Raw genomic sequence first — 71,683 nt, 5'->3', positions numbered from 1 at the left:
CTACGGACATCATGGTCATAAAAAATATTGAAGTGGTCGATTGGAGATGGAAATTTATCTATGAGCTGCTCTTGACATCGTGTAAGACAACGTATGTTTCACTCATCAGATTTTATGAGAAAAGTAACACAATGTCGTGATAGTAGGAGTAAATGTTGTAATCTCCAATCGCAAATGGGTAATAAGTTATTTTAGTGGCGTGGAAAAATATAAGTAGATACAAACAACACAAGCGCATGAAAGCAAATACAAGTGACGATGAGAGTGCCGAAGTGATATAATTTTGGCATTTTTGTAGGAGTACACACTACATTGAACTAGGTTGGCAGCGATACAGGAAACTATTGTAAGATGTGGATGCATTTAGATGCCTCTTAATGCATGTGACTCCACAAATCATGATGGAAAAACATGGGCTATGTATGAGCCATACATGTTTAAGTTTATAACTTCATGATTTAGAATTCATTAAGGATTTAAGGAAGCATCGTACTGAAGTGTGCCTTAATATGTGTTTAATTACTTAGCAACATAAAAGTGCCAACTAAGGAGACTGTTTATAATCACAGTTCCTAACTATGGTTATTAATCTACAAACAAATACGTGATTAGTCAAAGCAAAAATAGTGGATTTTCTTTGTTATGGTGTTTCTTTTTTAATACATCAATTTATTGTGGCTACAGACATGTAGTTCCAAATAAGAAAAATACATGCATAACAAATACGACATATAGAAAATCTAGCCGCGCAATTGCGCGGGTCACCCCGCTAGTTTGGATTGAGGTAATAGTATTTACTTTTCTTTATACATGTGATTTACCTCTTTTATAAATCCTCGAGTATTGTGTGTGTCAGCATACCGATCCAGGGATGACACTTAAGCACGGAGACTTGACCGTCTGAGGTCGAGTCACTACAAGATGGTATTAGAGCACATGTTGACTGTAGAACGTGACCCCTAGAAACTGGCAAGCCCATAGGAAAGATTTTTATTTAAAACTTTATTTTTTTTCAAAGAGATCTTTTACCTCTCTTCTTTTCCAAGCTTTATCAAATATTCCTTTTAGTTAGACTATGCCCTTTCCCCTTTTGACCACATGAAGATTCGACTAATGAGACCACTCCAAGAAGTACAAGATATCGGACAACTAAGACCGCTTCAGAATGAAGAGGATTTTACCATGCATTATAATAATGGAAACTACAACGGTTGAAGACTCCGAAGACTAGGAGAATTTGAAGGCTCTGAAGAATTTCCAGATTCATATGACCTAGGAAGGCTACCTGTCGGTGTCAAAACTGGTGGATCTCGGGTAGGGGGTCCCGAACTGTGCGTGTAAGGCGGATGGTAACAGGAGGGAGGGGACACGATGTTTTACCCAGGTTCGGGCCCTCTTGATGGAGGTAATACCCTATGTCCTACTTGATTGTTCTTGATAATATGAGTAGTACAAGAGTTGATCTACCACAAGATCAGAGAGGCTAAACCCTAGAAACTAGCCTATGGTATGATTGTCTCTTGTCCTACGGACTAAAACCCTTCGGTTTGGGCTTGGGTTACGCAGAGTCGGTTACAAGGAAGGAGATCTACATATCCATATTGCCAAGCTTGCCTTCCACGCCAAGGAGAGTCCCATTCGGACACGGGACGAAATCTTCAATCTTGTATCTTCATAGTCCAACAGTCCGGCCAAAGGATATAATCCGGTTATCCGGATACCCCCTAATCTAGGCCTCCCTCAGTAGCCCCTGAACCAGGCTTCAATGACGATGAGTCCGGCGCGCAGATTGTCTTCGGCATTGCAAGGCGGGTTCCTCCTTCGAATACTTCATAGAAGATTTTAAACACGAGGATCGTGTCCGGCTCTGCAAAACAAGTTCCACATACCACCGTAGAGAGAATAATATTTCCAAAAATCTAATCTACTGACGTACCCCGTAGCGTGACATCACACCACAGCCAGGTCTTTATTCGAATCATTTTTCATAACCCATCTCAGCGTGTTTCGCGAGGCGGTTTCCTTGGCACGTCTTGTCGAAGCAGAGATCGTGTCCCCTTATTACGGGATTCCCATCAATACGGACGTGGGTAACCCAACCGCGCCATCAATGACGGCGCTTGGGGGACAAGCGAGTTTTACCAGGCTAGTGGGGGCGCATAGTTTCGTCCGCCCTTATAAAGGGATAAGGTTTTACCTTTTTCTACCCACGCCTTCTTCCTCCTTGCTCATCCATTCTCGCGCACTCGAGCTCCAGCGCCCAAGTCCACATCCTTCTCCTCAACTCTCTCCAAACATGTCCGGAGTGGGAGGCAGGTGGATGGACTCCTCCGTCACGGAGGGACACATCAAAAAACTACGTGGGGCCGAATACTTAGCCGCGGATATCGCGCACCAGCTGCAGCCGCGGGGCAGATTGTCCCTACCCTGGAAACTTACGAAAGGGTGGTTTTCCTCCCCCACTTCGTCCGTGGACTGGGGTTTCCCCTCCATCCATTCGTCTGCGGCCTTATGTTCTATTATGGGCTGGACTTTCATGATCTGGCCCCGAATTTCATCCTCAACATCTCGTCATTCATCGTCGTGTGCGAGGCTTTCCTCCGCATCTGGCCCCACTTCGGCATGTGGCTGAAGACCTTCAATGTCAAGCCGAAGGTAGTAGGTGGCCAACAAGCGGAATGCGGCAGATCCATGGTGGGCAAAATGCCCAATGTTACATGGCTCGAGGGCTCCTTCTGTAACACCCCGGATGTAACTTTCCCAATTTGTACTCCAACTCTTGCCGTTTCCGGCGTTAAGTTATATTTATTTCTCGGGTTCGGGTCTTTGTCTCCGCGTGTTGTTTTCGTTTTTCATGCATCTCATATCATGTCATCATGTGCATTGCATTTTAATACGTGTTCGTCTCATGCATCCGAGCATTTTCCCCGTTGTCCGTTTTGCATTCCGGCGCTTCGTTATTCTCCGGTGGCCATTTCTAGCTTTCTTTCGTGTGTGGGGATTAAACATTTCCGGATTGGACCAAGACTTGTCATGCGACCTTGGGTTACTACCGGTAGACCGCCTGTCAAGTTTCGTACCATTTGGACTTCGTTTGATACTCCAACGGTTAACCGAGGGACCGAAAAGGCCTCGTGTGTGTTGCAGCCCAACACCCCTCCAATTTGTGCCAAAACCCACCAAACTCTGCTCTATGTCCTAGAGCGTTTGATCACGATCGCGTGGCCGAAAACCGCACCTCATTTGGACTCTCCTAGCTCCACTTATGCCTATATAAACCCCCCTCCAAATTCGGATCTTCTTCCCCGTCCAAACCCTAGTCTAAAAAAAAACAGATCAACCCCCCCCCCCCACCGACGGACGTGTCCGGATCCGACCGGACAACGTCCGCCCGCCGCCGCCAGCCACCCAGCGCCCGCCACGTGTCCCCGGGGGGACCGGTTCGCCGCCGCCACCGACGCGGGCCCGAGGCCCAGCGCCGGCCCCCTCCTCCTCCGCCCGGGCCAGAGGCGCCCGTGGCCCGAGCCGCGCCGCCGCCCTTCTTCTCCTCCGCCGGCCGTCGCCGACGCCCGCCATCGTGGCCGGTGCCACCGCGAGCCGCCCCGCCGCCGTCAACTCCGGGCCGCCGCGCCCGAGCCCGACCCCACCGCGGGCCGCCGCCGCGCGGGTCGCCGCTCCGCCGCCGCCCATCGCCGGATCCGGCCGGCCCCGCCGTCCTCCTCCTCCTCCCCTCACGCCGGCGACCTCAGCTCCGGTGCCGTCGAACCTCGGTTTCCGCGTCGATGAACAGTGCAGCCGGCCAGATCTAGATCCAAAACAAATATCTCGGTTGACTTTCGTCCCTAACCCTAGTTTTTTATGCATACTTTGACCGCCCGTAACTTTGCATCCGTAGCTCCGATTTGGGAATTTAATATATCAAAATGTTCGCCTCGACGAGTACATCATTTCACTCCATTGCATCACTTTTATTTGAGCTCATCTTGATGCCAAAAATGCTGTTAGAAGGAGGCTTCGTGAGTTAATTGTCAGATCTGCTAGTTCATCTTAGACTTTTGTCATTTTTGCCATGATTATTGTGTGCATGCTATGCCTGTGAGTCCTTGATGTGTTTTGTTAAGCATTTTGTCTTCTTTCCAGAGGTGCAACCCATGCATTTTTAGGATGTGTGTGGTGACTTATGCAAGCTCGCAAAGAGAGGCACCCGGTAAATCTGTTTTCAGGGACTTAGTTGTTTTCACCAAGTCTGGGATATTTTAGTTCATGATGCCATATGTTCAGCTTGTTTCCTAATGATCCGTGCCTCTTTTGAGGATGATCAGTAAGGGACTTTTGTTATTCATGTTACGCTCTATCCATCCATGTCTTTTTTTGCAATTATGGAGCACCATAGCTTGAGTCAATCGAGCTCTACTTTTGCTTCGTGGTGAATCTGGGCAGATCGTAAACTCGTTTGCGATTTTGCCGGCGTTGTTGTAGTTGGTCCGTGCATGCTATGCCATTGTTCTTGCCATGTCTAGCTTGTATTTTGTTCCTTCTTAATAGATGTATGCTTGCCTTGCTGTGACTTGCACTATGGTGAGTGCATCGAGCTCGTTTACATGCCTTCGTGAGTTATATTTCAGCATGTCTCAGTTTTCACTAAGTCTGGAAACTGATTGTGTTTTAGCTATGTTCGTGTGCCCGTTAATATATTTTGTGATCCCTTTTGACCCCAGGTCACTTTGGGACTTTTGTTAATCTTGTTGAGTAGCTCTATGCCATGTTCTTACTTGTCATGTTCATGTCATTTATCATGTTGTTTTGCTGCTCCGAAGAGGGCTTCGTGATCTGAAATTTCAGACAAGTGTTAATTTCACTAAGTCTGGAATCTGTTTTGCATTTGCGTTTTTGCCATGCTTGTTTGAACCTCTTAATGGATGAATTGGCCGTGGCTCAGTGCTAGTATTTTGTTAAGAATCTTGTGTGCATCCCTGCCATGTCTTTTGTTGTCTTGTTTGGTGGCTGTAGCATGTCCACTTCGTTGCATTTTGATGCCTACTTGCTGTAAATCGCAGACCGGTGTCATATCTTAAAACGCTTGCCATTTCCAAACCGTAACTCCGATTCCAATGATTTTTATATCGTTTTCAAGCAATTTCATCCTCTCTATCCAGTGGCACCCTTGGAATTCCATGTTTAGGCCAGGTTCATGCATTTCCTGTCATATCTTGCATTTTGCATCCCGCATCGCATCCCGCATAGCATATCATCATTTCATCATATTGCTTGGTCTTGCACGTGGTTGATTGTGTCCTTGTTGCTTGTTTGTCTTGTTGGGTAGAGCCGGGAGACGAGTTCGCTACCGAGGAGCCCGTTGAGTTTGCTTGTGAGGATCCAGTCAACTCTGACAACTGTGCAGGCAAGATGATCATACCCTCGAAATCACTACTATCTTTGCTATGCTAGTTTGCTCGCTCTTGCTATGCCAATGCTACGATGCCTACCTTTTGCTTTTCAGCCTCCTAATTGCCATGTTGAACCTCTAACCCACCTTGTCCTAGCAAACCGTTGATTGGCTATGTTACCGCTTTGCTCAGCCCCTCTTATAGCGTTGCTAGTTGCAGCTGAAGATTGGAGGCTGTTCCTTGTTGGAACATTTATTTACTTGTTGGGATATCACTATATTACTATGTTATCTTAATGCATCTATATACTTGGTAAAGGGTGGAAGGCTCGGCCTCTCTCCTAGTGTTTTGTTCCACTCTTGCCGCCCTAGTTTTCCGTCATATCGGTGTTATGTTCCCGGATTTTGCGTTCCTTACACGGTTGGGTTATAATGGGAAGCCCTTGATAGTTCGCCTTGATTAAAGCTTTTCCAGCAATGCCCAACCTTGGTTTTACCATTTGCCACCTAGCCTTTTCTTTCCCTTGGGTTCTGCAGACTCAAGGGTCATCTTATTTTAACCCCCCGGGCCAGTGCTCCTCTGAGTGTTGGTCCAAACCGTCAGCCGCCGGTGGCTACCAGGGGCAACTCTGGGCTGGCCTACCGGAAGTTTAGACAATCTGAGTGTGCCCTGAGAAAGAGATATGTGCAGCTCCTATCGGGATTTGTCGGCACATTCGGGCAGTGTTGCTGGTCTTGTTTTAACCTGTCGAATTGTCTTGTTGTACCGGGTTACCGAGTCTGATCGGTGTGTCTCGGGTGGAGGTCTTATCCTTCGTTGACCGTGAGAGCTTGTCATGGGCTAAGTTGGGACCCCCCTGCAGGGATTGAACTTTCGAAAGCCGTGCCCGCGGTTATGGGCAGATGGGAATTTGTTAATGTCCGGTTGTAGATAACTTAAACCTTAATTATTTAAAATGAATCAACCGAGTGTGTTGCCGTGATGGCCTCTTCTCGGCGGAGTCCGGGAAGTGGACACGGTGTTGGAGTTATGCTTGCGCAGGTTGTTCCTATAGCTTCTCGCTCGTGCTTTGCCTCCTCTTCTCGCTCTCTTTTGCGTATAAGATAGCCACCACATTTATGCTAGTCGCTTGCTGCAGCTCCACATATATTTGCCTTATCCATTCCTATGAGCTTAAATAGTTTTGATCGCGAGGGTGCGAGATTGCTGAGTCCCTGTGGCTCACAGATACTACAATTCCAGATGCAGGTCCAGGTGATTCCGCTCCAGGTGACAAGTACGAGCTCAAGTGGGAGTTCGACGAGGACTCTCAGCGTTATTATGTTTCCTTTCCCGATGATCAGTAGTGGTGCCTAGTTGGGGATCGATTCGGGCCTAGTCGCATGTTGGGTTCTTTTCTATTTTGGCGCCGTAGTCGGGCCATGAGTGTTTGTTTGATGGATGTTATTTATGTACTTTGATGTGACGTGGCGAGTGTAAGCCAACTATGTTATCTCCCCCCTTTTATTATGTATTACATGGGATGTTGTAATGATTGCCTGACTTGCGACATTGCTTTCAATGCGGTTATGTCTCTAAGTCGTGCCTCGACACGTGGGAGCTATAGCCGCATCGAGGGCGTAACAAGTTGGTATCAGAGCCTTCCCCGACCTTAGGAGCCCCATTGCTTGATCGTTTTTGGCAGCCGAGTTCTGTCTAGAAAAATGTTTTGAGTCACTTAGGAATTATATATCGGAGAGTTAGGAATTCTTTTTACTTCCCAGTCTCCTCATCGCTCTGGTAAGGCATCCTGACGTAGAGTTTTGACTCTTCTCTTCTCAAATTTCACTAAAAAAATTTTAGGATCACGCGAGTATATTGGATTTGTTCCGATGGCTTATGATGAGAATACTGTCTTGGTGCCTCCTGTCAGGGGTTTAGTGGAAGTGTCCCGGGGAGTTGAGCTCTGAGGTGTTTTCATCATAATTTTATCGTTGCAATTCTGGAATACTTGAGATATGTTCGCCGACATCGAAAATCTCTATTATGCAGTTCGTTGGTGAGATAACCTCAACGCCACCCAGTACTGGGGCGGGAGTTCGGGAGTATCGCCATAACTTGTATAACGGATGCTTTTCGAAGGTTGAGGTAGATGGTTTCCGAAGTTTTCTTGGTTATGTGTTGAAGGATGGATACAGCTGGATGTAGGATTTGCTAGTTTGGGTGAGATATTATGCTTCCCCTGTATCCCCAACACCTGATTGCATAACCGGAAAATTTCGGGAATTTCATAGGTGGGAATTCAAGTAGCCTTAGGATATCTTTCCGACAGATGTATGATATGAAATTGGGGTTCGACGTCTAGTGGTTCGTCTATTCACGGTCGATTTTACAGTGATCTCGTTGTGTCTTAAAGAGTCCTTGGCTATGCTGACTCGGGGACGCTTCGTAGGTCATGTGCACTGCCTTGTACATGATGGTGCTATACGATCGAGCCCGTGTAGGTCCCACCACGAAAACTTCGGACGAAATTTCTATCATATGTGTGTTCCGGCTTATTCCGCAAGCCAACCCTTGGTTTTATTTCGAGTTGTGGCTTTCGTTTTGCTTCGATGTCATATGTTGTTTCCATCCCCCGTTTATGTACCCCTTCTACCTGATTCTTCGTGGCTTCGCAATTTAGGAATATGTGACCACTTCAAGAGAAATGCATTCGTTCATTTTGTTCGGATGTGAAGACTATATGTTGCAATTTTCATTCCGTTGGATTCAGCTTCAATATTTATCTGTCATGTGCTAATGGTGGTCAACCTCTTCAGGATGGCTCCTCCAACGCGCACGACTCCGAATCCTGATCCGCCACCACCTCCACCTCCTCCAGAGGCATGCCAAGCTGTGATGGCCGCAACCAATGCAAACACTCAGCTGATCATGCAAATTCTTCAAGAGCGCAATCAAGGCAGTCAAGGGAATCAAGGCAGCAATCAGAATCACTTTGCTACACTCAACCAGTTCCTTGCTAACGGGCCAAAGACTTTCAGCAATTGTGTTGAGGCAACCGATGCTGACGATTGGCTTGTGGATCTATGTAAGCATTTCGAGTGCAGTAACGTCAGGCCTGAGGACTTTGTCAAGTTCGCTTCCTTCCAACTCAAAGATCAAGGTGTAGAATGGTTCCAGCAGTACAAGGATTCCAGAGGTGGACGTGTTATCACTTGGGATGATTTCCGTCGAGATTTCCGAGCTCATCACATTCCGCAGAGCGTGGTTGAAAGCAAGCGTGAGGAATTCCGCAATCTGAAGCAAGGCTCTTTGTCTGTCTATGACTACAACAAATTGTTCCAGAAGCTTGCCCGCTTTGCCAAGCAGGACGTGCCTGATGAGAAGAGTATGATATATCAGTTCAGGGGTGGTCTCAGAGAAGATATTCAGCTCGCTCTTGTTCTCTTCGAGCCCTTGAGATACGATGAGTTCTACAACATGGCACTGAAGCAAGAGGCTGCTCAGTTGAGGTGTGATGCTTCCAGGAAGCGACTCAGAGATGTTACTCCTTCTTCCTCTACTCAAGTGGCCAAGCAGCAGAAGTTTTGGCTTCCTCCTCCTCCGTTCCGTCAGCCGTATCAGCAGAAGAGCAAAGGTGGCAGTGGTTCTTCCCACCCACCCAACCCAGGCTTTCAGAACAAGACTTCATCTCAAGCTCCAAGATCGAGTGCTCCGTATCACCGTCCGCTTTCAGAGGTCACGTGCAACAAGTGCCAACAGAAGGGTCACTATGCCAACAAGTGTTTCAACCAGAGGCGTCTTCCTCCTCCTCCTCCTGTCAGATCGGCAAGTACAGCTGTGGTCAAGCATAACCCCAAGTACGCCAAGGTCAACATGGTGAATGCAGCTCAGGCAGAGGACTCGTCAGATGTGATCATGGGTAACCTTCCTGTTAACGATGTTCCTGCAAAAGTTCTTTTTGACACGAGTGCATCGCATTGCTTTATTTCCAGACCTTTTGCATCTAAGCATGGGTGGTTTTCTAAAGTTATGCATAAGCCATTAGCAGTGGTCTCTCCGGGTAGATGCTTGCTTGCTAACTACGAAGTTCCGGATATTTCTATCATGATGGGTGATTTCAAGTTTCTGGCTTCTCCAATGATTCTTGGCAACTCGGATATTGATCTTATTCTCGGAATGGATTGGCCTTCTAAGCACAAGGCCAAGCTTGATTGTGCTGCCAGGCAGATTCAATTGACTCATTCGTCTGAGGATGTAATTGTTTTTGCCGCTCGGGATAATACTATCCGTCTGTTTTCTCTTAATGAGAAGGGTGAATTGGATGCCATCTCTCAAATTCCAATCATGTGTGAATATCAAGACGTCTTTCCAGAAGAGCTCCCAGGAATGCCTCCGCACCGGCCAGTTGAATTCGTTATTGAACTTGAACCTGGCACGAAACCTGTGTGCAAACGCCCTTACAAGCTCGGACCTGAAGAGTTGAAGGAGCTGAAGAAGCAACTTGATGAGCAAGAAAGAATGGGTCTCATCCGGCCTAGTACTTCTCCGTGGGGTTGTGGTGTTCTTTTTGTGAAGAAGAAGGATGGAACGGACCGACTTTGTGTTGATTACCGTCCAGTGAACAAGAAGACCATCAAGAACAAATACCCACTTCCCAACATCAATGAGCTGTTCGAACAACTCAAAGGTGCCCAAGTATTCTCCAAGCTTGATCTCCGTATGGGTTATCACCAGATTCGCATTCGTGAAGAAGATATTCCCAAGACAGCATTTAGAACAAGCTTTGGTTCATATGAATACATTGTCATGTCTTTTGGCCTCGCCAACGCTCCTCTGACGTTCTCTCGCATGATGAATTTCATCTTCAACGCCTACACCAATGACTTCGTTTTGGTCTATCTCGATGACATTCTGGTTTTCTCCAAGAACAAGGAAGATCATGCCACGCACTTGCGTTTGGTTCTCGATAAGCTCAGGGAACATCAGTTCTACGCCAAGTTCTCCAAGTGTGAATTTTGGCTCGATGAGGTTCTTTATCTTGGTCATATCATCTCTGCCAAGGGCATTTCCGTGAATCCCGAGAAGGTATCCGCAATTGTGAATTGGGAACCTCCTCAGAATGTGAAGCAACTCCGCAGTTTTCTCGGTCTCGCAAGCTATTGCCGAAGATTCGTTGAAAACTTTTCCAAGATCGCGAAGCCTCTCTCAAATCTTCTTCAGAAGCACGTCAAGTATGTTTGGTCTCCGGAGTGTGATATGGCTTTCAACACTTTGAAAGAGAAGTTGATCACTGCTCCAGTTCTGACTCCGCCTGATGAATCCAAGCCGTATGAGGTCTTTTGTGATGCCTCTCTCCAAGGTCTTGGCGCAGTTTTGATGCAAGAGAAGAAAGTTGTTGCTTATACATCTCGCCAGTTGAAGCCTAATGAGAAGAACTACCCCACTCATGATCTCGAGTTGGCGGCAGTTGTGCATGCTCTTTTGACTTGGAGACATCTTCTATTGGGAAGAAAAGTGGACATTTTCACTGATCACAAGAGTCTCAAGTACATCTTCACTCAGCCTAATCTCAACCTAAGGCAAACTCGATGGGTCGAAATGATTCAAGAGTATAATCCGAGTATTGAGTATACTCCAGGCAAGGCCAATGTGATTGCTGACGCTTTGAGCAGAAAGGCCTACTGCAACAGTCTGATTCTCAAGCCTTATGAACCCGAGCTTTGTGAAGCTTTCCGCAAGCTGAATCTGCAAGTTGTTCCTCAAGGTTTCCTCGCCAACCTTCAAGTCTCTCCTACCCTAGAAGACCAGATTCGCCAAGCCCAGCTTCTTGATGCTATGGTGAAAAAGGTGAAGATTGGGATTGCCAAGAGTCAGTCCAAGTACAAGTGCTACCGCCTTGATGACAAGGACACTCTCTTCTTCGAGGATCGTATTGTTGTGCCCAAAGGTGAACTTCGTAAAGTCATCATGAACGAGGCTCACAATTCTCTCCTCTCCATCCACCCTGGGAGCACGAAGATGTATCAGGACCTCAAGCAAGCTTATTGGTGGACTCGAATGAAGCGCGAGATCGCTCAATTCGTGAATGAATGTGATGTCTGCAGAAGAGTGAAGGCAGAACACCAAAGGCCAGCTGGTCTCCTCCAACCTCTTGCCATTCCAGAATGGAAGTTTGACCACATTGAAATGGACTTCGTGACTGGGTTTCCAAAGTCCAAGCGTGGCAATGATGCTATATTTGTTGTCATCGACAAGCTCACCAAAGTGGCTCATTTTCTGCCTATCAAAGAGTCGATCACTGCAGCTCAACTGGCGGAACTCTATACCTCTCGCATTGTCTCTCTGCACGGTATTCCTCAAGTGATCTCTTCAGACCGTGGCAGCATCTTTACCTCGAAGTTTTGGGATTCTTTTCAGAAGGCCATGGGCACCAACATCCGCTTCAGCACTGCTTTCCATCCTCAAACAAGCGGTCAAGTCGAGCGTGTCAACCAGATTCTTGAAGATATGCTCAGGGCTTGTGTGATCTCCTTCGGCATGAAGTGGGAGGATTGTCTTCCTTATGCTGAATTCTCATACAACAACAGTTTTCAAGCAAGTTCGGGCAAGGCCCCTTTTGAAATTTTGTATGGCAGGAAGTGCCGTACCCCTCTCAACTGGTCTGAAACCGGTGAACGTCAGCTGCTGGGTAATAACTTAATCACAGAAGTAGAAGAAATGTGCAAAGTCATTCATGATAACCTCAAAGCAGACCAATCCCGCCAGAAGAGCTACTATGATAGTAAGCACCATGATTTGGCTTTCGAGATCGGAGATCATGTTTACCTCCGCGTCTCTCCCATGAAAGGTACTCGTCGCTTCGGTATCAAAGGGAAGCTTGCCCCTAGATACGTGGGACCTTTCAAGATTGTCAGCAAGAAAGGCGACCTCGCCTATCAACTTGAGCTTCCTTCAAACTTTGCAAATGTTCATGATGTGTTCCATGTCTCTCAACTTCGAAAGTGCTTCAAGACTCCTGACCGCACCGTCAACTTTGAGGACTTTGAGCTCCAAGAAGATCTCTCTTATCGTGAGCACCCAGTTGCTATTCTTGAAGAGACTGAACGCAAGACTCGCAACAAGTCAATCAAATTTCTCAAAGTCAAGTGGTCTCACCATTCCGACCGTGAAGCTACCTGGGAACGCGAGGATCACCTCCGTTCTGAGTACCCGGAGTTCTTTCAGTCCTAGATCTCGGGACGAGATCTTTTCGTAGTGGTGGAGTGTTGTAACACCCCGGATGTAACTTCCCCAATTTGTACTCCAACTCTTGGCGTTTCCGGCGTTAAGTTATATTTATTTCTCGGGTTCGGGTCTTTGTCTCCGCGTGTTGTTTTCGTTTTTCATGCATCTCATATCATGTCATCATGTGCATTGCATTTGCATACGTGTTCGTCTCATGCATCTGAGCATTTTCCCCGTTGTCCGTTTTGCATTCCGGCGCTTCGTTATTCTCCGGTGGCCATTTCTAGCTTTCTTTCGTGTGTGGGGATTAAACATTTCCGGATTGGACCGAGACTTGTCATGCGACCTTGGGTTACTACCGGTAGACCGCCTGTCAAGTTTCGTACCATTTGGACTTCGTTTGATACTCCAACGGTTAATCGAGGGACCGAAAAGGCCTCGTGTGTGTTGCAGCCCAACACCCCTCCAATTTGGCCCAAAACCCACCAAACTTTGCTCCATGTCCTAGAGCGTTCGATCATGATCGCGTGGCCGAAAACCGCACCTCATTTGGACTCTCCTAGCTCCACTTATGCCTATATAAACCCCCCTCCAAATTCGGATCTTCTTCCCCGTCCAAACCCTAGTCTAAAAAAAACAGATCAACCCCCCCCCACCGACGGACGTGTCCGGATTCGACCGGACAACGTCCGCCCGCCGCCGCCAGCCACCCAGCGCCCGCCATGTGTCCCCGGGGGACCGGTTCGCCGCCACCACCGACGCGGGCCCGAGGCCCAGCGCCGGCCCCCTCCTCCTCCGCCCGGGCCAGAGGCGCCCGTGGCCCGAGCCGCGCCGCCGCCCTTCTTCTCCTCCGCCGGCTGTTGCCGACGCCCGCCATCGTGGCCGGCGCCACCGCAAGCCGCCCCGCCGCAGTCAACTCCGGGCCGCCGCGCCCGAGCCCGACGCCACCGCGGGCCGCCGCCGCGCGGGTCGCCGCTCCGCCGCCGCCCATCGCCGGATCCGGCCGGCCCCGCCGTCCTCCTCCTCCTCCCCTCACGCCGGCGACCTCAGCTCCGGTGCCGTCGAACCTCGGTTTCCGCGTCGATGAACAGTGCAGCCGGCCAGATCTAGATCCAAAACAAATATCTCGGTTGACTTTCGTCCCTAACCCTAGTTTTTTATACATACTTTGACCGCCCGTAACTTTGCATCCGTAGCTCCGATTTGGGCATTTAATATATCAAAATGTTCGCCTCGACGAGTACATCATTTCACTCCATTGCATCACTTTTATTTGAGCTCATCTTGATGCCAAAAATGCTGTTAGAAGGAGGCTTCATGAGTTAATTGTCAGATCTGCTAGTTCATCTTAGACTTTTGTCATTTTTGCCATGATTATTGTGTGCATGCTATGCCTGTGAGTCCTTGATGTGTTTTGTTAAGCATTTTGTCTTCTTTCCAGAGGTGCAACCCATGCATTTTTAGGATGTGTGTGGTGACTTGTGCAAGCTCGCAAAGAGAGGCACCCGGTAAATCTGTTTTCAAGGACTTAGTTGTTTTCACCAAGTCTGGGATATTTTAGTTCATGATGCCATATGTTCAGCTTGTTTCCTAATGATCCGTGCCTCTTTTGAGGATGATCAGTAAGGGACTTTTGTTATTCATGTTACGCTCTATCCATCCATGTCTTTTTTTGCAATTATGGAGCACCATAGCTTGAGTCAATCGAGCTCTACTTTTGCTTCGTGGTGAATCTGGGCAGATCGTAAACTCGTTTGCGATTTTGCCGGCGTTGTTGTAGTTGGTCCGTGCATGCTATGCCATTGTTCTTGCCATGTCTAGCTTGTATTTTGTTCCTTCTTAATAGATGTATGCTTGCCTTGCTGTGACTTGCACTATGGTGAGTGCATCGAGCTCGTTTACATGCCTTCGTGAGTTATATTTCAGCATGTCTCAGTTTTCACTAAGTCTGGAAACTGATTGTGTTTTAGCTATGTTCGTGTGCCCGTTAATATATTTTGTGATCCCTTTTGACCCCAGGTCACTTTGGGACTTTTGTTAATCTTGTTGAGTAGCTCTATGCCATGTTCTTACTTGTCATGTTCATGTCATTTATCATGTTGTTTTGCTGCTCCGAAGAGGGCTTCGTGATCTGAAATTTCAGACAAGTGTTAATTTCACTAAGTCTGGAATCTGTTTTGCATTTGCGTTTTTGCCATGCTTGTTTGAACCTCTTAATGGATGAATTGGCCGTGGCTCAGTGCTAGTATTTTGTTAAGAATCTTGTGTGCATCCCTGCCATGTCTTTTGTTGTCTTGTTTGGTGGCTGTAGCATGTCCACTTCGTTGCATTTTGATGCCTACTTGCTGTAAATCGCAGACCGGTGTCATATCTTAAAACGCTTGCCATTTCCAAACCGTAACTCCGATTCCAATGATTTTTATATCGTTTTCAAGCAATTTCATCCTCTCTATCCAGTGGCACCCTTGGAATTCCATGTTTAGGCCAGGTTCATGCATTTCCTGTCATATCTTGCATTTTGCATCCCGCATCGCATCCCGCATAGCATATCATCATTTCATCATATTGCTTGGTCTTGCACGTGGTTGATTGTGTCCTTGTTGCTTGTTTGTCTTGTTGGGTAGAGCCGGGAGACGAGTTCGCTACCGAGGAGCCCGTTGAGTTTGCTTGTGAGGATCCAGTCAACTCTGACAACTGTGCAGGCAAGATGATCATACCCTCGAAATCACTACTATCTTTGCTATGCTAGTTTGCTCGCTCTTGCTATGCCAATGCTACGATGCCTACCTTTTGCTTTTCAGCCTCCTAATTGCCATGTTGAACCTCTAACCCACCTTGTCCTAGCAAACCGTTGATTGGCTATGTTACCGCTTTGCTCAGCCCCTCTTATAGCGTTGCTAGTTGCAGCTGAAGATTGGAGGTTGTTCCTTGTTGGAACATTTATTTACTTGTTGGGATATCACTATATTACTATGTTATCTTAATGCATCTATATACTTGGTAAAGGGTGGAAGGCTCGGCCTCTCTCCTAGTGTTTTGTTCCACTCTTGCCGCCCTAGTTTTCCGTCATATCGGTGTTATGTTCCCGGATTTTGCGTTCCTTACACGGTTGGGTTATAATGGGAAGCCCTTGATAGTTCGCCTTGATTAAAGCTTTTCCAGCAATGCCCAACCTTGGTTTTACCATTTGCCACCTAGCCTTTTCTTTCCCTTGGGTTCTGCAGACTCAAGGGTCATCTTATTTTAACCCCCCCCCCCCCCGGGCCAGTGCTCCTCTGAGTGTTGGTCCAAACCGTCAGCCGCCGGTGGCTACCAGGGGCAACTCTGGGCTGGCCTACCGGAAGTTTAGACAATCTGAGTGTGCCCTGAGAAAGAGATATGTGCAGCTCCTATCGGGATTTGTCGGCACATTCGGGCGGTGTTGCTGGTCTTGTTTTAACCTGTCGAATTGTCTTGTTGTACCGGGTTACCGAGTTTGATCGGTGTGTCTCGGGTGGAGGTCTTATCCTTCGTTGACCGTGAGAGCTTGTCATGGGCTAAGTTGGGACCCCCCTGCAGGGATTGAACTTCCGAAAGCCGTGCCCGCGGTTATGGGCAGATGGGAATTTGTTAATGTCCGGTTGTAGATAACTTAAACCTTAATTATTTAAAATGAATCAACCGAGTGTGTTGCCGTGATGGCCTCTTCTCGGCGGAGTCCGGGAAGTGGACACGGTGTTGGAGTTATGCTTGCGCAGGTTGTTCCTATAGCTTCTCGCTCGCGCTTTGCCTCCTCTTCTCGCTCTCTTTTGCGTATAAGATAGCCACCACATTTATGCTAGTCGCTTGCTGCAGCTCCACATATATTTGCCTTATCCATTCCTATGAGCTTAAATAGTTTTGATCGTGAGGGTGCGAGATTTCTGAGTCCCTGTGGCTCACAGATACTACAATTCCAGATGCAGGTCCAGGTGATTCCGCTCCAGGTGACGAGTACGAGCTCAAGTGGGAGTTCGACGAGGACTCTCAGCGTTATTATGTTTCCTTTCCCGATGATCAGTAGTGGTGCCTAGTTGGGGATCGATTCGGGCCTAGTCGCATGTTGGGTTCTTTTCTATTTTGGCGCCGTAGTCGGGCCATGAGTGTTTGTTTGATGGATGTTATTTATGTACTTTGATGTGACGTGGCGAGTGTAAGCCAACTATGTTATCTCCCCCCTTTTATTATGTATTACATGGGATGTTGTAATGATTGCCTGACTTGCGACATTGCTTTCAATGCGGTTATGTCTCTAAGTCGTGCCTCAACACGTGGGAGCTATAGCCGCATCGAGGGCGTAACACCTTCGTGGAGACCATAAAGGGGTGGCAATCGGGGTGGTTCTACATCACCGAGCCGCACGACACCAACTGGGTGGCGGCCCCCGAGTTTCGATCCAGAATCCCCATTCGGCTTACTTCCTGGAAGGAGAAGGGCCTGTCCTGGGGCTCATCGGTGGAGCTGGACGGACTCCAGAAGCGTATCCGTAACATGATAAGCAAGAAACTCAAGCTTGTCAACATAGTCCAAGTCATGCTCTTCCACCGGATCCTCCCGTGTCAACAACGGGCTTTCAACTTATGGGAGTTCGACCCGGCCCAGCACCAGACTCTACGCGAGCTCTTCGACACGACACATCAGGACGTCTGGAAGGTGCTGTTCAAGGGAGCCGAGGTCCCCCTCCCCTTACCAAGGACCGCGGGCTAAGCGCGAAGCGCCCTGCGAATCTGGTAAGTTCTGTACATCTGGTAGGGTATTTATTTCCCATAGCTTAACCATGTGCGGGGTCTGAGCTCCCATGCCTTTGATAGGACTGGGTGGAGACATCAGAGCAGATTGGCTGTCCAGCCCCTCTGCCCGAAGACCCTGCAGACGCTCTCCTAACGGAGATGCAGACTCTGGCTCCTTATGAGGTGCCGGAGAAGATCAAGAAGAAGGCCACGGGAACCCGAAAGAGTTCCCGGCGCCAGGTGGTATTGGACTCATCGTCCAATAACTCCGAGACGCACTCCTACCGTGAAAACGAGGAGGAAGAAAATGAAGGTTCTCCCCCTCCAGCCAGGGGAGACAGGAAAAGGAAGGCCGCCCCCACCGGGGAGGCCGAAGGGTCCAAGAAGGGAAGGACTCTCCTTCCGGACTGTTCCGCCACCGCCGCCGACAGCGAAGACGATTGGTTACTCAGGGCCAAGCCCCTAGCGAAGTCGTAAGTATTTGGATACCAGAGTAACTCATAGCATACTTTTATTGAACTGCTTCTCCTAACGTCGAATATGATCATGCAGTCCGCCCTGAGCCCGTATCGGCGTATCCTCATCGGACGGTTCCTTGGACTCGTTGGATATGAATAGTGATACACTTCCGACCGCCTCCTCTCCTCGCCCTACGGACAATGTCGAGGTATTGTCTCAAGGGGCACCGAGCAGGGCGGAGATAGTCCCAGAGGCGCCTCAAGGCGACCTTCCGGACTCCAGGCGCAAAGGGAGCAAGACTCCCCAAGGCTCCAAGTTCGGTCCTTAGCCGAACACCGTGCCGGAACCTCCAGTGGTTCCGGACTCCGGCAGGCGGCCCCCTTCCAAGAGGGGCAAGCCGCCCGTGCTGGTGACCTCTGTCCATCCATAGGCACCGGACAACCTGCTGGGAGCGCTTCGCGGTGCTTCCATCGACGAAGAGCACCGCATTATTATGAGTGCGGTGATCAAGAAGGTTCAGTCCGCCAAGAGCAGACTGACTGAAGCCTGTGCCAGCCTTCTAACAGGCTTTGAGGTAAGTGTTCAAAATATAGGAAAATATTACCGCATAGACAGTAGCCCCTGCTGCTCTGTTTGGTGTTCACAAAGAAAAGCCGAATAGAGGATCAAATAATATCTGCAGGAGTCTAATACAAGTATGTCTATATGCGTATGCAGGCTTCGCTGTTGACCTCTGCTGCACTAACTACAGAGGTCGCCGCACTGAAGCAGAACCTCGAGCGGTCCGAGAAAGAGCTCGGCCTTGCCAAGAGGCAGCTTGAGGAGAACAAAGGTAAGTAATACCTTGTCTATATATATATATATATATAAAAGATGCGGTTGCAAAAATGATAGGATCGTCATGGATGTGCCAGGGGCCATGACCGAAGTGGCGACCCTGAAGCAAGCGTTGTCCGAGGCCGAAAACAAAGCGGCCAAGGAGCGCACCGAGCGGGAGAAAAAAGAGGCACGGGTGGGCGAGGTGCAGCAAGAGCTCTAGGCTCTCGTGAAGAAGCACGAGACTTTGGAGCTTGACTCGAAGACGCGAGAGTCCGAGCTTGCCGCGACCCTCGAGAGCACAAAGCATGGCAAGGCTGAAGCCCAAAAGGCCCTCCAGGAAATTGAGGCGATGAGGAAGATAGCGATGGGTAAGGCATTCATTATGCAAAGCAAGCATGTGAAAGTAAATTACTTGTTACTTACCCAAGTCCGGAGCTCTCCAGGAGCGTTCCTAGATTTGCCCCGCAGTGTGTCGGATGCCGCAAAGTACTACCAGGACAAGGAGGGAAGCTCGACGGAGAAGTTGTTCTGGTCTCAGTATACTGGGACCGAACACCCGATCCCTGTGAGCGACCAGCTGAAGCAACTGGTCGAGCTGCACAAGGTGGCCGAACAGGCCATGAGGGGCCTTATAGTCCGGATGTGGCCTGGCGACTCCCTTCCCAACTGCTACTTCAGCCTGGTGAGGCGGCTTGTGGATGTCTGCCCATGGCTGGAAGTCATAAAGTGGTCTGTCTGCATCGAAGGTGCACGCTGGGCTTTTGCCCGTGCGAAGGTGCACTGGGCCAAGATGGACGCCGAGAAGCTGGTGAAGGAGGGGCCCCCGCAGGGCAAGGAGCATCGCCACCCCGAAATGTATTATGAGGGTGACCTGAAGGGTGCCCGTCTTGTGGCGGACGAGTGTGCGAAGGATGTAATTTTTGAATGAACTTGCTCGTGTGATCCTGTATTATGAAAACTTGTTCATATGCGCTATGCAACGCTTGTTTGAATTTAAAATATTACCTTCTGTGCGGCTGTTTATCAAATCTGAGAGATGGCCAGTCGTCGGCTTCTGCCCCCAAGCCACGAGTGTTGGGGTGTTCGGGATAAATCTGAGCACTCTTTTTCCCATTGTTGGGTCCTTCGAGGGAGGTGCTCAGCGCAACGAACAAGGCAATCAGACTACAATTTTAAATTTTGGCGAAGCCCCTAGTATTCGGAAGGCCGAATTCGGGGCGCTATACACGCCTAAGTCGGACAAAGCCGACTCCTCGCCCTAAGCGGCATAAGTCTTTAGGGACTCGAGACCTCTCGAACAATGACCAACTCTCGCCTTATCATGACAGTCAGTTTTAGCTTTCTCTACTGAGGTGCTTGCCCAGATGAACCGGGGCACAATCACAGTAGTTCTCCTAGTGCTACCTTAGCCGATATAGCGGAACGTAAGGTACCAAAACATGGGAGCCGGGCAAACCCAACTATTGACCCAAGACATGATTCGGAGTTGACGCATATAATGCTATAAGTTCGGGGTGCCGCACTGTCGAAAGTGTTCGGACTTCTCACGCCGTATTATGGGGTACGCTTAAGCCCCTAGCGTATTAGCCATACCAGAGTGTACGGGTGCTGAATGTCATGAATGAACACACACACACACACACACACACACATATATATATATATATAAAAGAATAGAGAATGCGGTAATAGTCTAGTGCTATGCATTGTTTATTCAAAAAGGTGCGTCGAAGCAGAATGATACAAGTAGTGCAATAAGCAAAAAGTAGGACTATTTGACATGTCCCTTCCAAGGGCAAGCTGAGGAATGGTATTTAAAGCAGGTATTTCACTCGTTATCAGAGACCACCTGGGAGTTCCATGGTGCGACGTAGCTTTCTGCCTCCTTGGTTGTTGTATCGTGTGTCCGGCAATCGTACTGCAGGACGGGGTTTCCAGAGAGTAAAGTCCTGAAAGAGAGAAAAAATAACAAAGCGGGAATCCCCTAGTGCGGTTAAGCCGCTTTTTGGGGCGTGCCATAGTCATGCCCCCCACCTATGCCCATGGTATTTTCAATGCGTAATTATGTACGCGTGGCACGGATTTCGCCGTTTGGATGGGACTGGGGTGGGGGCCGCATTGCTATGCGAGCTCGAAACGTGCCAGGCGGTCTTGTTGCAGATTACTCCGGGCGCGCTTGACGGTGTCCGGGTGTTTAATCACCGAAATGGTGGATTGCCTGAAGAGGATGCTTTGTGCTTCTGCTGCGAGGGCCGCAGTGTGCTCCTCCGTCCGAAGAGAGTGCTTTATGTTTCCATTGACTGTGATGACCCCCCCGAGGTCCTGGCATCTTGAGCTTGTGGTATGCATAATGCGGTACCGCATTGAATCTGGCAAATGCGGTTCACCCAAGCAGTATGTGATAGCCACTGCAGAACGGGACTATATCAAAGATTAACTCCTTGCTTCGGAAGTTATCCGGGGATCCGAAGACCACTTCTAGTGTGACTGAGCCTGTGCAATGGGCCTCTACACCTGGTATGACGCCTTTAAAGGTCATTTTTGTGGGTTTAATCCTTGAGGGGTCTATATCCATTTTGCGCACTGTGTCCTGATAAAGCAGGTTTAGGCTGCTGCCCCGTCCATAAGGACTCGAGTGAGGTTAAATCCGTCGATGATTGGGTCTAGGACCAGTGCGGCGAATCCGCCATGACGGATACTAGTGGGGTGGTCCCTGCGATCGTAGATGATTGGACAGGAGGACCATGGGTTGAACTTTGGGGCGACTGGCTCCAACGCATATACGTCCCTTAGCGCACACTTCTGCTCCCTCTTGGGGATGTGGGTTGCGTATATCATGTTCACCGTCCGCACTTGTGGGGGGAACCTCTTCTGTCCTCTGGTGTTCGGCGGCCGGGGCTCCTCCTCGTCATCGCTATGTAACCCTTATCTTTGTTTTCGGCATTTAACTTGCCGGCCTGCTTGAACACCCAACACTCCCTGTTGGTGTGGTTGGCTGACTTGTCGGGGGTGCCGTGTATTTGACACGAGCGATCGAGTATACGGCACAAACTGGATGGGCCCGGAGTGCTTCTTTTGGATGGCTTTTTTCGCTGACCGGGTTTAGAGCCTCTGAATCCGGCATTGATTGTCGTATCCTCGGTATTGTCGCTGTTGATGCGGCGCTTGTGTTTGTTGCGACGTGACCTCCCATTGCTATCCTTGGTATCCGAAGTACCATGGTTCTTTGATATGCTATTGCTTCGAGCCAGCCAGCTGTCCTCTCCCGCGCAAAAGCGGGTCATGAGTGTCGTGAGGGCTGCCATAGATTTCGACTTTTCCTGGCCAAGGTGCTGGGCGAGCCACTCGTCGCGGATGTTGTGCTTAAAAGCTACTAGGGCCTCTGCATCTGAACAGTCAACGATTTGATTTTTCCTTGTGAGGAACCGAGTCCAGAATTGCCCGGCCGACTCCTCTGGCTGCTGAATTATGTGACTCAAGTCATCGGCATCTGGTGGTCACACATAAGTGCCTTGGAAGTTGTCGAGGAATGCGGCTTCCAGATCTTCCCAACAGCCAATGGATTCTGCTGGCAGGCTGTTGAGTCAATGCCAAGCTGGTCCTTTGAGTTTGAGTGGGAGGTATTTGATGGCGTGTAGATCGTCACCGCGGGCCATGTGGATGTGCAGGAGGAAGTCCTCGATCCATACCGCGGGATCTGTTGTGTCGTCGTATGATTCGATATTTACGGGTTTGAAACCCTCTGGGATTTGGTGATCCATTACTTCGTCTGTGAAGCATAGGGGGTGTGCGGCGCCTCTGTACTGGGCTATATCATGACGCAGCTCAAATGAGTCTTGTCCGCTGTGTTTGGCCCGGCCAGATTTACTTTTACTATATCTGTTCTGACGGTTACCGTCTCGCATAGTGGCACGCCCTCGTGATCCGTAGATCAATCTTGCGTGTTTTGCTTTGTCATCCAATACGTCTCACAGGTCTAGCGTGTTACCCAGAGCCTTGACATTTTTATTTGAGTGGCGTCGGGGTGCGGGCTAAGCTTTTGGCTGGAATGCCTCTCTGTCGCGGCCACGAGGTGGCCGATCAGCCGTGTCATACGCTGGAGATGTAGGTTTTAATGCTTCCTCCTCCAGTCGGGGTAGCAACCTGCTCCTTGGGTAACTCTTGAAGGGGCGTTCGAGTTCATATTCCTCGGCCGCAAGGACTTCAGTCCATCTGTCAGCTAGCAAATCTTGGTCAGCTCGAAGCTGTTGTTGCTTTTTCTTAAGGCTATTTGCCTGGCTATAAGCCGGTGCTTGAAGCGCTCTTGCTTGACGGGATCCTCAGGCACGACAAATTCCTCATCGTCGAGGCTTGCTTCATCTTCGGAGGGAGGCATGTAATTATCATCCTCCGCCTCTCCATCTACCGCTCTCTTGGGAGGGCTGGCTTCTCCATCCTCCTGCTCTAAATCTTGCTGGAGGGGATTGCCATCATCTTCGGCACTGTTCGGAGTGCTATTATCTCCTGTGCCGGTATCACCGCTTTTTCCTTGGCGAGACTTAGAGTGGCGCCGCTGACGTCGGCGCTTGGGTTGCTTCTTGGAGGGGTCATCCTCCGCTGTCCCGTCGCCATTGGCTTCTTTGGGTGTGTCCACCATATATATATATATATCATATGATGAGGTGGCTGTCCAGTGCCCTGTGGGTAGTGGTTCTTGTTCGTCCCCTGCATCGTCGTCCATACCGTCGATGTCTTCGGAGTCGAAGTCGAGCATGTCGGTCAAATTGTCGACAATGGCTACTAAGTGGGTGGTGGGTGGGTGGCGAATTTCTTTGTCATCCGCATCCTAATCCTGCCGGACATAGTTCGGCCAGGACTCTCCTGACAGGGAGAGAGAACTTAATGAGTTCAGTATGTCGCTGAAGGGCGAGTGCTGAAAAATATCCGCGGATGTGAACTCCATGATCGGCGCCCAGTCGGATTCGATAGGCATGGGCGCATGCGGCTTGGAGTCCATGGCCGGGGAAGAATCCGGCAGTTCGGCGTCACAGCTCCCATGAAGGGTAAGGTCGGTATTTGGCTCGATCGCCGCTGAAGATGCGACCTCCGTGGCGGGGTCTATCCACCCGTCCTTGGATGGCGCAACTGGCTCCGAATTGAGGGTCGGAGCGGTCACCGGTGCGATTTCCCGAACACTGTCCGATGGTGGAGCTAAATCATGCTCATCGTGACCGTGCGGCGCACTTGGCAAGGGCTCAAATTCGTCGAAGATCAAGTCTCCGTGGATGTCGGCCGTGTAGTTTAAGCTTCCAAACCTGACCTGGTGGCCAGGGGCGTAACTCTCGATATGCTCCAGATGGCCAAGCGAGTTGGCCCGTAGTGCGAAGCCGCCGAATACAAAGATCTGTTCGGGGAGAAAAGTCTCACCCTGGACAGCATCATTATCGATGATTGAAGGAGCCATCAAGCCTAACGATGACGACACAGAGGAACTCTCAATGAAAGCACCAATGTCGGTGTCAAAACCGGCGGATCTCGGGTAGGGGGTCCCGAACTATGCGTCTAAGGTGGATGGTAACAGGAGGCAGGGGACACGATGTTTTACCCAGGTTCGGGCCCTCTTGATGGAGGTAATACCCTACGTCATGCTTGATTGTTCTTGATAATATGAGTAGTACAAGAGTTGATCTACCACGAGATCAGAGAGGCTAAACCTTAGAAGCTAGCCTATGATATGATTGTCTGTTGTCCTACGACTAAAACCCTCCGGTTTATATAGACACCGGAGGGGGCTAGGGTTACACAGAGTCGGTTACAAGGAAGGAGATCTACATATTCGTATTGCCAAGCTTGCCTTCCACACCAAGGAGAGTCCCATCTGGACATGGGACGAAGTCTTCAATCTTGTATCTTCATAGTCCAACAGTCCGGCCAAAGGATATAATCCGGCTGTCCGGATACCCCCTAATCCAGGACTCCCTCACTACCCTTATGGAATTTTGTCAGAATATTGAAGTTGTCAATACCCGAGATCAAGGTGTGTCGGAGAAAGACCAGGAACAAGGAGCGTTAAATCTCAAAGTTTTCTTTTCAAGAAACCCTAAGGCAGGAGATATCAACTATGGAATGATAGCTCATGTCAATGACATGGGCATAGACACGGCTATCCGTGATGTTATCGCCCGCTTATGCTATTGTCACCATGTTGAGTTAAGCATGTGTTTCTTTGAAAGGATTGGATGACAAAAGGGCTAATGGAGCACCTATTAGCAAAATATGAAGCTTTAACCTTACCTGGTGTATCGCCAGGATCTGGAGCATCACATCAAGGATTTTAAGATGGACCTTCAGGAAGCCGTATTTGACAAGGAAGCATTTCGTGAAGAACTCGGGGCCCAGAAGCTTAAAGTAGTCAAGCTGGAGGAGCAAAACCTCGAGATACCTGAGATTCGTCAGGAACTGAAGGACAGTAGGACCATGGTTCATGCCAAGGATGTTGAAACCCACAAGTTTGGAAGGCAACTCCGGAAATATTAAAGGACGTCATGAGAGACTTCGCGTCAACAGAGATGATCTGGCAAAAGAACTTGAGAAGGACAAGCACGATCGGAAGAAGCCATCGGAGACATGAACAAGACTTGAAGAGTTTGGCGACTTTTAAGATTTATTGACCTTTAGAAGACTAAACCCCTGTTATATACCTATGTTAGATGTGATGATAGGGAGCTGTCATTTGTTTGATGTTTTTCCGACAGCCACAAAATAAAACATGTCTCTTCAAAACTAGAAAAAAGTCCATTTTACTATCCTGAACAAAGTGGGTGGTTCACATTACCCCCTAAACTATTTTTCGGTTCCTTTACCCCCCTAAACAATCTCATACCAGACAAAAACACCCTAAGTGGTTTACCCAAACTGGATGATGACATGGACACGGTCAAAGGTGGTAATTCACGTGTAGGTGGGTCCCACTCGTTAGTTTTTTAAAAGAAACTAAATAAATAGAAGAAAAAACGGGAGGCCCCCTACTGTAGTAGCAGCCGGTCACAGCGGCGGCGGCCGGTGCGCATGGAGCCGGCAGGCGGCCTGGCCGGCGCCGGGGCGGGCGAAGACAGCGTGCCGAGCGGGGGAGGCTGGGCGCGGCCAGGCGCAGCGACATGGGCGCGGCTAGTGCAGAGCGGCACGGGGCACGGACGGGGACGGCGGTGCAAGCTCGAGGAACAGGCGGGGCGGCGCAGGCGCGCGGCCAGAGCGGCGACGGGGGGATGGCGGCGGAGCCAACGCCGCGGAGGAGCAAGGCGAGGTGAGGCCGAGCGGGGTACGGCGACCGGTGCATGCAACGCGCGGGGGCGGACGAGGACGACGCCACAAGCTCGGAGAGGAGGCAGGACGGCGCGGCGCGCGCCCGGAGCAGCGACGGGCGGATGGCGGTGGAGCCAGCGCCGCGGAGGAGCGGGGCGAGGCGAGGCGAGGACGAGCGGGGTGCGCCGACCGGTACGTGCAACGCGCGGGGGCGGTCGGGGACGATGATGCAAGCTCGGGGAGGAGGCGGGGTGGCGCAGGCGCGCGGCCGGAGTGGCGACAGGGCGGATGGCGGCGGAGTCGATGCCGTGGAGGAGCGAGGCGAGGTCGAGTGGGGTGCGACGACCAGAGAGAGAGAGAGAGAGAGAGAGAGAGAGAGAGAGAGACCTGACAAGGGGGCCTCACCAGGTCAAAACCGCCATTGACTAGTGCCACATCAGCCACGGGTGGAGACAAACCAGCCAGGAGGATGTTTTGTCCGGTTTTGGTTTGTTTGCGGATAGAAGAATCTGAAAAATAGATCAGGGGGTAAAGTGAACCACCCACTTTATTCAAGGTAGTAAAATGGACTTTTTCTCAAAACTATTGTTTGTATTGTGTGTATCCCTCTCTATCTCTCTTATCTCACCCCGAAACCCTCGGAACCAATAGAGGTTGAATGGAGATGAACTCATATTTCCGGGACCGATGTCGCGATTGGAGACGGGCTGATGGATTCAGAACATGGAAGATCACATGAAGAATAACACTATAGCCAGAAAGGATATGACCCAACATGCTCTTCAGTGCTTTGAAAGAGGTGCTTCTACTTGGTGGAGGATGTACCAAACCATTAATGGATGGCAAAGAGTAACCACTTGGGAAGAATTTAAGTTGACTCTGCTAAAGTCTCATCTTGAGTCCCAGAACTTGAAGCCTTATGGAAATGATATGAAGAAAGCTTGTGCATGCAAGCTCTGTGGAGAAATAGGACACAAGCATGAAGAACACAAGGATGAATGCCCTCATTGTGAAGAAAGACACCCAGCTGAAGAATGCCCCACTAGGAATATTACTTGTTTCTTGTGTGAAGGGACTGCCCACTACCCTGCTCAATGTCACATTTACACAATGGTACAACGAACCATCCAGCAGAAGAAAAAAGCAATGAAAGGAGCCCTCATGGAAATTTTAGAAGAACCTGTGATGAAGGAAGAGTGGAGGACACACCCGAAGAAGACCCAATTAAACCCTGCACCAAGTCATGCTATTCATGTGGAGAAGAAGGACACATCTCCCAAAATTGTGTGTATGGGGATCTAGTAGAATTCCCGACAGAAGAAGTAGACTGTGACTGAGGGAGTCCTGGACTAAGGGGTCCTCGGGCGTCCGACCTGTTATCCTTTGGGCCGGACTGATGGGCTATGAAGACATGAAGGCCGAAGACTGCAGCATGTCCAGATTGGACTCTACTTGGCGTGGAAGGCAAGCTTGGCGACCGAATATTCCTTCTTATGTAACCGACTCCATGTAAACCCTAGATCCCCTCGGTGTCCATATAAACCGAAGGGGATAGTCCGGAAAGGACACCACATATACTCATTACCATATTTATAGGCTAGACTTCTAGGGTTTAGCCATTATGATCTCGTGGTAGATCAACTCTTGTAATACTCATATTGATCAAGATCAATCAAGCAAGAAGTAGGGTATTACCTCCATATAGAGGGCCCGAACCTGGGTAAACATCCTGTCCCCCGTCTCCTGTTACCATCGATCCTAGACGCACAGTTCGGGACCCCCTACCCGAGATCCGCGGGTTTTGACACCGACGGTGACCTACAGGAAATAGAAGCACTGATTGGCACAGAAAAGTCCAGGAAGAGAAATAGATTGGATTCCAGGAAGGACCTGAGTCATATCACATGTTTCAGGTGCAACGATTCAGGGCACTGCTTCAGCGGTTGCCCAAAAAGGAAGCCGAGGACCCAAGGAGGCTATGTAATCACAAGGAAACCTCGGGGCTTTTCAGAAGTAATATGCTTCCGTTGTAATGAAGCAGGGCACTTTGCCCGAGATTGTCCCAATGAGGATATTAGTGTTAAATAGTGGAGTCTGTGAGAAATATAGTAGTAGTAGTGGGAACATTTCTTTTATATTGAGGTGTTGAGTTGAGGGATGTAATGGAAGTGTAGGATATTGTAATAATTGAGAATCAATAAAGTTAGCATCGTTGGTACTGATTTGGCTTTTATGAGTAGTTACTTTATGAAGAAAGATTTTGACCATTTTCGAGGATATGAGAAATATGGCCTATGGATGAAATTGTGCATGTCAAGGGTGGTAGTGCCCTGTGAGGACACTAGACCCCTGGAAAAGGTCATGATATTCCACAAAGTGGACTAAGGACAAAATAAGTACGAGTTTTATCTCGATATGTGGTATACCCCAAGAATATGGAGGGATGAAGTACTATTGGATATAAAGGAGGTATAATGTTGGTAATATGGAGCAATTGTAACTCAATGATGAGTCTGAGTAATCACGCCTTAGTTTGGTACCAATAGAAGGAAGGGAGACAGTACAATTGGATGGATTTAAGAATGCTAGGAAGCTAGATGTTGGAATAATGATCAGTTGCCCCCGATGATGATTTCAAGGTTTGCAAGTGATGAGATGGGCCATAACCCATAGGCCCCAGGACCTCCCAAGAAGCAAGCACACTCTTGCTGAAGGAAAAACCTTGGAAGAAGTTACGACTTTATCAACGGACGATTTTATAGGAGTTTACGCAAAACTTGAGAGATGCGAAGAAACGATAGATGTTTGCTTGGCTTGCAGAATCAATGGATTTATCCGAACTTGGTTCGTCGACAAGAGAAATTCTGCAATGGTTGTGAGGATGACCAAGTGTTAGAATGTGAGATTCACTAAACCATATACAAGGTAATAATTTGGGTGCGGGATGGATTGATCACCATACCGGCTTACTCTTATTATTCGCCTCTGCTATATGGGATGGTAATCTGAGTGACTTACCTATAGTAGAGAGATGACGATCAAAACCTTGTTTAAACCTTAGAATGGTATGACAATTTTCCCTTTTACAAGGCAGTTGTTCCCCATCATAGGTCATACGATGAGGATAAAGCCCAGACCGTTTTCTGCAGGGACCCAGTCAAATTGTTTGATGACCACCATGAGATATCGATAGTTGTTTTAGTTGGCGCCAGACCTGTCAGCTAAGAAGAACCAGTATCCGAAGAACCTTACCAAGGACACAAGGATTGAGGAAAAGGTTATGCCACTATCAAAAGAGCCAGAGTAGAAATTTTCCCGAAGATCTGAGAAGATCGACAATGCCAACAATAAGGATGTAGTACCTGAGTTTTGATGGAAATGTAACCATGTTTCTAAGGGTGGTAGCACCCCAGACCCCTATGACGATCAATGGATTTTGAGAAGACCCCCAAACCTAACCTATCTCTTTCTAGCCTCTCCGAATCTCGAGGGCGAGATTCATTTTAAGGGTGGTAGGTTTGTAACATCCCAAAATTCTAAATTTTGGAATATTATATTAAATAAATAGTTTTGGTTGTTTGTTTGATTGTGGTGTGGTTGCTTGTATGAAACTGAGTGAAATTTGAAACTTTTTGAAAGTTAAATAAGAGGGAATAAAATGACTTTCCCAAAAATTTCATCTTGCTTTTATGATCTCCATGAATTCAAATTCTTTTCAAATACAAAACCCTAGAGAGAAGATGCTATGACTTCTTCCATTTAATTAAATGAAAAAGGGTTTTGAAAAGATTTGAATTTCATTTAGAAATATTTTCAAATTCGGAAACTTTAAGCAACTCAATGATTTTCATGAGAGAAGATAAAATGACTTCTTCAAATTGTATGAAATATGAGTTGGAAGTTTCAAAGAATTCAAAATTAAAGTCCCTTCAAAAATATTTTAATTTGGAGTTATTCGATTTTGTTCAAAATTATTTTTCTCCAAAAATAAAATATATGGATAATAGGGTAAAATGATTCCCTAGATTAGAAAATTGGAGAGAAATAAATTTGAAATCATTTTGGTATTTTTAAAACAATTTTTATTGGGTTTTATTGCAACAGTATCACTCTTTGCTTTATTTAAATTTTTGTGGATTTTACTTGATGCTAGAAAAAGGTTCATGTTGTAGAAAATATTTTTCTGAAAATTTTGATATATTATATGCCTATAGTATATTTTATTTTATATGGTTTTATTTTTTGTTTTTGTTGACTGGAAATTGTTTTAAAAAAAACTCTTCTCCCCAACTAGGCCGGCCCAGCCAAGCCAGCCCAGCGAGCCGCCTGTCTCCCCCGAGCGGGAGTCCTGCTCAACACCGTCGCCGTGCCGCCATCGCCTTCCGTGCCGAGGCCTGACACCCCGGCGCCTTGCCCCTTCTCCACGCCACGGAGCCACCCCGCCCACCTATAAAAGCACCGCCCCGGATCCCTCTCCTCCTCCCAACTCGCCGCTGCCCCGCATCTTGCTGAGCCGCCGCCGCTCGCTTGCGCCGTCACCACAGCTAGCCTGTGCGCCACCCCGCGCCACTACCGCGTCGCCTTCCTGCGCCGCGTAGCCGCCACCCGCGCCTCGCCGCTGCAAACCTCGCCACCGCCGTCGAAGTCCGCCGCCGCCGGACTCACTAACCGCCATCGCCGGTTTTCGACAGAAATACCGTCCTGAATCGATAAATAAACCAATTCGTTTTTCACGGTTTTTCTTTACGTTTTTAACCCTAGATCTGTTTTTATTAGGTTTTTTTATATAGTGAACATCCGTGATGACCCACAAGTATTGGGGATCTGTCGTAGTCCTTTCGATAAGTAAGAGTGTCGAACCCAACGAGGAGCAGAAGGAAATGATAAGCAGTTTCTAGCAAGGTATTCCCTGCAAGTACTGAAATAAGTGGTAACAGATAGTTTTGTGACGCCCCCGATTTAATCGTACACTAATCATACACGCAAACGTGTACGATCAAGATCAGGGACTCACGGGAAGATATCACAACACAACTCTACAAATAAAATAAGTCATACAAGCATCATATTACAAGCCAGGGGCCTCGAGGGCTCGAATACAAGAGCTCGATCATAGACGAGTCAGCGGAAGCAACAATATCTGAGTACAGACATAAGTTAAACAAGTTTGCCTTAAGAAGGCTAGCACAAACTGGGATACAGATCGAAAGAGGCGTAGGCCTCCTGCCTGGGATCCTCCTAAACTACTCCCGGTCGCCGTCAGCGGGCTGCACGTAGTAGTAGGCACCTCTCGAGTAGTAGTAGTCGTCGTCGAAGGTGGCGTCTGGCTCCTGGGCTCCAACATCTGGTTGCGACAACCAGGTAGAAGGGATAGGAGGAAAAGAGGGAGAAAGCAACCGTGAGTACTCATCCAAAGTACTCGCAAGCAAGGAGCTACACTACATATGTATGCATTGGTATCAACTGGAATAAGGCTATTATATGTGGACTGAACTGCAGAAAGCCGGGATAAGGGGGGATAGCTAGTCCTTTCGAAGACTACGCTTCTGGCAGCCTCCGTCTTGCAGCATGTAGAAGAGAGTAGACTGAAGACCTCCAAGTAGCATCGTATAGCATAATCCTAACCGATGATCCTCCCCTCGTCACCCTGTGAGAGAGCGATCACCGGTTGTATCTGGCACTTGAAAGGGTGTGTTTTATTAAGTATCCAGTTCTAGTTGTCATAAGGTCAAGGTACAACTCCAAGTCGTCCTGCTACCGAAGATCACGGCTATTCGAATAGATTAACTTCCCTGCAGGGATGCACCACATAACCCAACACGCTCGATCCCATTTGGCCGGACACACTTTCCTGGGTCATGCCCGGCCTCGAAAGATCAACACGTCGCAGCCCTACCTAGGCACAACAGAGAGGTCAGCACGCCGGTCTAAATCCTATGGCGCAAGGGTCTGGGCCCATCGCCCATTGCACACCTGCACGTTGCGTACGCGGCCAGAAGCAGAACTAGCCCCCTTAATACAAGAGCAGGCTTACGGTCCAATCTGGCGCGCGCCACTCAGTCGCTGAAGTCACGAAGGCTTCGGCTGATACCACGATGTCGAGTGCCCATAACTGTCCCCGGGTAGATGGTTAGTGCGTATAGGCCAGTAGCCAGACTCAGATCAAATACCAAGATCTCGTTAAACGTGTTAAGTATCCGTGAACACCGACTAGGGCCAGGCCCACCTCTCTCCTAGGTGGTCTCAACCTGCCCTGTCGCTCCGCCACAAAGTAACAGTCGGGGGCCGTCGGGAACCCAGGCCCACCTCTACCGGGATGGAGCCACCTGCCCCTTCAGCCCCCAACTCCGAACAGTACCACAGGTAATGTAACTGTGTAAAGTATATAGTATATGTCCGTGATCACCTCCCGAAGTGATCACGGCCAAGTAGTATAGCATGGCAGACGGACAAGAGTGTAGGGCCACTGATGGAACACTAGCATCCTATACTAAGCAGTAGGATAGCAGGTAATGGTAACAACAGTAGTAGCAAGGACAGGCTATGCATCAGGATAGGAATAACGGAAAGCAGTAACATGCTACACTACTCTAATGCAAGCAGTATAGAGAAGAGTAGGCGATATCTGGTGATCAAAGGGGGGGGGCTTGCCTGGTTGCTCTGGCAAGAGAGAGTGGTCGTCAACACCGTAGTCGAACTGGGTAGCAGCGGCGTCGGTCTCGGTGTTTAATTGTTTTCACTACTGTTTTAATTGTTTTTAGAGCCTTTAAACATTTTATCAAAGTTTGGTTTCTCCACCATAATTACTTACGATTTATTTGACACAACCCGAACATTTTAGTTTTGATATTTGAAAATTTTATCGGTTGACTTTAATTTAAAGTTGAATTTGGATCGGTTCTGAACTAACGCGAGATTAGCAACAGTAATCAAGGTGACGTGGCATCATTAGTAGAAAGTTACTGTAGCTTAATTATCCGGGCGTCACAAGTTTTGTGATAGGATAATTTGTAACGAGCAACAAGTAACAAAAGTAAATAAAGTGCAGCAAGGTGGCCCAATCCTTTTTGTAGCAAAGGACAAGCCTGGACAAACTCTTATATGATGTAAAGTGCTCCCGAGGACACATGGGAATATCGTCAAGCTAGTTTTCATCACGTTCATATGATTCGCGTTTGGTACTTTGATAATTTGGTATGTGGGTGGACCGGTGCTTGGGTGCTGCCCTTACTTGGACAAGCATCCCACTTAGGATTAACCTCTATTGCAAGCATCCGCAAATACAACAAAAGTATTAAGGTAAACCTAACCATAGCATGAAACATATGGATCCAAATCAACCTCTTACGAAGCAACGCATAAACTAGGGTTTAAGCTTCTGTCACTCTAGCAACCCATCATCTACTTATTACTTCCCAATGCCTTCCTCTAGGCCCAAATAACGGTGAAGTGTCATGTAGTCGATGTTCACATAGCACCACTAGAGGAGAGACAACATACATCTCATCAAAATATCGAACGAATACCAAATTCACATGACTACTAATAGCAAGACTTCTCCCATGTCCTCAGGAACAAAAAGTAACTACTCACAAAGCATAAACATGTTCATAATCAAAGGGGTATTAATGTGCATATAGGATATGAACATATGATCTTCCACCAATTAAACCAACTAGCATCAACTACAAGGAGTAATTAACACTACTAGCAACCTACTAGAACCAATCCCGGACTTGGAGACAAGAATTGGGTACAAGAGATGAACTAGGGTTTTGAGATGAGATGGTGCTGATGAAGATGTTGATGGAGATTGCCCTCTCCCGATGAGAGGAGTGTTGGTGATGATGATGGCGATGATTTCCCCCTCCGAGAGGGAAGTTTCCCCGGCAGAACAGCCCCGCCAGAACCCTAGATTGATTCCGCCAAGGTTCCGCCTCCTGGCGGCGGAGTTTCGTTCGAGAAGATGGCTTATGATTTTTTTCCCATCGAAAGAGTCCATATAGCAGAAGATGGTCACCGGAGGGCCACCAGGGGGCCCACGAGGTAGGGGGCGCGCCCAGGGGTAGGGCGCGCCCCCCACCCTCGTGGGCAGGGTGTGGCCCCCCTGGTGAAGTTCTTGCGCTCAATGTTTTTTTATATATTTGGAAAACATCATCCGTGAAGTTTCAGCACTTTTGGAGCTGTGCAGAATAGGTCTCTAATATTTGCTCCTTTTCCAGCCAGAATCCCTGCTGCCGGCATTCTCCCTCTTTATGTAAACCTTGTAAAATAAGAGAGAATAGGCATAAGTATTGTGACATAATGTGTAATAACAACCCATAATGCAATAAATATTGATATAAAAGCATGATGCAAAATGGGCGTAACAATTCCCCCAAGCTTAGACCTCACTTGTCCTCAAGCGAAAAGCCGAAATCGAAAAATATGTCCACATGTTTAGAGGTGAAGGTGTCGATAAAAATAAAATACGGACATGAGGGCATCATGATCATTCTTAGAGCAGCAACTTATATAATTCTTGTCATATGATATCTTATGCTAGAGTAATAATTCAATCACAATATCAAGTATGAATCGTAAACTTCATTGAAAACTGACAAACTATAATCTCAGTCATTGAGGCAATTGCAATTTATCATAACATAGGAAAGAGTCAATGTATAAGAGCTTTTCAGCAAGTCCACATACTCAACTATCATATAGTCTTTCACAATTGCTGACACTCACGCAATACTTATGGGTATGGAGTTTTAATCGGACACAGAGAAAGATAGGGGCTTATAGTTTTGCCTCCCAACGTTTTACCTCAAGGGTAATGTCAACAGTAATAGTTCATGAAAACCCACATCCAATTAGCCATATATACCGGGATCTTTCCAACACATTGTGCTTGCCAAAGGATAAAATGTAAAAAGGAAGGGTGAAGATCACCATGACTCTTTTGCAGTGTGGGAGATAAAAGTAAAAGATAGGCCCTTCGCATAGGGAAGCAGAGGTTGTCATGCGCTTTTATGGTTGGATGCACAAAATCCTAATGCGAAAGAATGTCACTTTATATTGCCACTTGTGATATGGACCTTTATTATGCAGTCTGTCGCTTTTATTACTTCCATATCACACGATCGTATAAAGCTTATTCCTTCCACACCAATCAATCATACATATTTAGAGATCAATTTTTATTGCTTGCACCAATGACAACTTACTTGATGGATCTTACTCAATCCATAGGTAGGTGTGGTGGACTCTCATGGCAAAACTGGTTTAAGGGTATTTGGAAGCACAAGTAGTATCTCTACTTGGTGCAATGAATTTGGCTAGCATGAGGGGGAAAGGCAAGCTCAACATGTTGGAGGATCCAAGACAATATAATTTATCTCAGATGTAAGAAAACATAACCCATTATGTTGTCTTCCTTGTCCAATGTCAGCTCTTTAGCATGTCATATTCTAATGAGTGCTCACAATCATAAAAGATGTCCAAGATAGTATATTTATATGTGAAGACCTCTCTTTCTTTATTACTTCCTATTAATTGCAACGATGACCAAAACTATGTTTGTCAACTCTCAACAACTTTTATTCATCATACACTTTCTGTGTGAGCTCATTACTCTCCATAAGAGTCACATGATCTCTTTGTTTCTTTTTATTTCTTTCTCTTTTCTTTTATTCACTTAGGATCATGGAAAAATAATCAAGCCCTTGACTCAACACTAATCTTTATTATATATAGCTCACGGGCTCGATTACATAGAAGGATAATAAAGCAAAACTCACAACTAGATCATACTAAGAACTTTTATTCTACTAGATCAAGATATTACCAAAAGTATCGAACTAAGAAAAACAGTAAAGATAAAAGTGATGGTGATACGATACCGGGGCACTCCCCCAAGCTTGGCAGTCGCCAAGTGGAGTGCCCATACCCATGTGGTTATGTCTCTCTTTTCAGGGATGGTGATGTGATGTTCTTGGCGATGATGCCCCTCAGGATACGATTCTCCTCCTCAAGCTTGTTGACTTGCTGCCTGAGGTCCATTATTTCCTTCTAGAGTTTTCCTGTAACAGCCAAAGTTCCCTGCACCCAAGGGTGCTGCATAGCTGCGGGAGAACCAGTGACACTCTTTTTCATATTCTCATAAGAAAGAAATCTGACATTGGAAGGGATAACCGAGTTTGGAATAGCCGAGCTCTGTAGTTCTCCCATTGTGAATCCAGCTTGGAGGCAGGAAGTGACTTCTTGATCTTCCATGGCATCTATGCTCATCAAATCAGCCTCCATCTTTTCCTTCGTTGCTGGCCCAAAGTGGTCAGCATTGTTGTTTGCCCTTGGTTCCGATGCCGGATGAGACACCCGGCTCTCCCCGACTGACTCTTGAGAAGACATCTTGCTCTAATCTGCAGCATCAACAGCTCGAAACAAAAACAAGAGAATTTCGCGTGATATGGGAGTCAAAACCCCCGGGAGGTTATATAATGAATTTTTACCGACCAAAATACATGTCCTGTAAGAAAACGGAATCTGGAGAGCACATGAGGTGCCCATGAGGTAGGGGGCGCGCCCTCCACCCTCGTGGAGCCCTTGTGTCCTTTCCGGACTGCTGCTTATTTTTCTATTTTTCTAAATATTCCAAAACGGAGAAATATTGCCTTAAACACTGTTTTGGAGTCGCTTTACTTACCGTACCACATACCTATTCCTTTTCGGAGTCTGAAACGTTCCGAAAAGTGTCCTTTATGTATTCCTCCGGGGTTACGGTTTAAATAACATTGGTTTCAACATTTATGGGATTACCTGAGATATAGTGTTTGATTCTTTGACCGTTCACCACCTTCGGATTTGTGCCTTCGAAGTTGTTGATTTTTATGGCACCGGAACGGTAGACCTCCTCGATAACGTAAGGACCCTCCCATTTAGAGAGAAGTTTTCCTGCAAAAAATCTTAAACGAGAGTTGTATAGCAATACATAATCACCTACATTAAACTCACGCTTTTTTATTCTTTTATCATGCCACCTTTTAACTTTTTCTTTAAACAACTTGGCATTTTCGTAGGCTTGGGTTCTCCATTCATCAAGTGAGCTAATATCAAATAACCTCTTCTCACCGGCAAGTTTAAAATCATAATTAAGTTCTTTAATAGCCCAATAAGCCTTGTGTTCCAGTTCGAGAGGTAAGTGACATGCTTTTCCATAGACCATTTTGTACGAAGACATACCCATAGGATTTTTATATGCAGTTCTATAGGCCCATAATGCATCATCAAGTTTCTTGGACCAATTCTTTCTGGACCTATTAACAGTCTTTTGCAAAATTAATTTGAGTTCTCTATTGCTCAATTCTACTTGACCACTAGATTGAGGGTGGTAAGGAGATGCAATTCTATGATTAACATCATATTTAGCAAGCATTTTACGGAAAGCACCATGAATAAAATGTGAGCCACCATCAGTCATTAAATATCTAGGGACTCCAAACCTTGGAAAAATAACTTCTTTAAGCATTTTAATAGAAGTGTTATGATCAGCACTACTAGTTGGAATAGCTTCTACCCACTTAGTAACATAATCAACAGCAACTAAAATATGTGTATAACCATTAGAGGAAGGAAAAGGTCCCATATAGTCAAAGCCCCAAACATCAAATGGTTCAATAACAAGTGAATAATTCATAGGCATTTCTTGACGTCTACTAATATTACCAATTCTTTGACATTCATCACAAGATAAAAAAACTTACGGGCATCCTTGAAGAGAGTAGGCCAATAAAAACCAGATTGCAGTACCTTATGTGCAGTCCTATCTCCAGCATGGTGTCCTCCATAAGCTTCGGAGTGACACTTGCGTAGGATCTATTCCTGTTCATGCTCAGGTACAGAACGTCTAATAACACCATCTACTCCTTCTTTATAAAGATGTGGGTCATCCCAAAAGTAATGCCTCAAATCATAGAAGAACTTTTTCTTTTGCTGGTATGTGAAACTAGGTGGTATAAACTTAGCAACAATGTAATTAGCATAGTCAGCATACCATGGAGCAGTATGAGAAGTATTTATGACATTTAATTGCTCATCAGGAAAGCTATCATCAATAGGTAATGGGTCATCAAGCACATTTTCTAACCTAGACAAGTTGTCTGCAACGGGGTTCTCAGCTCCTTTTTTATCAACAATATGTAAATCAAATTCTTGTAGCAAGAGAACCCATCTAATAAGTCTAGGTTTAACATCTTTCTTTTCCATAAGATATTTAATAGCAGCATGGTCAGTGTGAATAGTTACTTTAGAATCAACAATATAAGGTCTAAACTTATCACAGGCAAATACAACTGCTAAGAATTCTTTTTCAGTAGTAGCATAATTTCTTTGAGAATTGTCTAGAGTTTTACTAGCATATTGAATAACATTTAGTTTCTTATCAACTCTTTGTCCTAGAATAGCACCTACAGCATAATCACTAGCATCGCACATAATTTCAAAGGGTAAATTCCAATCAGGTGGCTGAACAATATGTCGGGGTACTGATCCACGAACACCTATGGGACCGGCGGACCAGATCCCTTTCGGTTCGGCGGGGGCGGAGGTCGTGCAAAGAGCAAATCGAGGCGAGGCACGCGAGCGATTTACCCAGGTTCGGGCCGCACGGATGCGTAAAACCCTACTCCTGCTTTATGGTTTGTATTGATTCCTTGCTCGGGAGCGTGGAGTGCTACAGTACACACCAGCAGTTAGCGAGGCCGAGCATGAGTGTTCGAACCCGCCCGCTCCCCCCTTCGTATGTCTTTTTACCCTACGCTTTTAGGGAACTTGCCGGTGCAGGCACCTGGGCCGCAAGCGCTGAGTGCGGGACGTCAGCAGCCTGCTGGCGGTGCCGCTACCGGCAAGAAACGTTGTCGCAACTAGTTGCAGCTTACTTAAGTTGCCGAGCGAACTCGAAACAAAGTAAGGGCGCTGGCGGCTCACTTAAGTTGCTGAGCGGACTCGAAGCAAAGTAAGGGCGCTAGCAGCTCGCTTAAGTTGCTGAGCGGACTCGAAACAAAGTAAAGGCGCAACTAGCTACGAGTTGGTTCCTCCGCGCACAGGTTTTCCATACAAAGTGCGGTTGTTCGAGGGAGATAACTTAAAATTTAAAAAATTTGATTGCTCAAACTTTGGCAACTTAGCTTTTGTGTTGTCTGCTTCCCGGCAAGGCGAAACTTTCTTGAACGGCGCCTGGTCCATACCATCGTCTTCTCCTTTCCTCCCCGGCAAACTTGTGGGCGGGGGGAACCTTGCTTTCAAAAGAAAGAAGAGACAATACAGATATGCGCCTTTACGGCTCGTTATTGCTTACTGGGGTTTAGGTGCTGCACAAAGTGTCAGATTATATATGCCAGAAAATAGGAAGCATAAAATCGACAAAATGTGCGGAGCACATGAGCTTTATTCACGCACGGGGTCTGCGCCCGGCTTTGTACAAAGGATTACATGCAACAGCGGCAAGACTTGTACAAAAGATGGTTGCCGGAACAGGTTCCGGCAACCGCGCCTTACGGGTAAAACTTACGGAGATGTTCAATGTTCCAGGAGTTGCTCACCGGAACGCCATCTTCGGTCTCAAGGCGGACAGCGCCAGGCCTTGTGACTCGTTTCACCCGGTAAGGGCCTTCCCACTTCGGCGTCAACTTGTTGGAATTCTTGGCGGACTGAACGCGCCGAAGAACAAGGTCGCCTTCCTCGAGACTTCTGGCATTAAATTTGCGGCTATGGTAGCGGCGCAAAGCTTGCTGGTAGCGAGCAGCTCGCACAGCAGCCTGAAGACGATCTTCCTCAAGGAGCAGCGCGTCATCTTGTCGCAGCTGCTCTTGCTCAAGCTCATCATAAGCGAGCACTCGAGGTGACCCGTATACGAGTTCTGTGGGGATAACTGCCTCTGCTCCATATACTAGAGCGAAAGGTGTCTGGCCAGTGGCTCGATTTGGCGTCGTCCTGATCGACCAAAGAACCACCGGCAGCTCCTCGATCCAGTTTCTTCCGCACTTGTGCAGCCTGTCGAAAGTTCTGGTCTTGAGCCCGCGCAGCACTTCAGCATTTGCCCTCTCCGCTTGACCGTTGCTTCTCGGGTGAGCAACAGAAGCGAAGCAGACCTTGGCGCCAAGATCTTGGACGTACTGCATGAAGGTGCGGCTCGTAAATTGTGTACCGTTATCGGTGATTATCCTGTTAGGGATCCCGAAGCGGCAAACAATCGACCTGAAGAACTTGACTGCTGACTATGCTGTCACCTTCCTCACTGGTTCCACTTCCGGCCACTTTGTGAACTTGTCGATTGCAACATAAAAGTACTCCAAGCCCCCGACAGCTCGGGGAAAGGGGCCGAGGATGTCGAGCCCCCAGACCGAAAATGGCCAGGATAAAGGGATCGTCTGGAGAGCTTGAGCTGGTTGGTGTATCTGCTTGGAATGGAACTAGCACGCTTCACACTTGGTTACTTGTGCAGTTGCATCCTGGAGGGCTGTTGGCCAGAAGAAACCTTGCCGGAAAGCTTTGCCGACAAGTGCTCTTGCGCCAATGTGGTGACCACATATGCCTCCATGTATCTCTGCCAACAGCTTTTGTCCATCTTCCCGGTGAATACACTTCAATTTCACACCGTTCAGCCTTCTTCTGTACAGTGTCTTATCGACAAACTGGTACATACTTGACTGTCGGGCTACTTTTTCCGCTTCTTCTTGCTCTTCGGGAAGTTCTCCTGTCTGAAGGAAACGGACAATCTGCTGTGCCCATGCTGGAGCTTGTGGCTCGACAACAAGGACTAAAGGCAAATCTGCTGCTGCGGGAACATCCGCTTCTACGGCGAGAACCTAAGCCTCTGCAGGAGCTTGACGTTCCCCGGCAAGCTTGCCGGAGCAAAACTTGTCGGGAGCTTCTGCTTCAACGGAACAAACCCTAGGGCTTGCCGGAGCAGACTGCTCCTCAGCGCTCTTGGCGTTGATCTTGGGGACCTTCTTGGCGACGGCTTCGGGAAGCTCTGCCGGCAAATAGTCACCAGGAACCAAGTTCCTCTTCTTGCTCTGTCCAGTTGATGGCGTTACGGACGGCTGAGTCAGCTTGAGCACAAAGATCCCTGGTTCCACAGGTAACTTAAGCGCGGCGCACTTTGACAGGCCATCGGCAATGGTGTTCTGAGCTATTGGAACATGCTCCATCTGTAGGCCTTCAAAGTGCTCTTCTAGCTTTCTCACTTCGTCGACGTAAGCTTCCATCAACGGACTCTGATAACTCTTGTTTACTTGGCGGATGACAAGCTGTGAGTCACCCCTGACAATGAGCTTCTTGATCCCAAGGTCTGCCGCGATCCGGAGACCGGCAAGCAAGCCCTCATACTCTGCAGTATTGTTTGTTGCTTGCTCCTTGGGAAAGTGCATCTGGACTACGTACTTGAGGTGTTCTCCGGTGGGTGCGACAAGCAGCACACCAGCGCCGGTGCCTTGCAGCGAAAAGGCACCATCGAAGTACATCAGCCACTCTTTGTTTGCTTCCCTGTCGGGGATGCTCGTTTCTGGAATTTCTTCATCTGGTGTTGGCGTCCATTCTGCTATGAATTCTGCCAATGCTCTGCTCTGGATAGTTGAAGTGCTCTCAAACTTGAGGCCAAAGCTTGCCAGTTCTAGTGCCCACTCAACAATCCTGCCTGTCGCTTCTGGATTCTGCAGTATCCTCTTCAGCAGAAAGCGAGTGACAACTGTGATTTCGTGTGCTTGGAAGTAATGGCGCAGCTTTCTCGAGGCCATGAGAAGGTCGAAAAGCAATTTCTGCACACCAGAGTACCTTGACCTAGCCCCCTGGAGAAGGGAACTGACAAAGTAAACTGGGCGCTGCACCATCTTCTTGTGTATCTCCTCGTGCATCCGCGCAGATTGATTTTTGTCGGGACCAGAGCTTGTCGGGGGAGCGCCCTGCTTGTCACTGGATGTGCTTGCCGTGGTTGCGGGCTCGTCATCTGCCTCCCTCTCTGCTACTAACGCAGCACTAACCACTTGATTGGTTGCCGCTATGTACAGCAGCAACTTCTCTTGTGGCTTAGGTGCGACAAGTATTGGAGGGGAGGACAGGTATCTCTTCAAGTCTTGCAGCGCAGCCTCCGCTTCCGGAGTCCATCTCATTGGACCTGCCTTTTTCAATAATTTGAAAAAGGGCAGGGCGCGCTCAGCAGACCTAGAGATAAACCTGCTGAGAGCAGCCATGCAACCGGCAAGTCTTTGTACATCCTTGACGCGCTTCGGTGCTTCAATCTGCTCAATGGCCTTGATCTTGTCGGGATTGGCTTCAATTCCCCGCTGAGACACAAAGAACCCAAGAAGCTTGCCGGAGGGGACTCCAAACACACACTTCTCTGGGTTGAGCTTGAGGCTGATCTTGCGCAGATTTGCAAAGGTCTCATCTAAATCTTGAATCAGGGTTGCTCTGTCCTTGCTCTTGACCACTATATCATCCATGTAGGCTTCCACATTTCTGTGTATTTGCGGCTCAAGAGCGACATGGACTATTCTTGCAAATGTTGAACCAGCATTTTTTAGTCCGAAAGGCATCCGTACGAAACAGTACGTGCCACATGGAGTAATAAACGCGGTTTTCTCCTCATCCTCTTCTGCCATGAAGATCTGATGATATCCTGAGTATGCGTCAAGAAATGAAAGCAAATCACATCCGGCTGTGGAGTCAACAATCTGGTCAATGCGCGGCAAAGGAAATGGGTCTTTGGGACAAGCTTTGTTAACATCAGTAAAATCGATATAAAGTCTCCATTTCCCGTTTGCCTTGCGCACGACTACAGGATTGGCCAACCACGTAGGATGGAGCACTCCTCTGACAAGGCCTGCTGCTTCCAGTTTCTTGATTTCTTCTGCAATGAATTCTTGGCGCTCCACTGCCTGCTTCCTGACCTTCTGCTTGACGGGCCGTGCATGAGGACAAACGGCAAGGTGGTGCTCAATTACTTTCCTGGGAACACCGGGGATGTCAGACGGTTGCCATGCAAACACGTCGACATTCACCCGCAGGAAAGCAACGAGCGCGCTTTCCTATTTAGGGTCGAGCGTGGCACTGATGGTGAAGGTACCACCAGTGCCGTCCTCCTTGGCGGACACCTTTTTCGTCTCTGGCGGAGCTGCCATCGTCTTCTTACGCTTGCCGGTGGAGCTTGATGGCGCGTTCTCGACGGCAGCGCAGCACTCCGAAGAGGTGCGCTTGCCAGAGTGGGCATCAGAACTCTTGTCGGACTTGGTCTTCTTTCCCCTGGGAGCTTCAGCGGCAAGTGGCTTGCGATCTGCTGCGGCTGCTGCTTCCCGATAGATCTTGTCGGCACAGATGAGCGCATCCTTCTTGTCGCCAGGGACAGAGATGACGCTTATCGGGCCTGGCATCTTCAGCATGTCATATGTGTAGTGAGAGGCTGCCATGAACTTGGCGAGTGCTGGACGGCCAAGTATCCCATTGTAAGGCAATGGAATATCGGCAACGTCAAATGTGACCCTCTCAGTCCTGAAGTTCAGCTCGCTGCCAAATGTTACTGGCAGTGTGACCTTCCCCTTCGGCTTGCTCCTTCCCGGATTGATTCCTTGGAATGTGCCGGTCTCTTCAAGCTCGCTGTCGGGGATCTGGAGTTTTTGGAGTACAGCGGAGGAGATCAGGTTTAAGCCGGCCCCGCCGTCAACTAGCATCTTGGTGACCTTGAGGTTGCGGATAGTTGGTGAAACCAACATCGGCAAACACCCGACCGCAGTTGTGCGATCAGGGTGGTCCTCAATGTCAAAGATGATAGGCGTGCTGGACCATTTCAGAAGTTTGCGCGATTCGACAGGTGGTTCCGCTGCATTGACTTCCCGCACCCACTGCTTGATTTGGCGGTGTGAAGTGTGCAGGGAAGCGCCGCCGTCAACGCACAAGACCTCTGTGGCTTTCTGAAACTCCTGCTCACTGGTCTCGACATCATCCATGTCTTCGTCGTCGTCGTCTTCATCATTGTCGCGGCCGCGGGGAGGTCTGTCTCCTTGCCGCTGCTTGGCCTTGCCGCGGCGTCCTCCCCGGCCGGCACGCTTCTTGCCGGATCCTGCAGCACCTCCTTGGGCCCTCTCCTTGTCGCGTCGCTCGTACTCAGCCTTCTGCTCCTGGACAAGCTGCTCGACCTTCTTGCAGCTTTGGAGGTCATGGCCCTTGGTGCGGTGAATCTTGCAATATTGCTTGTCGGAGCCATCCTGCTTGTCGGCGACTGCCACAGCCTGACAGTTGGTGCACGCGGCAACTTCCTTGCCGGAGCTATCTACTGTAGCCTTCTTGGCGCCACCTTCGTTGCCGGACTGCTCAACGACTAGCACCTCTTTGCCTTTCTTCTTCCTGTTGCGCCGCCGGTTTTTCTTTACCGGGGCAGCATCTTCGCTGTCAGATCCTCCCGCTCCTGCATTCTCTCCGGGGAGTCTCCTCCCTTCCTCAGCGCGTGCACACTTGTCGGCCAGGGCATATAGCTCACTGACGTCTCTGATCCTGCACATCGCCATCTCCTCCCGCATCCTGCGGTTACGCACGTTCTGATGAAACGCGCTGATGACCGCGGCGGGGTGGACTTCTGGGATGTTGTACTGTACACGGCTGAACCTCTGAATGTACTTGCGCAGGGGCTCTCCTTCCTTCTGGACGAGCAGATGGAGGTCACTCTCTTGGCCATGAGGTTTGTGGCTGCCTATAAAGGCGCCGACAAACTGATGGCATAGATCTGCCCAGGAGGATATGGAGTTGTCCGGCAAGTGCATGAGCCAGGACCTGACGTTGGGCTTGAGTACCAACGGGAAGTAGTTGGCAAGGATCTTGTCGTCCCGCCCCCCAGCAGCCTGTACCGCGATGGTGTAGATGCTGAGGAACTCCGACGGATGCGACTTGCCGTCGTACTTCTCTGGTACATCTGGTTTGAAATTCTTCGTGCTGGGCCACTGGACTTGCCGCAGCTCACGAGTGAACGCAGGGCAACCTATCGCGTACGGCAAGTCGCCTGGTTCCCCTGGCGCATGCATGTCAATAGAGGGCCCAGTGCGCTGGTCTGATTGACGTCGCGCTTCTCTTCGGCGCTCGATGCGAGTACGAGCGTCTTCTTGTTGTCGTTCTTGAAGAACTTGGCGCTGATCGCGATGAGCTCACGGATCTGACGACGCGGTGGAGTCGCTGTCGAGGTGGAACCGACGAGTCGGCGATCTTGGCCTTCGGGGCGGAGAGTGCACAGTAGTTGCACCCCCACCAGTCTTGTCGTCTCCGGCTCGTGCCTGGCTGGCTTGCCGCGGCTGAGACGTGCTCGGCCGCCGTGGAGAGTCGCCGTTGGCGAAGCCGATGAGACTCTGGATGGTGGCCCTCCAGTCGTCGATCTTGTCCGCCATTGGAGGGTAGTCTAGGAGCAGCTGAGCTCGCGCCAAAGCTTCTGCTGCAGTGGCGGGTGGCGGTGGCGAACGGTGCGAGGAGCGGGATATGCTCGGACTTCTAACCACGTTAGAAGGAGCAGTATCCCGTCCAGGCGACCGTGCCTCGCTCGTGCCAGCATGTTGGCATACATGGTGGTCTTGAGCGCTCCGAGATCCACCAGCTCGATCCTGATCTAGCGAGCGCATGGTACCATGAGTACCATGACGCTGCCGGTCCCGCGCCTCCTGAGACGGGCGCGGTGCATGTACGGACGCCGAGGTCTTGGAGTGCGCCCGGTCGTTGTGAGAACCGGCTACGCCGCCGGTGGGCAGCGCAGCCTTGTCCTTGGACCTGGCAGCACCGTGAGCTCCCTCGTCGACGCGCGTTCTTCCGCCGGCGCCTGCCCCATCAGCCGTTTTCTCTGGCGATGGTGGGCTCGGCACGGACGGAGCAGCTGCCTCCGAAACCTTCTTCTTCGGCGGCATGTTGATGAAGATGATGAAGATCTAGCTCGCGAGAACGCCGGATCTGGTTCACACAACTTCGACGCCCCCTACCTGGCGCGCCAAAGATGTCGAGGTACTGATCCACGAACACCTATGGGACCGGCGGACCGGATCCCTTTCGGTTCGGCGGGGGCGGAGGTCGTGCAAAGAGCAAATCGAGGCGAGGCACGCGAGCGATTTACCCAGGTTCGGGCCGCACGGATGCGTAAAACCCTACTCCTGCTTTATGGTTTGTATTGATTCCTTGCTCGGGAGCGTGGAGTGCTACAGTACACACCAGCAGTTAGCGAGGCCAAGCGTGAGTGTTCGAACCCGCTCCCCCCCCCTCTATGTTGCACACGGGCCTCCTTTTATATGCTCAAGGGGTCACCGACAGGTGGCAACGGAGGCAAAGGGTAGAAATGGAAAAGTGTTGTAGTAGGCACAGCTACCTGCTACAGTGTATCATACCTAACCCTGACGGCAGGAGACAAGAGCCTTAAATGCCCGTCTGTGTTGCCTAAACAGTGCGAAAAGGGACCGCCAGGGACGCCACCGTTCGCCACGATGGCGATCTTGTCAGCGCCGCTTGCCACCGCACGCCCCTGGCTGCACAGCCTTCCGCCACGTACGCCTGGAAGGGCCCCAGAGCGACGCGTTGGTGGATGTGCTGGAGCGCGAGCACGAAGAGGTGGCTTGCCGTGGCAAGCGCCTTGCCGCTGTCGTTGTCTTGTCGCGTCCGGGAGCTTGTCGCTCACCGGGCCTTGCCGGGGCGCGTGGTGCGCCGCGGCAAGTTCCTTGAAATGCCTTGGGTGGCCTTCCTGGCAAGCTCCTCTTGCCGGGGTCTTGGGATGCTTTTGTTAGCCGTCCCAGCAAGCTCCTCTTGCCGGGGTCTTGTCTTCTTGGCTTGGACACTTTGTTCTTGAATGGCTCCAAAGGAACCACGAAGGAACTTGGCGGTCGCCCGGCAAGCCTTGCCGCGGGACGCTGCGACTGCCCGTGCACAAGTTCGGGGTACTAGGGTACCCCTGCTCTAGTACACCGACACAATAGGTGCAGAGATCAATGCTTTCTTAAGTATTTCAAATGCTTCTACACAATCATTATCAAAGACAAATGGTATATCTTTTTGTAATAAATTAGTCAGAGACCGAGAGATTTTTGAGAAGTCCTTAATGAACCTCCTATAAAAACCTGCATGACCAAGGAAACTTCTTATACCTTTGATGTCCTTGGGACATGGCATCTTTTCAATAGCATCAACCTTGGCTTTATCAACTTCAATACCTCTTTTAGAAACTTTATGCCCCAAGACAATACCTTCATTAACCATAAAGTGGCACTTTTCCCAATTCAAGACAAGATTAGTTTCTTCACATCTCTGCAAAACTCGATCAAGGTTGCTCAAGCAATCATCAAAAGAAGATCCATAGACGGAAAAGTCGTCCATGAAAACCTCACAAATCTTTTCACAAAAGTCAGAGAATATAGCCATCATGCATCTTTGAATGGTAGTAGGTGCATTACATAAACCAAAAGGCATACGTCTATAAGCAAAAGTACCAAAAGGGCATGTAAAAGTAGTCTTTGATTGATCTTTGGCTGACACAGGTATTTGAGAGAAACCAGAATAACCATCTAGAAAGCAAAAATGTGTATGTTTAGACAATCTTTCTAGCATTTGATCGATAAAAGGTAAGGGGTAATGATCCTTTTTAGTAGCCTTATTTAACTTGCAGAAATCAATTACCATCCTATAACCAGTAATAATTCTTTGAGGGATCAATTCATCTTTATCATTAGGAAAAACAGTAATACCTCCCTTCTTAGGGACACAATGGACATGACTTACCCACTTACTATCAGCATCGGGATAAATTATACCTGCCTCAAGGAGCTTTAGTATCTCCTTTCTTACCACTTCTTTCATTTTAGGATTCAGACGGTGTTGATGATCACGAACTGGTTTAGCATCTTCTTCCAAATTAATTTTATGTTGACATAGAGTGGGACTAATGCCCTTAAGATCATCAAGAGTATACCCAATAGCAGCACGGTGCTTCTTCAGAGTTTTTAATAATCTCTCTTCTTCATGTTCTGAAAGGTTAGCACTAATAATAACATGGTATATCTTTCTCTCATTAAGATAAGCATATTTAAGAGTATCAGGTAACGGTTTAAGCTCAAACACGGGATCACCCTTGGGTGGAGGAGGATCCCCTAGTATTTCAACAGGTAAATTGTTTTTCAGAATAGGTTCCTGTTTAAAGAATACTTCATCTAATTCCCTTCTTTCATTCATAAACATATCATTTTCATGGTCTAGCAAATATTGTTCTAAAGGATCATTAGGAGGTACGGCAATATAAGCAAGACCAATAATTTCATCCTTACTAGGTAATTCTTCTTCACGGTGTTGTCTACTAAATTTAGAAAAATTAAATTCATGAGTCATATCATCTAAACTGAGAGTAACAACATCCCTTTTGCAATCTATGGTAGCATTAACAGTATTTAAGAAAGGTCTACCAAATATAATGGGACAAAAACTATCTTGTGGGGAACCAAGAACAAGAAAATCAGCAGGATATTTAGTTTTCCCACACAAGACTTCAACATCTCTAACAATTCCCATTGGTGAAATAGTATCTCTATTAGCAAGTTTAATTGTGACATCAATATCTTCTAACTCAGCGGGTGCAATGTCATGCATAATTTCTTTGTATAAGTCAATAGGTATTGCACTAGCACTAGCACCCATATCACATAAGCCATGATAACAATGATCTCCTATTTTAACAGAAATAACAGGCATGCCTACCACATGTCTAGGTTTATCTATATCACAGGGTTTAGTAATTCTAGCAGATTCATTACAAAAATAAATAACATGCCCATCTATATTATCAGACAAGAGATCTTTAACAATAGCAATATTAGGTTCAACTTTAACTTGCTCGGGAGGTGTATATGTTTTAATATTGCTTTTACGAACCACAGTTGAAGCTTTAGCATGATCCTTTATCCTAACAGGGAAAGGTAGTTTCTCAACATAAGAAGTAGGAACAATAGGATCATTATAAGTAATAGTCTTTTCTTTAACTTTAATAGGTGCAACTACTTTTACTTCTATGGGAGGATGATATTTAAACCACTTCTCCTTGGGGAGATCAACATAAGCAGCAAAAGATTCACAGAAAGAAGCTACTATCTCAGAGTCAAGTCCATATTTAGTGCTAAATTTACGAAAAATATCGGTATCCATAAAAGATTTAACACAATCAAAACTAGGTGTCATACCTGACTCCTTACCATTGTCGAGGTCCCAATCTTCGGAGTTGCGTTTAATTCTTTCCAATAAATCCCATTTGAATTCAATAGTCTTCATCATAAAAGAGTCAGCACAAGAAGTATCAAGCATGGTGCGATTGTTACCAGAAAGCCGAGCATAAAATTTTTGAATAATCATTTCTCTTGAGAGCTCATGATTGGGGCATGAATATAACATTGATTTAAGCCTCCCCCAAGCTTGAGCGATGCTTTCTCCTTCGCGAGGCCAAAAATTATATATATAATTGCGATCACGATGAACAAGATGCATAGGATAAAACTTTTGATGAAATTCCAATTTCAATCATTTGTAGTTCCAAGACTCCATATCATCACATAGCCTATACCATGTCGATGCATCTCCCCTCAAAGATAAGGGGAAGACCTTCTTCTTAACAACATCTCCGGGTACACCTGCAAGCTTAAATAATCCACAAACTTCATCCACATATATTAGATGCTCATCAGGATGTTTTGTTCCATCTCCTAAAAAAGGATTAGCTAGCAGTTTTTCTACCATACCCAAAGGAATTTCAAAGCAAGCATTTTCATTTTCAGTAGGTTCAGTAGGTTGAGGAGCAACTCTTTGCTCTACTGGTCGGGGTGAAGATACCCCGAACAAGCCCCTCAGAGGATTACTTTCCATAGTAACAAGGGACAGTAAATTTCAGCACACTATATAAATTTTTCCTTACTAAATTCCACCTACCAAAGGCGCTTCACTCCCCGGCAAAGGCGCTAGAAAAGAGTCTTGATGACCCACAAGTATAGGGGATCTATCGTAGTCCTTTCGATAAGTAAGAGTGTCGAACCCAACGAGGAGCAGAAGGAAATGATAAGCGGTTTCCAGCAAGGTATTCTCTGCAAGTACTGAAATAAGTGGTAACAGATAGTTTTGTGATAGGATAATTTGTAACGAGCAACAAGTAACAAAAGTAAATAAAGTGCAGCAAGGTGGCCCAATCCTTTTTGTAGCAAAGGACAAGCCTGGACAAACTCTTGTATGATGTAAAGCGCTCCCGAGGACACCTGGGAATATCGTCAAGCTAGTTTTCATCATGTTCATATGATTCGCGTTCGGTACTTTGATAATTTGGTATGTGGGTGGACCGGTGCTTGGGTGCTGCCCTTACTTGAACAAGCATCCCACTTATGATTAACCTCTATTGCAAGCATCCGCAAATACAACAAAAGTATTAAGGTAAACCTAACCGTAGCATGAAACATATGGATCCCGCTATAAGGGTCATAGCTAGTTCAGGATTGGTAGGAAAGTAATACAAATGATTGTAATATGACAACCCCCAGGGGAGCTAGCACCAGTAGGCCGAAGACCCGCAAGCTCAACCTGATGCCTTTGTTATTGTTCCTCAATCCGTCTCAGTATCATTCCTACTCATAAGAGGGATTCTTATCTGTAAAAGAATACATCTCATTTACGACTCCATCCAACGACCATCCAAATCAGCCCCTTACGAAGCAACACATAAACTAGGGTTTAAGCTTCTGTCACACTAGCAACCCATCATCTACTTATTACTTCTCAATGCCTTCCTCTAGGCCCAAGTAATGGTGAAGTGTCATGTAGTCGACGTTCACATAACACCACTAGAGGAGAGACAACATACATCTCATCCAAATATCGAACGAATACCAAATTCACATGACTACTAATAGCAAGACTTCTCCCATGTCCTCAGGAACAAAAAGTAACTACTCACAAAGCATAAACATGTTCATAATCAGAGGGGTATTAATGTGCATATAGGATCTGAACATATGATCTTCCACCAATTAAACCAACTAGCATCAACTACAAGGAGTAATTAACACTACTAGCAACCTACTAGCACCAATCCCGGACTTGGAGACAAGAATTGGGTACAAGAGATGAACTAGGGTTTTGAGATGAGATGGTGCTGATGAAGATGTTGATGGACATTGCCCTCTCCCGATGAGAGGAGCGTTGGTGATGATGATGGCGATGATTTGCCCCTCCGGGAGGGAAGTTTCCCCGGCAGAACAGCCCAGCCAGAACCCTAGATTGGTTCCGCCGAGGTTCCGCCTCGTGGCGGCGGAGTTTCGTCCGAGAAGATGGCTTATGATTTTTTCCCCATCGAAAGAGTCCATATAGCAGAAGATGGTCACTGGAGGGCCACCAGGGGGCCCACGAGGTAGGGGGCGCGCCCAAGGGGGTAGCCCCCCCCTCGTGGGCAGGGTGTGGCCCCCTGGTGAAGTTCTTGCACTCAATGTTTTTTATATATTTGGAAAACATCATCCGTGAAGTTTTAGGACTTTTGGAGCTGTGCAGAATAGGTCTCTAATATTTGCTCCTTTTCCAGCCAGAATCCCAGCTGCCGGCATTCTCCCTCTCTATGTAAACCTTGTAAAATAAGAGAGAATAGGCATAAGTAGTGTGACATAATGTGTAATAACAACCCATAATGCAATAAATATTGATATAAAAGCATGATGCAAAATGGACGTATCAGTCCGCTGTTTAGATCAGATAAACGAACGTTAGCTTTTTAGTCTTTTCTTTTTCTGTTATTTTTCGTCGGGGACCTATCCACGATTAATGTTTTTATAGATTAGTCCCTAATCTTAAAACGATCACTACTTTTTGCTCGTTAGTCGGAATTAGATGAAACCAACGCCAAACTCTTTGTTTTGACCTTATCTATCCAGTAATCAACTTAAACATGTTTTTGAAAGTTTAAAATTTGGTTTCAAACAGATTTGAATTCAAACTTCTTTTGTTCATAACTCGAGTTTTATAACTCTGATTTAATTAATTCTTTTTGCTAATTGAAGCTCTTGACCTAAACTTTCTGATAAGACCAAATCCACTTAATTTTGGTACTGTTAGAAATTGTTTTCGGATGCAAGAGTTGTGTGACCTCTTTCAGTGGTAGGCTAGCAGATGTAGGGGGAGTTGGTGGTACTGTCTACCCAGAGTAAAGAGTTAATGCTTCGGAAAGACTGTGTCTCGATCATCCATTTCTCAAACACCATGTAGTGCGAGAAATTCAACGGAGGAGATCGAGTCTTGTGGGGAAAAGTGCGCAAACGTCTGCAGAGTGTACACACTAATCATGATTAGCCATGTCCCCGGTTATGGACATCCTGAGTATCTGGTACTTGAATTATTGATTTGATCTCATCACTCTATTTAATGAAATTATTGGGTTATTAATGATTTGGGATTGAGTTGGGGTTACCTTCTCAATATTTTCAACAAACTTTGTAGTTAAATAAAATTTATTCCTTTGTTGTAGGGAAAAATAGCTTTATGCAAAAAATTAAACTTAGAGCCTCCACCAGCCAAATATGCATATAGAGATAGCCATTCTCATTTTTTTCCTATGGTGTGAATTTGCCAATACATTCAATGTACTGACCTACATGGCTGCTACGTCTCATGTTGCAGGAATCTTACGACGAGTAAGTGATAAGTTAGGTATACGATTTCTACACTCAACTTTGTCGTTGGTGTTGATGGGAATCCATAACCTTGTTGTTACTTCCGCTATTTGGATTGAGGTAATAGTATTTACATTACTTTATATATGTGATTTACCTCTATTATAAATCCTTGAGTACTGTGTGTGTGTCAACATACCAATCCAGGGATGACACTTAAGCACAGAGACTTGACCGTATGAGGTCAGGTCGCTACAGTAAGTTTTAGATTATAACCGTTTATCCATTTGCTCATTAGATTCGCTTACTAATTTTAAATTGCTTAACTTTCTTGCACATAAAAAGGCAATATTCTTGCATTTGTGAAACAACTATATTTTTTGTACAATGGTGAAAGAGCTACCTTTTTATATCTCTCTATGATTCAATTTCTTCTATTCCATATATGGACATAGGAACCTTGAAAACTACACAGCAACTCTTAGGCCTGCCAAAATATAAGGATGATCATGTGGTCATGAGCAAAACTGGATGTACCCGGTAAGGATGGAGGCGAGATGAGGTGAACCTCTTCAACAAGGCCTAGGAACCGTCACCATCCCAATTAAAGAGCACCGGCAATTCGGAGTGGACCCCCAACGCTATAGAGCCTCCTTTTGCGCAGGAGGGAGGAGGCCTCCGCCGAAGGACATATAATGGTTCAACAATGCAAATGAAATTGTGTATTTGTTGAGATATCAGTTTCCAAGTATAAGCTGAATTGTACTAACCTGGCTGGGGCACTGCCGATTTATTAAGAAGAATATATAAACTCATGGATTATTCTAAAAACAATGTACTGCCATCCTATCCTCATTCCAAAAAGGAAGAATGCATGAACCACGACAGAGGAGAAAGGACCTCATGTTCTAGAGCAGCCAGTTGTGGTTATACAACTCTGTATATGGGCGTTCTTTATTGTAAATTGGGCTGTGTAGATCATAAGAAGGAGCTTTAGTTGATATGAGTATCTGTAATGGAAGACACATGCTATGACATTTCTTCTTCTGATTTATGTTGTGTACCTGACATTGATATGCCATCTCTGTCAACTTGTGTATTAATTTTCTAGTTGAGCTTTTGTTGTACTATTTTTATGTTGTCTGTTAATATGTCACATTTCCTGTGATGTATGTAGCATGCCGATGATCTGTTGACCGGAGGTTGCCTGGTTCCAGCTGACTGACAACGATGAAAAGAAGTTGTGGGTTGAATGACGTGGCGTCGAGGGAGGCGGCGGTGAGATGTCGTGGAGGGGAGTGATGGCAGCGACGACAATGTGGCGAGGAGAGCATGCAGGAGTACGGAGATGTGAGTGAGTGTTGTGTAATGCTGTGAGAGTCAGAGAGTGAGCTGTTTTTTAGATGAGAAGAAAAAGAATGTTTGTTTGCTTTTTTAAGGAAAAGTGATTGTTTGCTATGAGAGAAATGTCGCATATGTTTTTATATAGTGAAAAATATGGCATATACCCTAGCAAGTCATTTCTGAAGAATAATTACCACCAAGTGATTTACAGCTATAGTTTACTAAAATTGGGATGCGACTCACTACTAAAAAGCATGATCCCAGTCAATCCAACTAAAAAGATCACCTGCTCAGAGCAGGCAGCTGACCCATGAATATATATTGTATATGGGAATGAATGGCTTCAGCCGGCGAATTGTGCAACACGCGCCCTAGGGGGCTCACCTAGCTCTCTTAAGTTTTTGCAACTGAGCCCTTGTTACAGTCTCCCCACCGCAACAACTTGTATGTTGCAGGATCTGGATCTGGATTAGCGCAGTTGCCTCTTGTGTTCCTCCCAAGCTCCCGTTCTACACGATGTTCTTTAATTTTTGCAACGTCATTCATGTTGCAAAATTCCTTTCACGACATCATCTATGTTGCAAAAAAGTGAAGACGAAAAAAACTGCAACACAATCTATCGAATGTTTCTGCAACATGAGCTGTGTTGCAAAGGGTTCTACAACACTGACATTGTTGGAATAATAAGGATGGGGCTAGGCCGTTGGTTGGACTAGATCTAACGGCTGTTGAGGGGGTGGATCTTTTCAACATATCCACCGGCGGACACGTAGCACTGCCCATTGTACATAGGCTTTCCTTATTTTTATTTTATTTTAATATGTGTTTATATATTCACTTTTGTAGAATAGAGATAAAATTAATGGATTTTATGATGCTTTCAAAATGTCAGTTGACCAATCTTTATGATGGATGGACTGCAAACTCATAGTCTTACACAATTGGAAAGATGCATGCACATAATTGTTCTTCTTTATATACTTTTTGCACATGATAATACAAAAAGGCGTATCTTTATAAATGTTTATTTTGCAGAGTATGAGAGAGATGGAGAAGTATTGTGTCAATGTTAAAAAAGAATCCATCGACAAGGGTGTTGACACGATGTTGTTGGAAGCGGCCAAAAATTCACCCGAGTCATATACACAAAATACAAGTCTTTATACGCAATCAGAACAAAAATTAAAAGGCCCATGGCAACACACACGGGCATTCTACTAGTATTATATCTTTTTGAGAATACACACAAGTGTGCATATCTTATATTCATATCTTTTGAGAATTTATAAAATAGTTACAGATAAGTAAAAAATATGTTTATCAGTAATTCATAATAATTAGTTAGATAAATTGTCCAATCGTATAGGGAAAAAACTTGCCTTCGGCAAGGGTCGAACCTAGGGCCAACCAAAGCAAACTTACACACGCAACTTTAATCTGAATCGTGTTTGACGTAGTATCCGCCATCGCAAACAGTTCGTATCATTTTTTTTACGGTTTTCTTACAACATCGTTTGCGATTAATGCATTGCACACAGTTTTGCTAAAGGGTCTTTGATTATAGTGTCGCGTTAGCAGCATCCTGCGGTAGTGAAAGACTTACTGCTTACTATAAACCCATTGTGCCTCAGGATGCAAAATTAAACTCTCACATTGGCACATGTCCGATGCCTGCATCCTGTGATGCTTTGGTGATCTATTAACCTCATATTTTTTCTACCTAGACTCTCACTAGTGCGAGAATCATTAGACAAACTTTGCTCGAGGATCGGTTACAAGGAGCAGTTGCGAAGCTAGCATGGGACTAGGCCTAGGGTTAAGCTAGCTTCGGTGATGCACTAAAAGTGGTTTGTATATTGTATAAGAAAGAATTGCAAATGATATTGTTATTACGCCTAGTGTTATAGCCCCGAGTGCCCTAGGCATGTCTTCGTCGCTGACGACGAGGCGGTAATGCACACACTGTAGCCCCCACATACCATAATCGCTCTCAATAGATCTTGCACTCCCATTGCTGAAGTTGCTGGATGACAGTGATTGTCATTGTGTTGTGTCCTTTCTGGCTTGCTCCTGCTAGGAGCGGCCCGTAGCGACTAGCCTCATTGAGACGAAGCATCCTTCAGAGGATCACAAGTGCCATCCTCATGGACTAGCCTCTCACGAACAAAGGAAAAGTGAAGACAACCAATAGATGCCCACAACTAATGGTTCAAAATAGAGAATTTTGCTCTAACTAGAAGTTGCTCCCCCCTCGCGGTCCCATCTTTCTCAACATCCACCTTGATCACCTCCCTAAGCCAGTTCCATGATGCTTGATCAAAGGGTTTAGTCCATTTATCCAACAGGAGATCCTTTACTCTCACCCAAGCTTCAACAATATCACCATTGCTTTTTGACACACGATAAATCACAAAATTGACATCTTTGAGATTTTTAGTATGAAATGACCCAATCTAAAAGGCTTAGTTAACCTTAATCTTTTTTAAACGCTAGGTTGTCGTTTGGATTTCACACCAAAACGTCATGGCCAATGATGTTTGACCCTTAGCCCGTCCTGGGCAATCATGACACGAGACCGACATGGCCTAGCTGAAACACTAGAGGGGGCTGCGTTTTAGCCAAAAAGTGGAATGCTAGGGACCTTGGCTTTATGACCCCAAATAGATAAATGGGTGCGTGTGGGGCTCAGCCGACTCACACCCCCCCCCCCCCCCGAGTCATCTTCCTCCAGGCCCGAAAGAATAGAGAGCGACGGAGCTTCCCCTCCAGATCTCTCTAGAATATCTCGAAAGGGAATTGTTTTCGTGGAATTTTGATCCTCTCCATACCTAGAGGTAAATAACCCCCCCCCCCATTTGTGTTCGTTACTCCAAGTTTTGCTTATTTTTTAAAACCCTTGGTGCTCCATTTTAGATCTTAATCGATTTGTATTTCTTAATGTGTTGTCTACTTGGTAAGTTATAGTTGAATGCTATCATTATCCACATGGATATACCATGGTTTTGTAGCTTAGGGATGTAAGGAAATATATAACCTATCTACGTGGAGTCAGTCATGAAAATTTAGTCCTCTATTTGGCAAGGAGTATCCATTTAATAAATAAAACTTCTAGATCTTGTCATGAAAAAAAATAGTCCTTTGTTTGTCAAGGGAAATTAATATAATAAAACAACTTCTAGATCTAGTCATGAAAAAATAGTCCTCTAGTTGGCAAGGAGAATCAGTATAATAATAACTTCTAGAACTAGTCATGAAAAACTATTCATCTATTTGGCAAGGAGAAATAATATAGTATAATAGTTTCTAGACACGTTGGTACAAAATCACTACCGTTTTTAATCAAAATGGACACATATACGTCATGTTGCTTGTGTTTATGTTTTTTTGTCCGCATACTAGTAGACAAAAAAGGAGTACATCTAAACGTTAAAAGGTAGTATAAGACCAATTTCAACCAAAAAGGATAATCATTATGTCATCACTCTCGGATGCATTGCTTTGGAAAGTTAGTACGCATTAAAGTACTAGCACAATCATCCCTGGTAGTTTGGATTGTAAGAACAACACAAAAAACACACATAGTGGAGATATAATTGCTTGTAAAAAAGTAGGACGCTGATAAGTGCCACACGTGTGGGCGTTAGGGAGTCCGCCCACACATTTTGTGTGGTGTATAAGAGGAACAGCCCACACACCTACGTGTGGGCAAAACAATTAGCGCCCACACGCCTCTTTTTTTCCCTCTCGATCCCTCTCACACGCGTGCGTGTGGGCGAAGTTGATAATGCCCACACGCCCGTATGTCAGGCCTCGTACCTCCTGGTCCCGCACGGCACGCGTGACGGTCACCGCGCGCCCGCAGTTGCCATGGTCCAGACCCTTGTCCATGTTCGTTTAATTGCAGTTGCCATGTCGCTGAACTACGGTTGCCATGTCGAACAACTCCAGTTGCCATGGTTGCTCAACTGCAGTTGCCATGTATGGTCTGATCTAATGTAGTTGTCATGATTTCATAACTTTAGGAGTTGCCACATACTAACACTAGGCAGTTGAGAGAGTTGCCATGTGCTCACAAGCATGCTAGGGCAGTTGCCATGTAAAAAGGAAGAGTTGACATCTGCTTACGTGCACGTTAGGGCAGTTGCCATGTACATGCACGTTAGGGCAGTTGCCATGTACCATGCAAAAACATATGGCAACTCGGTAAAGGAGAGTTGCCATCTGCTTACGTGCACATTAGGCAGTTGCCGTGTACCCTGCAAAACACATGGCAAACTCGGATAAAAAAAGAGAGTTGCCACCTACTTATAAAAGCACACTAGGGGCAGTTGCCATCTGCAGTGCAAAAACACATGGCAACTAGCAGCTTGGGTGTGGGAGAGGAGAAGGGCGTGTGGGCAAGATGCCAAATGCCCACACACTAGCCCTTGTGTGTGCGTGCAAAGTGGCGTGTGAGCGAACTGCTGAACGCCGACACACCAGCCCCTTTTGTGTGGTGAAACGGCCGTGTGGGCGACCGGCTGAACGCCCACACACCAGGCCAGTCCTACGTGGCACTACAAACATGCCAAGATTCGTGCGCTCACAAACGGACGCGGATCCACGCGTGTGGGCGAGATGCAAACGCCCACACGTGTGGGCGTTAACATTTCCGAAAAAGTATATATTTTGTATGCTTCACATGTACTCCCTCCGTTTCAAATTACTCGTCGCAGAAATGAATGTATCTAAAACTAAAATACATCTAGATGTATTTATACCTGTGACAAGTAATTCGGAACGGAAGGAGTATCTTTCATTAGAGATTTTAATGAAAATCTTCCTTTGGTAATAATGGGCAGAGCCATAGTGTGTGCCCGGGGTCAAGTAACACCAACATCTCTCACACTAACACTTACACCCATGAATAAAAATAAAAACAATTGTGGCTTTGCAACAATAAATAAAGCTTTCATAAGTACCGTAATATGCAGTTTTCTTGCAACAATATATAAAGCTTTTCATAAGTACTATAATATGCACACAACGAGCTAGACGTTTTGGCTCTCGGCCTCCACGGAGGCCGAGTTTTTTGAAAAAAAAACAAAATTCAAACATTTAAGGTTCAATTTTTTTAAAGAAAATTGTACAAGTAAACAAGGATGTTATGTGTATGTGCGTAAAATTTCAGGATGAAATAACATGCGATATGTATAAAAAAGACAAATTCACGAACTGGAAGGATGAATAGTATCATATGTTAAAAAGGCCCAGATTTGCTTTTCTTGCACAATCCTCATTTCAATGTATTCATCCTGAAAATTTACACACCTATGCATTATCCCTCCATGTGTATCTATATTTTTTCTTCAGAATTTTCTAAAATGTAAAAAGTATGAATTCCGATAAATTTTGAATGTTTCAAAAACCAACCTCCACGGAGATCGGCCTCTAAAAGGGATTTTTAGCACACAACCCATATAATAAACTCCTGAGAATCCCACCCATGGCTTCCGGCCGAGACGAATGAAGTGGTCGAGTGCACGAACGAAGTTTGTCAGACAGCGTGAATCCGAATAAATAAATACAGTAGATAAAGTTGCCGAAAAGTGCAGTGACCCGAGCGGAATCGTTCAGCACGAGTCGAGTCGAGGAGCAACAGTGCCCGGTGCTGGGCGCAGGGCACGGGATCCGGTGCGGGCACCGCCTGCCTTAAAGGCACAACAACCGTGCAGGATTCCCGGGCAGGCAGCGGACGCATGCCCCTGTCGGGACGCCGCCGTAACTATCATGCCACCACCACTGCTCTTCGGTCAGTCACTCACTCCAGCCACCACTGTCAGTGAGTGAAGAAGGGCAACGCGAGCACTCACTCCGCTGTACCGCGCGCAGGCGGGCGGCATCAATCGGGGTAGGTTCGTCTCCAGGAGGCGGGTGACACACTGACACTCACACACAGCAGTGGCAGCCTTTCCTCACTGTCTTTCACACTCACTGTCCGTCCCTGTCCTGTGTCCTGTCACTGTGCGTATCGAAACGTATTTTGCTCGGGTTCGAGAAGGCGCTTCCGTTGAACGAACGAACCTAGACGTGTTTTTGTTTCATTTTTCTCTCATTTTATGGCTCACTGGCCCGAAGCGGCCAGGCTCGGTTGTATCTACGGACGGGGTGCCTGTGCCGGCAGGGCAGCAAAGCATCTGCTTATCTTTGCACGCACGCGTCGTGTCGCGGAGATGGTTAGTACAACGACCTTTGGAACTTGATGCTCCATGCATTGGGACTCACTCACTTGCTCCTTGTCCTATCTATCCATCTATCTATCCACTCAGGCTGCAAACTTAATTAACTCTGACGAAGTAGTATTAGGAGCAGCAGTGCCATGGAGCATAGTAATCACGTCCTCAAAGTCTCACCTACGATGGTCGATGGAAAAGTGCACCGAAGCTGAATTTGCAGCGCATCAAAAGCTGCAGGAGTAGTTTAGGGGTGTTTGTTTCCACGGACTTTTTTGTGTAGGGATTAGAAAAAATCCCTCTTAGAGACTTTTTTATCAAACAGGAGAGACTTTTTACGGACTAAACTAGGCATTTGGGACTAAATGAAGAAGACTCTTAAGGAGAGTCTTTTTGGGACTTTTTGAGACTTTTCCAATAATGCCCCTCCATGCACTCATTGGCCCGCCATCCCATGATGTTGTTTAATTGTTATTTTTCTATATACTAGGGGCAACATGGTCATTTAATAACCTCTAGAAGAGACTATGAACTTTTTAGTCTCTTGAAACAAACAGGGAGGGACTTTTTAGGGACTAGAGACTAGAAAAAGTCCTAGGACTAGAGAACCAAACACTATCTTTGTTTTCTGAGTGAAAATGAAACCAGGAGCAGTTACTTTCAAAGAAAAAAAAAAGCAGGAGTAGTTACCGTGGTGGCTGGAGCACGCGGCAGGGGCGGCACCCACTCCCCCTCCGCTCGTCCGGGGCCCACAGCGTGCACACACGACTCGCAGTCGTCGCGGCGCCGCTCGGGCCTCGGGGGACAACAACCACGCCTGACGGGTGGGCCCCACGCGAGGGGTCGCTTCGGGCCGGGCCGCGCGGCCGCGGCTGCCCTAGCTAGGCCCGGGGGCCCCGCGCGTCGGCGGGACACCGCTCCTGGCCGCGAGGGCTCGCGTCCATTAATTCGGGATCCTCCTCCTGCCCCGAGCTAACTCCGTCCTCCTCCCCCCATCTCTTTGCGCTCGCCTCGCCTCATATCGGAGAGAGAGAGGAGTGGAGATCAGCAGAGAGGGAGAAGAGAAAGAGTAGCGTTGATACACCGTCGAATCGAATCGAATCGGATCGAGACCGGTCGCCGCCATATCGGAATCGCATTCGCATCTCCCTCGCCCCACTCGATTGGTTCGATTGCGTGATTCGTACGGTTTATCACCGCCTCTTTCTCTTCCGCTCTCTCGCCACCGCCACCGCCCTCCACCGGACCTCCCGCGCCGCCGCCACCGCCACAGAGCAGCAGCAGCAGCAGCAGTAGTGCCAACATTCGTTTCCCCTCCCCTGTTTGTTTCCTCGTGGTTCTCTGATTGATTGATTGATGTGCTAGTTGTGTGTGACGACGATTGGTTTGCTCCGGTTGCAGCTGCAGCCGCGGGGGAGATGGCGGGAGGAGGCGGCGGCGGCGCGCACCCGGGGGCGGTGTCCTACTGGTACGACGCGTGCGAGGACGAGGACGACCCGTCCCTGCTCTTCGACTTCGCCGCGTCCGCCGACTTCGACCCGGGCCTCATGTCCGCCATGGACAGCGGCAGCGGCATCGACTTCGCCCCGGGGCTCGTGCCCTTGCCCGCCATGGACTGCGGCATCGACTTCGCGTCCGCGGATTTCGACCCGGGCCTCTTGCCCGCCATGGACTGCGGCGTCGAAGACGGCTTGGTCGACGAGATAGACCGGATACTCGAGAGCATCAACGACGAGAGCACCCCCGCCCCCGCGCCGCAGCCCCCGCCGTCTCAGCCTGTGGCTCCCCCGCCGCCAGCGGAGCGGGTGCAGGAGACTGCTGCTGCGTCTGTGGCCGACAATGCTGTGGCGGTGGTGGGCTCGGGGCAGAGGAGCCAGGCTGTCGAGCCGAGGAGGGAGACGAGAAGCGTCGAGCCACGGAAGGAGACGAGAAGCGTCGACCCAAGGAGGGAGCCGAGAAGGGAGTCGCATGGTGGTTCCACGAACGGCGGTCGCGGCGGGGAGTGGAGAGATGGGAAGCGTCCTCGCCTCGCCCCTGGGGCTCACGGGGAGCCACGCCCTGATTCGCGGCGGCGCCCGATGCTTCCGCCTCCCTCGCGTGGTTGGGAGGAACGGCGTGGGAGGCGCGACTTCGTTGACAGGCCCCGCAAGCGCGACCGCGACAGTAACCCTGCCCACCGCCGCGAGGCTCGAGGGTTCTGGGAGCGGGACCGCGGCGGCAAGATGGTGTTCCGCCCTGGCACCTGGGAGCAGGAGTCTGAGCGCGAGGGAAAGCGTGCCAGGACACAGAACGGAGGCTCCGTGGAGAAGAATGCAGAGGCGGATAAGGCGGCTTCCGCCCAGAAGGAGAAGCCTCTCGCAGAGGAGCAGGCGAGACATTACCAGTTGGAGGTGCTTGAGCAAGCAAAGAGCAGAAACACCATAGCCTTCCTCGAGACCGGCGCGGGGAAGACTCTCATTGCTGTGCTGCTCATCAAAAGCATATGTGACAAAATGATGAAGGAGAACAGGAAAATACTTGCTGTGTTCTTGGTTCCCAAGGTGCCTCTTGTGTATCAGGTAGTACATACAGTACATACATGACTGACCTTTCAGTGATTAAGGTTTCGAATTTTGTGGGTGTAACCGTGTTGCTGAAATTGCAGCAAGCTGAGGTGATACGCGAGAGGACTGGCTATCGGGTCGGGCACTACTGTGGAGAGATGGGTCAGGATTTCTGGGATGCTAGAAAGTGGCAGCGAGAATTTGATTCGAAACAGGTCATTCTTCTATTTTTCATCCCCTTTCATACTGTTCTTATTGCCGTGTATAATGACCTGTGACCTAGTTCTATGCTAAACATTTGCCTAAATCTATATATTGTTTTGGAACAAGATCACTCTGGTTATGCTCCAGCAAGCATCAATACGGGGACAGACACGGGGATATGGAAGCGGGGACAAGGGATACTGCAATTTCTAGAAACAGTCATAGGCGATATGGAATAACTAATAAAAATCCATGTAATAAAGACAGAATGATTTTGAGATATCACATGAGATCAAATATTGCCCCATTTGCCGTCTCCGTGCCTCTTTTCATGCCCTCCATTGCTTCAAATCCCTCTGTATTTGGAATCAACACTTCAACTGTAGCAGCCAGCCAGCACCAGCAGTAGCTAGGCAACAGCAATCAATACTTCAATTGCAGCAGCCAGCCAGCCAGCCAGCACGCTGCACGCACACAAGCAACGAAGCAAGCACTCCCATACCAGAGGAGAGCAGGGTATTTGGGAGCAGGGGAAGTTCCATTGCTTTGCTTGGCTCCAGGCGATGGAGGCATCGGAAGTGATGCCCAGGCGCAGTCATGCGCTCGATCCAATCTTTGATTGAATAGCACGGGATGAGAGCTGTCTGTTGTTGTTAGTAGTTGGGCTTTACCGGGCTGCGCATTCTCGTGTCCCCGACGTACCGACGATGTCCTGGCTGTGTATCATCATTTATTTATTTTAATCAGAAAATGGGGATACACATATCTGGTGTATCGCGTATCACACATGTTTATATGCGGATAAAACGGGCTTTGAAGTATTGGTGCTTTTCAGGTTATGGTTAATGATGCTGTTAATTGGTCAGTTTCTTATATATTTTTTGATTTAGTGCAATTGCGTTGGTGTATATATCACATATATAATGTTCATATCTTCTCTAGATTTTTGTTGGCATGTTCACATATACATCACTTCTGTCAGCACATTCTTCATTTGTAGTCATGACCTTCTTTTTATTGTGACCTCAATAGTGGCTATTGGATACTGCCTAATAGGTAAAAATGAAGCAGCTGTTGGATAGGAAAGAGAATTGTTTTATAGGATACCACTTAGAAGTAAAAAAGAAGAACTACTGAATAGGAAACAATAATTGTTTTATAGGATACTCCCTCTGTAAGGAAATATAAGAGCGTTTAGATCACTACTTTAGTAATCTAAATGCTCTTATATTTCTTTACGGAGGGAGTACTGCTTTAGAAGTAGAATGAAGTTGTTGGATAGTAAAAGAGAATTGTTTTATAGGACACTGCTTAGTACAACCTCCATCCGGAATTAACTGTCGCCGAAATTAGTGTATACTGTTGCTGAAATGAGTGTATCTAGACGCGTTTAAGTGTGTAGATAGTACTCCCTCCGTCTGAAAAAGCTTGTCCCAAGCTTGTCTCTCAAATGGATGTATCTAGCATCAACAGTTAATTCCGGACGGAGGAAGTACCTCTCAACTTACTGCATTATTTGCAGTGTGTGTATGATGCACATCCATCTATGGAAACAATTTTGCACTTTACAGTCGCAAACTAAATAACTGCACTGTACTAAACACTATGTATGATTCACTTACATTAAACAGAGCCCTTTCATGCAGGTACTAGTTATGACAGCTCAAATTTTGTTAAACATCCTCAGGCACAGTATCATTAAAATGGATGCCATACATCTTTTAATTTTAGATGAGTGCCATCATGCAGTGAAAAAACATCCATATTCTTTAGTGATGTCAGAATTTTATCACACAACTCCGAAGGATAAGAGGCCAGTTGTTTTTGGCATGACAGCTTCTCCTGTCAACCTAAAGGGTACTGCTCTGCTCTTTTTCTCCTGCTACCTTTTCCCTTTTTATTTTTTCACTCACTATTTCATGTATATAATTTCATCTTCTTGTTTTTCTCATGCTATTTACTATTATCTGGACAGGAGTCACTAGCCAAGAAGATTGTGCCATCAAGATAAGAAATCTTGAGAGTAAACTGGATTCCATTGTTTGTACTATTAAAGATCGGAAAGAGCTTGAGAAACATGTCCCCATGCCTTTTGAAGTCGTTGTCCAGTATGACAAAGCAGCCACCCTTTGTTCCCTGCATGAGCAGATCAAACAAATGGAAGTTGCTGTTGAAGAAGCTGCACTCTGTAGCTCTAAGAGAACAAAGTGGCAGTTTATGGGAGCCAGGGATGCTGGGTCTAGAGATGAGCTGCGCCTTGTCTATGGTGTTTCTGAGCGTACAGAAAGTGATGGCGCAGCTAATTTAATCCAGAAGTTGAGAGCTATAAATTATGCTTTAGGTGAACTAGGTCAATGGTGTGCTTATAAGGTATTCGCTTGATATTCAACAATGGCATGTTGTTAATTGTCACATATTTTTGACAGTTCACTTATACATGATTTCAGGTTGCAGTGTCCTTTTTGACAGTATTGCAGAATGATGAAAGGGCAAACTATCAGGTTGATGTAAAGTTTCAAGAGTCACATTTAAAGAAGGTTGTTGCTTTATTGCACTGCCAGTTGACTGAGGGAGCTGCAGTGAAAAGTGAGACGAATGATGTTGAGATGCATAACAGTGAAAATCACAACCCAAGTGAACTTGAAGATGGGGAGCTGCCTGATAGCCATGGTACTAGTTTGGCAAAACCAGCCACTTCCTCTCTCTCCATGCAGTTTCGTTCTGTAATTTCGCACCATTTATTTCATCATTATCTTTATCCATTAGTTGACTTTTTAGTATATCTCACTCTCTCTTCTATTGCTGTCCTTTTTGTCAGCTGTTTCTGTAGGTGAACATGTAGATGAGGTCATCGGAGCTGCCGTGGCAGATGGGAAAGTTACCCCTAGGGTGCAGGCTTTAATCAAAATCCTTCTCAAGTATCAGCATACCGAGGATTTCCGTGCCATCATCTTTGTGGAGCGAGTTGTCACGGCATTAGTTCTTCCTAAGGTTAACATGCTGTTGTTGTTTTCCCATTTATGTTGTTTTGGTGCGTATGGATCCTTTATACATTGTCCAATTCTTTTTCCTCTGTTCACCTAACAGGTGCTTGCAGAGCTTCCATCTTTAAGCTTTATCCGATGTGCAAGCTTGATAGGTCATAACAACAATCAAGAGATGCGCACAAGCCAAATGCAGGATACCATTGCAAAATTTCGTGATGGCCGTGTATGTTTGTCTTTATAGCATAATTATATTTGATCACTATTTCAGTTGTAAGTCTAATGTTAACTAGGTTTTACCTTGCATGATTCATTTCTAATAGATTTTACAAAGTTATTACATCTAAGAAACACATCCACTAGATGAGTTCTAAATCTGGAACTGGCTTGCAGGTTACACTGTTAGTTGCGACTAGTGTTGCTGAGGAAGGACTTGATATTCGACAGTGCAATGTTGTCATTCGCTTTGACCTTGCAAAGACAGTCTTGGCCTATGTACAGTCTCGTGGTCGTGCAAGAAAGCCTGGATCTGACTACATATTGATGGTTGAAAGGTATCCACCACACCCACACACATATTTTTTTTGGATTAGCTCGTTCCTACTCTATTGGCTTATAAATTGATTTCTCCAGGGGAAATTTGGCACATGAAACTTTCTTGAGGAATGCTCGAAATAGTGAGGAGACGTTGAGAAAAGAGGCTATAGAAAGAACTGATCTCAGTCATCTTGATGGTACTCTGTTAAATTCCATTGATACATCACCTGATTCGATGTACCAGGTCGAATCCACAGGTGCTGTTGTCAGCTTGAATTCTGCAGTTGGGCTCGTACATTTTTACTGTTCACAGCTACCAAGTGACAGGTGCATATAATTCTTGTCAATTTATTAAGTTTACCAGTTCCTTCGAGTGTGAAGATCACACATGCATCCTAAGTTTCGCACTTGCAGGTACTCAATTCTTCGTCCAGAATTTATTATGCAGAAACATGAGAAGCCAGGGGGTTCCATGGAATATTCTTGCAAACTTCAACTTCCCTGTAATGCTCCATTTGAGAAACTTGAGGGTCCTATATGCGGCTCAATTCGTCTGGCACAGCAAGTAATGATGGTTTCATTGGAATAGAAATACTTTCTCGTTGTCAAGGAATATATCAGATAAGAACTAGCCTTAAAATGATTTGAACTGGCAACCTTAGCCATTGGGTTGAACCTCGACGGTTCACACCAAATGCCAAAGGCCACCAATATTTTTTCAAAAAATCCCTTTTCACTCTTATAGCCTCCTACAAATTTAGTGATATGGACAATCCACCTTGATCTACCACATTCATAGTTGATATAGTGAGTTAGTGACCAAGATTTGTGTTCTGATTATCCTATTTTAAGGCTGGTTCCTTACCTGACATGCTCCCTTGATATCATTTATGACGTATCCCATCAGTTGCATGAATATCACTTGTTATTTCGTGCAGGCTGTTTGTTTGGCTGCCTGTAAGAAGCTGCATGAGATGAATGCCTTCACAGATATGCTTTTACCTGATAGAGGAAGTGGGGAAGGAGAGAAGACCGAACAGAATGAAGGTGATCCACTCCCTGGAACGGCACGCCATAGAGAGTTTTATCCTGAAGGTGTTGCTGAAATTTTGAGAGTAAGTTATTTGCTTCCTCGCTCATTATCTCTCTGCATACAAAGTGCATTTGCCCTCTCCGGCACGACCCTTGATTATCCCCCAATCTCATTCTGATGGATCTTTTTTCTGTGACAGGGAGAATGGATTTTATGTGGAAGAGATGGCTGCCAAAGCACTCAATTTGTTAAGTTGTATATGTATTCTGTGAATTGTGTGGATGTAGGGACATCTAAGGACCCTTCCCTTGCACAACTTTCGAATTTTTCTATTATTTTTGGCAGTGAGCTGGATGCAGAGGTATGTTCCATCATCTGGAATATCCTGAAACTTGAGCAGAATGCTGTGAACTAACCTTTTTTTCTTCTTCTGTTTTTTCAGGTTTTATCGACACCAATGGATCTCTTTGTTGCCAGGACAATGATAACAAAGGCATCTCTTGTATTCCGTGGACCAATTGAAGTTACAGAAAGTCAGGTTGATCTGCTTGAGAAGTTCCAAGTAAATATTCATTTAAGCGTTTGGGTTAGTGTAGCTAATACCCTACTGTTGTGATCGCAGCTGGTTCTGCTGAAGAGCTTTCATGTTAGGCTCATGAGCATAGTCCTTGATGTTGATGTTGATCCCTCAACTACACCTTGGGATCCAGCAAAAGCATACCTCTTTGTCCCTGTAGGAGCTGAGAAGTGTACAGATGCTTTAAGAGAGATCGATTGGACTTTAGTCAACAGCATTGTGAATACTGATGCCTGGAATAATCCACTTCAGAAGGCACGACCAGATGTCTACCTAGGCACCAATGAGAGGACACTCGGTGGAGATAAGAGAGAGTATGGGTTTGGAAAATTGCGTAATGGAACAGCTTTTGGACAGAAGGCACATCCGACTTATGGTATCAGAGGAGCCATTGCTGACTTTGATATCGTCAAAGCATCTGGATTAGTTCCTTCTCGTGATAGAGGGTATTCAAGCGAGTATCAGAACCAAGGCAAGTTGTTCATGGCAGATTCATGCTGGGATGCTAAAGACCTTTCTGGGATGGTTGTCACTGCTGCCCACTCAGGAAAGCGGTTCTATGTGGACTGTATTTGCTATAACATGAATGCAGAAAATTCATTTCCTAGGAAGGAAGGCTACCTGGGGCCTTTGGAATATAGCTCATATGCCGATTACTACAAGCAGAAGTAAAGACAACATTTTCTTAAATGCTGAAAAGCAGGATTAGTACCCTTTTTATTTCAGAGAATCCTGCCTTACTTTAGTCTTATATAAGCAATTTTGTGGCAGCACATTGTGACTCATTGTGCTATTTGATCTCAGATATGGTGTGGAGCTAGTGTATAAGAAACAGCCTCTTATACGTGCACGTGGTGTTTCCTATTGCAAGAATCTTCTGTCTCCTAGATTTGAGCATTCTGAAGGTATTTCTGAGTCCCATCCTGAACATGTCCAACGAATCTTGATATTTACTCATTAAAGAAACTCTCATGGCATAACCACAAGTTGGATGGTTTTTATGTCGAATTTTGTGCCACTATTTTTGTGAACCCAGATGTGAGTATTGTGGTCATGCAGTGATGAGTAATTGGCTCTTGTTTTGCAGCTAGAGAAGGTGACTTTTCGGAGAACGTTGACAAAACATACTATGTCTATTTACCTCCCGAACTCTGTCTTGTGCACCCACTTCCTGGATCACTTATTCGTGGAGCTCAGAGGTTGCCATCAATAATGAGAAGGGTTGAGAGTATGCTTCTTGCAGTTCAATTGAAGGAAACAATTGATTATCCTGTTCCCGCAGTTAAGGTACTCTCAACATCTTTGATTGCCCCAAACCTGAATCTTTAAGAAAATGTTGTAACACGTCCTGGTAGAATGCTTTGGTACACTAGATCCTTACATTTCCTCTCCTTCCTATAATACATTCCTACCGTCTAGTTGGATGTTACGTTTGATGAATACCACGTGAGATGCACGATGCATGTAGCTTTATTGTGGCATCTGGCTTTGGTAGGTCCTGCAATAAGAATTGATAGAACATGATTTAGAGATACCTAAAGTGAGATGGGATACATGGAGTAACACAATGGTATTGATTACATGTTCTATTTTTATTTTTAGATCATAGGAAGTCATCATAAATGGTGGCACAAATGTAAATATTCATCAAAACAATAACTAACATTCATGAGGTAGCATAGTCAATCTATAATGTAGTGGGTATTTGGCATGTTTTCCAAGAGACTGCCTTATACTCCCTCGTCTCACCGCAGAAGAGCCAAATGATTTTCTTAATAAATAAACAAGATCATGTGTTTGTTAATTCATACTAACAGCTTGTTGGTTCATGGCAGATATTAGAAGCCTTGACTGCTGCATCATGCCAGGAAACATTCTGCTATGAAAGAGCAGAGTTACTGGGTGATGCATACCTGAAATGGGTTGTGAGTAGATTCCTTTTCCTAAAATATCCTCAGAAGCATGAGGGACAGCTTACAAGGATGCGGCAGCAGATGGTCAGTAACATGGTCCTCTACCAATTTGCCCTGAATAAAACTCTTCAGTCGTATATTCAAGCAGATCGGTTTGCCCCATCAAGATGGGCAGCTCCAGGAGTACTGCCTGTATTTGATGAGGAGACAAGAGAATCTGAACCGTCCATCTTTGGTGAGGAGTCAATACCTGGTAATGAATTACAGAAGGATTATGATGATGACTACACAGATAACATTCAAGAGGAGGGTGAAATTGATGGAGATTCCAGCTGCTATCGTGTTCTCTCAAGCAAGACTCTAGCAGATGTCGTTGAAGCACTTATTGGGGTCTATTATGTAGCAGGAGGGAAAATTGCTGCAAACCACTTGATGAAGTGGATTGGGATTCATGCCGAGTTGGATCCTCAAGAGATCCCTCCCCCGAAGCCATATAATATACCTGAGAGCATATTGAAAGGCATCGAGTTTGAGACATTGGAAGGCATCTTGGGTATGAAATTCCAGAATAAAGGTTTTCTTATTGAGGCTATAACGCATGCATCCAGGCCATCTTCTGGCGTTTCCTGTTACCAGCGGTTGGAATTTGTTGGTGATGCTGTGTTGGATCATCTCATCACAAAGCATTTATTTTTTACATATACTGATCTACCTCCTGGTCGCTTGACTGACCTGAGAGCTGCAGCTGTTAATAATGAAAACTTTGCAAGGGTTGCAGTTAGGCGTAAGCTGCACACACATCTTCGCCATGGATCATCTGCACTGGAAAAACAGGTTTGCCATACTCTTTCTTTATGCAGTAGGAAACAAGACACTGTTGATAGAACTGAAGTTTCAAGCAATGCTGACTATTTTCTTTAAATCTTCTGAAGATTCGGGAGTTCGTGAAGGATGTCCGAGAAGAGATTTCAAAATCAGGTTTCAATTCTTTTGGACTAGGGGACTGCAAGGCTCCTAAAGTTCTTGGAGACATTATTGAGTCTATTGCTGGTGCAGTATTCCTGGATAGTGGGTATGACACCTCGGCAGTCTGGAAGGTATTTATTTTAGATATTCTAGAGAAACTTTCTTGATAGAAAAGCAACCTAATCTGGAGGAAGCTTGAAACAAACTGCACTATTTTGCACCAGGTATTCCAACCGCTCCTCGAACCTCTGGTAACGCCAGAGACCCTTCCAATGCATCCAATTAGGGAGCTCCAAGAACGGTGCCAGCAACAAGCAGAAGGCTTAGAATACAAAGCATCCCGGGCAGGCAATGTAGCTACCGTTGAAGTCTTTGTTGATGGTGTTCAGATTGGTGTAGCTCAAAACCCACAGAAGAAGATGGCACAGAAGTTGGCGGCGAGAAACGCACTAGTGGTCCTAAAGGAGAAGGAAACCGCAGCAAAGAAAGAGACCGAAAAGGCCGGTGATAAGAGCAATGCTGGGTTCACCAGGCAGAACCTGAACGACACTTGCTTGAAAAGGCAGTGGCCAATGCCACAGTACAGGTGCATAAATGAGGGCGGCCCTGCTCATGCTAAAAGATTTGTCTACGCGGTTAGGGTTAATACATCCGATCGCGGATGGACCGACGAGTGCATCGGGGAGCCGATGCCCAGCGTGAAGAAGGCCAAGGACTCTGCCGCCATGCTTCTCCTCGAGCTTCTGAATAGAAGTTTCCCTGATAAGCCCGACGGTAAGAAGTGATAGCGCTATGAAATGTTGT

The 71,683-nt window shown here is 46.8% G+C and overlaps 1 protein-coding gene and 1 pseudogene across 3 annotated transcripts in view; one reads left to right on the top strand and one right to left on the bottom strand.

The window, feature by feature from the left end:
- Positions 1 to 24,849: 24,849 nt before the first annotated feature.
- LOC147973817 (uncharacterized) lies at positions 24,850 to 49,789 on the bottom strand (annotated as a pseudogene).
- Positions 49,790 to 61,121: 11,332 nt separating this feature from the next.
- The window catches only part of DCL1 (dicer-like 1), a 10,907-nt gene continuing 345 nt past the window's right edge, over positions 61,122 to 71,683 (top strand). The window contains exons 1-20 of one of the 3 annotated variants that reach the window (XM_087522263.1): positions 61,122 to 61,411; positions 61,524 to 62,680; positions 62,767 to 62,880; positions 64,516 to 64,726; positions 64,845 to 65,239; positions 65,317 to 65,539; positions 65,688 to 65,860; positions 65,957 to 66,079; positions 66,247 to 66,407; positions 66,487 to 66,717; positions 66,805 to 66,955; positions 67,329 to 67,505; positions 67,623 to 67,784; positions 67,866 to 67,961; positions 68,046 to 68,668; positions 68,805 to 68,905; positions 69,088 to 69,287; positions 69,836 to 70,747; positions 70,846 to 71,010; positions 71,104 to 71,683. The exon at positions 71,104 to 71,683 is cut by the window's right edge and continues 345 nt beyond it. In XM_087522263.1, the coding sequence (XP_087378389.1) occupies positions 61,541 to 62,680; positions 62,767 to 62,880; positions 64,516 to 64,726; positions 64,845 to 65,239; positions 65,317 to 65,539; positions 65,688 to 65,860; positions 65,957 to 66,079; positions 66,247 to 66,407; positions 66,487 to 66,717; positions 66,805 to 66,955; positions 67,329 to 67,505; positions 67,623 to 67,784; positions 67,866 to 67,961; positions 68,046 to 68,668; positions 68,805 to 68,905; positions 69,088 to 69,287; positions 69,836 to 70,747; positions 70,846 to 71,010; positions 71,104 to 71,664 (5,919 nt within the window). In that variant the 5' untranslated portion in view covers positions 61,122 to 61,411; positions 61,524 to 61,540 and the 3' untranslated portion in view covers positions 71,665 to 71,683. Of the gene's footprint in view, positions 61,444 to 61,523; positions 62,681 to 62,766; positions 62,881 to 64,515; positions 64,727 to 64,844; positions 65,240 to 65,316; positions 65,540 to 65,687; positions 65,861 to 65,956; positions 66,080 to 66,246; positions 66,408 to 66,486; positions 66,718 to 66,804; positions 66,956 to 67,328; positions 67,506 to 67,622; positions 67,785 to 67,865; positions 67,962 to 68,045; positions 68,669 to 68,804; positions 68,906 to 69,087; positions 69,288 to 69,835; positions 70,748 to 70,845; positions 71,011 to 71,103 lie in introns of all 3 variants that reach the window. The other 2 variants (XM_087522262.1, XM_087522264.1) reach the window with 2 other exon arrangements.

The sequence above is a fragment of the Triticum urartu genome, chromosome 5A (genome assembly GCF_056163025.1).
Source record: "Triticum urartu cultivar PI428250 chromosome 5A, HENAU_Tu73, whole genome shotgun sequence".
NCBI classification, from domain to species: Eukaryota; Viridiplantae; Streptophyta; class Magnoliopsida; order Poales; family Poaceae; genus Triticum; species Triticum urartu.
The sequence above is the reverse complement of the archived record's forward strand: the minus strand, read 5'-3'. Positions and strand labels throughout refer to the sequence as shown.